Here is a 72,089-nt window from a genome sequence, read left to right on the forward strand (position 1 = left end):
CCCGGCCTCCTAATCAAGGTCCTAAACCTTATTAGGAAATTTGGGCCGTTACAACTATCCCGTCCTTACAGAAATTTCGTCCTCGAAATTTTATCTCTACTGCGCGGATATAAATTCTGCACTACTGATTCCAGTTTCCCAGGTCATTCCTTGACCTCACTGTTTCTAAAACATTACCTTAACTCAAGGTACAATCTTGTTCCTCAAAACCTTATTCTTTCTATCTCATAACTGAACTGGCCACTCCACATAGAATAACTCCATCTTCAGCTGGAAATCCCCATAACTCAACACATGAGTTTCTATAATCCATGTCCTCAACATGGAGTACAAAATACAACGTGTACAGCCGACAGTGCCAAAACTGTTGTCAACTTAAAAGCAACCTAACTGATCCTTTCCAGGATTCAAACAATCTTGATATTCTAGGGTTCAAGTTGCCCTTATCTTCTCACCCCTTTTTCCTTGGTGATATCCTAAGGAAGATACAATCTTCTACTTGGAACTCCATATTCCTGCTTTCCAATTCAGTAAAACTTTTCCACTTACTTCGAAAAGTGAGCCTCCCAGCTCTAACCTTTTAATAATCTTAACGATCCCCTGAACCACCTCAGGATCCAAATATAACATCTCACTTATCTCATTCCAACGAATGGGTGATATACATTTTCTATTATATCTCATCTCATTAAGTGTCCCTCCAACAACTAGATAACTCTCTCTCCTTCTTTGATTTACCATCAGTCTGAGAATAATCAACTGAATCAAATTCTAACTATATACTCATCATCTTCCTTAATCCACTCAAGAATTGGAAGTGAAAACAAAGTCCTCATCTGATAGGATAGACCTTAAATTCCATGAAGGCATACTATCTATCTTACATCGAGATCTGAATGTCGATCAGCTGTGTAACTTGTCCTTACTGACAAAATTGAACTCACCTTAAATATTGGTCTATAATGACCCAACTACACCACACTGACCACCATCCTGGGTAGCTCACTGCGAAGCCCATCGCAATGTTTTCTCATTCCCATAATAACATACTCAAAGGCTGCAATAGCTTTACTGGTTTCTGATACCTTGTCCTAACCTGCTAACAGGTTAAGAGCTTTGTCTTATATTCCATCATGTCCCTCTCCATCTCGAACCATCAATATAAAACTTTCAAAATTTGTTACATCCCCCCCTGACACCTGAATGAAGAGAATAGGAGGATAATATGAGATTCATCCAGAATCTCCCATTTAATCCCAATGCTCATCGGATTCCAACTCTGCTCACTAAATCACAATGACCCATACCTGACACTGTAAAATCCCTAGCTAATCCAGTTAAGACTTTGCCTTCAATTATTTCCATCTATGGTTCACTTAACTGTCTTTCCTTGATCCTTTATGGGACAATAATCTCAAGTATCAAACTAGCCACCTGACCCACTAGAAACTCTACACTAGTTCTGGTCAGACCCCGTTAACCAACATGATGCACAGACAATTACTTTTTTCCCTGTCACCGAGGTGTCATAGCAACTCACAAATTGATTCTGATATGTAAAAAGACTCAAAACTCATCCCGAAATATTCCTTGACCTTGGAAAATTTCCAACCACCGAAATATTCATAGCAACTCACAAATTGATTCTGATACATCACAACACCGTCGATCAAGACAATCACAAATCCAATTCAGATAATCTTTGAATACTCTGTTCACCCATTTCACAAAAACAATTTGGCATTGACCAAATCCTCAACACATGACTTAGCATCCCCAATGCCCTTATCTAATATAATAACAATCTTCTGTCTATCCTTCTCCTTGATCTCTAGCTGGTAATAACCAGATCAAAGATCCCTAGCTATCCCTGATCTTTAGCTGGTAATAACCAGATCAAAGATCCCTAGCTATCCCTGATCTCTAGTTGGTAATAACCAGATCAAAGATCTACCTTGAAGAACATCATCCTACTCAATAATTGAGCCTTTAGTTCTTACAGCTTTGTTGAAACCATTCAATACAGCACCCTGAATCTGATTCCATCCCTGGCACCAATACAATCACCATTATATCTCTTTGTGCAGATGTACCCTTGACAAATTCCTTTGAAACTTATTCAAAAACTTACAGACTAATCCAGTCTGTCTTGACCCCACTGGTACCACCTAAGAAGTGTCCATCACACTAGCTAAGGTTCTACGCATCCCCTGCAGTAGATCTCCAGCTCTAAATACATATATCATAAACACAGTGCCAACTATTGTAAGGATTTCTTCCTTTTAATTCAAGAGTTACTATTATTTATCTTGCAACCCATCACCGTCTCATACTTGGCTAACCTTTCATATCCAAAATCCTTACGTTGTAGTTGTCTTCAAAGATGCTTTGGGTAGTGGTTGACTTATTCACCGGTTTCAATGTGCTTCTGATCGAATCTCTTCATACCTGATCTCTTACCTATGACCTTGCTGCTTCAGTCGTAATATCATTAGTGTAGTAGTCGTTCACATTCTGATTCTAGCTGGGGAGTAAAACACATCGCTAATGAACCTGAATGTAACCCATTCATGTCGTTTCTGTATTCTCTGCTTGTCGGACTTATCCATGTCATTGAAGTTTAAAACGATTAGGAACCTTTACTATTAATCCATTATACCCCACTTGGTACAAGTAATAATTCCTTAAATGTCTCTTTCCTTGATTCTTATCTGGTAATAGCCCGATCGATGATCAACTCCTGAAGACATTGTCTTGTTTTGTAACGGAGCGTTTAAACTCTTCATCCCTAACAGGCGATATCAACGAATCCCATAATACAATGCTCCGTCCAATCACCCCTAAATCAAATACTTCTTTAGGTGAACCAGTAATTCCTTAAGCCAACTAATATCATTCTTCATAAGGTCCCTGATACCGAATCTGCCAATGCCCAAGTTCTGAAGTGTACCCAACAATTCCTTGGATAGTCAGTTGAATCTGTATTGACCAATTTAATTTCCAATCAATCCAGTCAATATACTTCAAGTAATATCCCCGACAGTCCAGGGTTGTCCCTTATCCAACACATTAGCTTTCCTTAGGCCTATATCAAAGCTCTCATAAGACGAGCTCAACCAATTCCCCTATGAACCACCTTACCACTCGTACTCTAACTCTTCCTTGTAAAAGTTGCTAATCCTTCCTCAACAAGTACTCATATCTCACGCCCCTCGTATAACAACCTTGCGATATGTACCTCATATCTAAATCTTTTCTGGGTGACACACAACACTGAACTTTTCCAGCTCATTATCTAACCAAAAACAAAGACTATCAAGTCCATTGGTCACTTCCGAGGAACTAGTCTCGGGCTCTGAATGTACCAAGGCATCCCAGTCTTGATGGCCAACTTGTGAACTAGACCCCCTTCCTGTCAAGACCAGGAGCCATAGAACCATCAAGGGTTCTCCTTTTTCCGATCATTGAGTAGCCACCCTTACTAAATTCCATGAACAAGAACATCATCACCTGTATTCCTTATATCTTAAATAACATGGTCCTCTCTACTACCCAAGCACAGATAACCATCTCATGCACTGGAGCGGCCCTGACTCTCCGACCCGTCTCAGAGTTTAACTTATAAATAAATCATCATCCCCGGCTACATCCATTTGTATCATAATCCAAAGTGGATTAATCAACCCACCAAACTCATTGATATATACTGTCGCTATCTTATCACTTTTGACATCCTTCTGCCACAAATGCCCAATACAACTACTCTATCTCAATCTGTCCTCCTCGTATTATCAAGAACGGGATTAGCTATACCCATTAACTAACCAATTCCTGAACAAACTCAAACCTTCCTCAAAACTAGAGGATAATGCTTCCAAAGCCTTCCATACAATAATTCTTATATGTTTCCCCCTCGGTTTAACCAACACTGGTGTCTCGCGGTCATGGTATACAAAGCAGCTTGTTTCCCCCACTAAATCTGTTGTTTCGTCCATCTAATCTCCTCTATCAGACCTCACAGTCTGACTCGCATATCAACAAACATATGCTGCGAATCTCAGGGGCAGATGGAGGATTCCAACCCTAACTATCATGTGCAACCCTTACTAGAACAAATCCAGGTCCAATTAACCATTCTGAGCACATACAATCTGAGTTAATCTGTCTTCACCGACTAAACCCCTCAGCCCTAATGTTCATACCTAGAACTATCCCAAGGGCAGATCCAAATGACCCTAATAATCATGCACACATAAAGCATACCAAACACCAATTTATAATACTATGCATAAATTATCAAATTTCATTACCATTAGATGCATACATACTTACTATGCATTCCATATACCAATAAACAGGTATAGCATATATAAGTTCAATTTAAACATATAATCACCTACAATCCATATACCAATCATTATCCAAGTATTCATCCACATGCAAGAGCGGTGCTAATCAGCACGCCTCAATATCATCACACAGCAGTCAAGGGCCAGGCCCTATCAGTATCTCATGCTCCCTATTAATCATACAAATTAATACACTCATATTTCATTCAAGCACTTAAGCATACAATTTCATGTATTCAATTGCAAACCCTTGAGTCGAGCTTGTCTTTAGCGGCGAGTGTACATGTCCAGCCAGTCTTCAGGAACCCATAAACCTAGACGGCTCTGATACCAAGTTGTAACGCCCTAGGTAACCAAGACTGTTACACTGTGTATTTAAAATAGTGCAAGACTTTCTAATCAAGTCATTTAAACAAAATGTGAATCTAATGTCATCAATGGATTAGGAATAAAAGATTTTAGTCATAAACAGGTTATTTTCTTTAAAATGACAGTTTAATACATGGAAACTCAAAACAGGGTTAGATGGCATATTTACAAAAATACCATAAGTTATAAAAATAACCCAGGCCATTCTAATGGCAAAATACACATTTTAGGTTTTCGTCCCTGTACAATCCCTCGACCATGGCAGTCGAGCAGCTGACAATGTACACCCTGCCCCCAGAGCTCTCCAACTCATGGTTGATCCAATATACCCTTGCCTTTACTTGCACCACATAGCACCCGTGAGCCGAGGCCCAGCAAGAAAAGATGATATCATAGCAAGATCAATATAAATAACCAATTGTTCCATAAAACGTAACCAAGCATTCAGTAATTCATAACATTTGCCTATTCAGTGATAACAATCGACAAATGACAATTTGTCATCCACATAATCAACACTTCATATTCATCAAATTAACAACAATAATCACATTCATTACACAATATTCAGGGTCGGCGCCTTTAGGCCGCACCCTCTGTTTAACCCAATATCTTCGGCTCACTTAGGCCGCCCCCAGTGTTATACCCACTAACTCCGGCCAGCTAAACCGAGCTCAGTGATTAATAAGATGTCCCCAGCTACCAGTGGCTGAGCTGCACCCTGTGCGCAAATATTGATTCCAGCACTCTTAGGTCGTTTATCATATGTCCCCATGGCATAATACCATCTCATGACATCATATACAAATATAGGGAGCTCTTAGTCCCATCATATTCACATGGTCCATCACAATCACCTAACAATGCATACAAATATAGGGAACACTTAGTCCCTACCTAACCACATAACCGGGTGCAGTTTTCTTACCTCTTGTTCGAGCGAGAAATACGTTGCGAACGACCCTTGAGAACGATCGATCCTTAGATCCCTTAGCGGTCACCTAGTCATAACCAAATATGGAATCCAATTAGTGGAAATATCAATAATTAACACCCTCCAATTCCCGTTATTCTCAATATCTTCGAATATCAATCATTCATATCCCGTTACCCCTTAACTCCCGGCAACGCTCTAATCACCAAATTACCCCGGGTCTCACCCCGAGCCCCGAACTTACTCCCGTTATGACCAAACCGCTAACTTATACCCAAAGATCATCTTATGCCGAACTGCTCGAACAAATCCACATGATAATGTGGCCTCAACAATAGCTTACCAATATGCACACAAATATACAATTACGCCCTCAACGGGCCAAATTACCAAAATGCCCTCATAACAAAATATATACCCATATGCATGCATTTATCATCATATAATAATATGATCCACATAAACATGCATATAATCATATAATGGCACAAAAAATCATTTATGGCCCTCCCGGCCTCCTAATCAAGGTCCTAGACCTTATTAGGAAATTTGGGTCAGTACACTCAAGGACTAGCCTTCACGCATCTAGGTATGTTTCTCTCGCCAATGACCTATTTTGTGTGTTTATTTGCTTTTATACGAGGGTGATAGGCGTGTATGCATAGGGTTTTTTTTATCTTAATTGCACACTTTTTGTTTTGTAGAAATAGGGTTGAACCTATCGAGTTGTCATCCTCCGACTCTGAACCCAGTACACATGAACATCCGCGAGCGCGAATGCGCAACTTACAGTGGTTATTTGAAGTTAGGCAGAAGGTATGGGCCTTGAGAGTGAGTATGAATTCGTCACCATGGGTGAGGGTTCGAATTTCTCCCCTTGGCATGTCATATATTGCTCAACTAAAATTGACTCTTTGGGACCACATAGCTGAGATTGCCTACCTATAAAAAAAATTGCCTCACGAGTCTCCATCCTCTTCTAGCGAATATGGTGTCAGAGCCCTTGATGCTTAGGGCTCCGCACACAGGAGCGCAGATGGCGATCCATAAGAACCTGAGTTTCTTTCCATGGTTTTTCCCTCATTTCTTCCCCCACCATCTATGACCAGGAGATATAGAGTTAAGTCACATGCAGGTGGACATAGGACACACATGGAGCCTTCTGGGATTGAAAAAGTCAGTTGCTCACAAACCATGACTTGTTTATGTTTAGGTGCCAACTATGCTTATTGTAACGTCCTACTACCCTAGAGCCATTACAGTGTGATTTTGAAAGGTGCCATTGACTCGCTAATTGAGGTATTAGACCAAAAAGTATGATTAAATTTAAGTGAGGACTCATTTAATGAAATTTTAATATAAAAATTTGGACATTAATTTAAATCATAAAAGTTTTACATTGGGATCCAAAAATATTGTTTAAAAGTATTTACAACTCAAAGTTAATATATAGTCGACCTAGGTGACAAAATCATATATTTATAACGCGTTCCTCAAAACAACCCCAGTCATGGTAGCTAGGTAGGCCAAACATGTATGCGCCGCTCCATGCTCCAACTCTGTGAAACGCCCTTAAACTAGTACTTAATAAAACATTCACATTTTCAATGGTTTATAATAGAAAGCCACTTATTATAAAGGTTTCAGTGGGGTCTCGCTTAAAACATGCAAGTTGGGCCCAAAAGTTTAAAAAGAAAATATCATTTTATGCAAAGTTCTAAAACAAACAAAAGTTTAAGTCCCACTGACAATTTTAAGAAAAATCCCATTAAACATAACATTATTAAAAATGGCGTTTAAAGTTGATCGTTTCTCGTCCATAGGATGCCCCATGCCATACACACCAGGACGACAAAACTCCCCACATCACCACGCGTGCCACAGAGAAACCTATTTGCTATCTGGAAGGGAAAGTAAGGGGTGAGCTAAAAGCCAGTAAGGAAGTACAAACAACAAGCAAGTAAGGATACAACAAATTACAAACACTATCATTCATCTCTTTATACATCATAGCATCATCATAAAGTTGGCATCAATATCATAAACATAAACATATCCACGTCATCATAATGCCACCTATCATATCATGAACATCATAACATCATAACAAAATCATAAACATCACCAAATATCATAACATAATCATAAACATCACCAAACATCATAACATAATCATAAACAATTCCTTGTGAACATGGCCCGCTAACTTGTCCATGCCACCCTTTGAGGTAAACAAGAGTCTCTGGTCCTTGAATAACCTCGGCGCGTCCGCCCTTGGAGTTACGTCTTTATATCCTTAGTAACTCGGGTTACGTCTTCATATCCTTAGTAACCCATTTGTTGAGTCGTGTTCAACACGCTAACAACCATTACATATAACTTGGCTACGTCTTCATATCCTTAGTAACCTCTTTATTTGATGTGTCGCATTCATCATGCTAACATCCATTCATATCATACAGCATTCATACAAGCCAACATATCATCACATTATAGCATTTCATAACTCATAACATTTTCATTCATACAAATAGTCTTACCATTCATAGCATAAACAATCATAATTTCTATCTAACTTCCTTATTGGGCTTTTAGCTCACCCCCTTACTTTCCCTTCCAGGTAGCAAATAGGTTTCTCTATGGCACATGTGGTGATGTGGGGAGTTCTGTCATCCTGGTGTGTATGGTGTGGGGCATCCTATGGATGAGAAACGATCAACTTTAAACGCCATTTTTAATAATGTTATGTTTAATGGGATTTTTCTTAAAATTGTCAGTGGGACTTAAACTTTTGTTTGTTTTAGAACTTTGCATAAAACTGATATTTTCTTTTTAAACTTTTGGGCCCAACTTGCATGTTTTAAGCGAGACCCCACTGAAACCTTTATAATAAGTGGCTTTCTATTATAAACCATTGAAAATGTGAATTTTTATTAAGTACTAGTTTAAGGGCGTTTCACAAATGGTATCAGAGACGGTCGTCCATGTTTCCAAGGACCCTCCCCATACACGCTAAAGACGGGAAGATCTCATCTCACCGTGTCGTAAGTATTTGTTCTATATGTTATCGTTTCCTTGCTGCTTTTAATTTTTTAGTTTTGTAATTGCTGTGTAGAAAGTATGCCTCTAGTAATTTTGACTTCTAGATAGAAACTTCTCGATGAGAGCAGTGGGATCTCAAGGGTTCATATAGATGATGTAAACGCCGAGATGAGTGGATATGAGCTCCCTGAAAGATGGTTGTTGAGAATGAACATATTTAATGGATGAGATGCATCATAGGAAATCGCAAGTATGACACTATCAAGTTTAAAGTAAAGTGAAGAATGGATTACGTCAAGATCAAAGGACACATATGCTTTGCGACACGATTGTTAATAAAGACATAGGTTACCGAGCTTACTCCACGACATTATCTTGTGAGGTGATGTTGTCAACTAGATAGATACGTGCAGTAGCAGAGGAGCACACAAGGTGGACACGCCACAACATTTGGTAGCAAATATCAGTAAAAACCTCAATGGAATAAATGGAGACTAAGGAGGCGGAGAGGCGAGCAAATCCACGAAAACATAGTTCAACATAGAGGACAATGTCAAACTACGAATTGATGCAACAATGAGGATAAGTATTGAGTTGTGACATGACAAAAATAAGACAAATGCTACTAGCACAAACTAAGGATTTCCAGGGACAACAAGATAGTTAGCAATCCTAAAGATGGATTTGGTGGGACATGGTTAAGAAGACACAAACTTTAGACACCATGACCTAGGCTGACTTTGTACAAGTTTTCAACAAAAAGTACTTCAATGCTATAGTACTAGCAACTAGAGCTAATGAGTTTTTGACACTCACACAAGGTAGTCCTCCAGTCACAAAGTATGCCTAGAAGTTTGACAGACTGGCAAGGTTTACATCTGAAATAGTCTCAACAAAGGCCGTGAGAGTTCAAGGATTCTTAAGGGGACTGAAGCCTATGATTGTCAAGGACATCAAAATGACTAGTACAGAGCTAGTTAACTATGCTGAGATTCTAGACAAAGCTTTAGACACTGAGTATATGAAGAGTTGTATATGAAAGTATGATGCTGCAAGGAAAGAGGCCAATAAGAGTAAGATCTTTCAGGAGAGTAACAAGAGGAGGCCTAATAGGGACAAAGTAGTGGCACTGACAAAAGGCCCAAAGTCACATCTCCCAATGGAAATCACAACAACCACAACAGTCGCAATAATGATTAAAACTATGGGAATCATCGAAGCAATAAAGTTGAGCACCCCAGCTGTCCTAAATGCTTGAGATGGCAGATGGGAGAATGTCAAGATGACACCAACAAACGTACAAGTGCGGTCAAGCAAGACATCTGAGAAAATATTGTCCACAATAGAAAGCGGGACAGGATAGTAACAATAATCGGGTACCAGTAAGGGTTTTCGCCTTAACCCAGAATAAAGCGCCCAACAGCAACACCGTAGTTACAGGTTAGCTCCCTATATCTGGTACGATGTGTAGAGTCTTAATTGATTCTGGAGTGACTCATTCTTATGTTTCCATGAATGTGATTGATAGAATGAATATGCCTTGTAAGATGTTTGAACACACACATTGTTGCCATCGGGAGATATGATGTTGTCAACTAAATGGTTACCGTCAACACCTATAACGGTAGAAGGTAGAAAGTGCCCAGCAGATCTCATAGAACTGAGTATACCAGATTATGATGTCATACTCAGCATGGATTGGTTATCCAAACATGGGGCTACGATAGACTGTCGAAAGAAGATCGTAGAGTTCAGGCCAAAGGAAGGAGAGGTCTTTTCCTTTAGAGGCTAAGTAGCGGGTTTTCGAACACCCATAATATATGCACTGGAAGCACGAAATATGATGCAACATGGTTGTTCGGTGTTTCTGACAAGTGTAGTGGATAAGTCTAAGGAGTCAGAATTAAAGCAAAAAATGTGCATATTATTTGTGAATTCTCAAAGGTGTTTCCCGAGGAATTACTAGGACTACCCCCAGACAGAGAAATCGAGTTTGTAATCAAGGCTGCACCAGAAACAACACCGATCTCTAAAGCACCCTAACGAATTTCGCCTGCGGAGTTAAAGGAACTTTAGAACCAGCTACAAGAGTTGTTGGATAAGGGGTTCATAAGACCTAGCTATTCTCCATGGGGAGCACCAGTCTTATTTGTGAAAAAGAAGGACGGGAGTATGAGAATGTGCATTGATTACCGAGAACTTAATAAGTTCACCATTAAGAATAAATATCCTTTGCCTAGGATAAATGACCTTTTTGATCAACTGCAAGGGGCTGCAGTATTATCAAAGATTGATCTGCGACCTGGGTACAATCAGTTGAAAGTGAAAGAGGGAGACATTCCGAAAATGGCTTTCGGAATTTGCTATGGGCACTATGATTTTAGTGATGTCTTTTGGATTCACTAACTCCCAACCAAAATTTATGGACATGATGAGCTGGGTCTTTAAGGATTTCTTGGACAAGTTTGTGGTAGTGTTCATAGATGATATTCTTATTTACTCGAAGACCAAGGAGGAGCACAAGGAGCATTTGAGGTTGACTCTGAAAAGATTCCGAGAACATAAGCTATACGGTAAGTTCTCTAAATGTGAGTTTTGGCTGGAACAGGTAACTTTCCTAGGGCATATAGTGTCCAAGAATGGAATAGCAGTAGACCCATCAAAGATCGAGGCCATTAGAGACTGGCCCCAGCCAAAGAATGCCGCAGAAGTTCAAAGCTTCTTAGGATTGGCGAGTTACTATAGGAAGTTTGTTGAGGGTTCTCAAGGATCGCAACACCATTGACCAACTTAACTCACAAGCATCAGAAATTTTCATGGACGGAGAAATGTGAAGAAAGCTTTCAGACCATGAAGGATAAGTTGATTTCTGCGCCTATCTTTTGTGTTCCCACTGAGGGCGGGAAATTTGTAGTGTATTGTGATGCATCAAAGAACGGTTTGGGATGCATGTTGATGCAAGATGGAAAGGTGGTAGCTTACGCTTCTAGACAGCTCAAGGATTATGAGCAACGTTATCCCACCCATGACCTTGAATTGGAAGCAATAGTGCTCGCATTAAAGATATGGAGACATCACCTGTACAGAGACAAGTGTGAGATATACACCGACCACAAAAGTCTGAAATACTTTTTCACACAAAAGGAACTTAATATGAGGCAGCGAAGGTGGATTAGAATTAGTGAAGAACTGCGATTGTGAGATTCTATACCACCCAGGCAAGGCCAATGTGGTTGTAGATGCTCTGAGTAGGCGGGGACATAGGAATGTCTCAGCACTACGTACAATAGAGATGCCTCTTCAGAATGAGATCATAAATGCCGACATCGAAATTGTGACGGGAAGTTTAGCGAACCTCACATTGCAATCCTCCCTATTAGAACAAATTCGAGAAAGACAGAAATTGGATGAAGCCTTAGTGAAACAAGAGGCTTTGGTACAAGAAGGTGGCAGCAGCGATTTCACAATGTCTAATGGTTGATTGCTGAGATACAAGGATAGGATTTGCGTGCCTGACAATGCTGAAATTAAGGAAAGTATTATGAAAGAAGCGCACACAATGCCTTATTCCTTGCACCCAGGGTCCACGAAAATGTACCAAGACCTTAAGGCATTTTATTGGTGGCATGGAATGAAGAGGGATGTTGCTAGATGTTTGACATGCCAGCAAGTCAAAGCGGAACACCAAAGGCCAGTAGGGTTGCTTCAACCACTCTACATTCCTGAATGGAAATGGGAGGACATCGCAATGGATTTTTTGGTAGGGTTGCCTAGAACAACCAAGCAGCACGACTCAGTGTGGGTGATAGTAGATAGACTCACTAAGTCTGCCCATTTTCTGCCAGTCAAGATCACATACTCGGCGGATCAATATGCTGACTTGTATGTTAGTGAGATAGTGAGACTTCATGGGGTGCCAAAGTCGATAATTTCTGATCGTGGGTCGATTTTCACATCGAACTTTTGGAAAGGGCTATGGAGAGCTATGGGATCAAGACTAAAGTTTAGCACCGTGTTTCATCCTCAGACCGATGGCCAGTCTGAGAGGACCATTTAGATTTTAGAAGACATGTTGAGGTGCTGTGCTTTAGACTTTTCAGAGTCTTGGAACCAATATTTACCCCTAATGGAGTTCTCATATAATAACAGTTACCAATCTACTATTGGGATGGCTCCCTATGAGATGCTTTATGGGGGTAAGTGTAGATCTCCTTTGCATTGGGATGAAGTTGGGGAGAAACAGATTTTAGGCCCTGAAGCAGTTAGGGAAGCCAATGAGGCGATTGAGAAGATTCGCCAAAGGATGCTTACTGTGCAGAGTAGGCAAAAGAGCTACGTTGACCTCAAGAGAAGGGACATCGAGTTTTCAGTGGGCAAGTTTGTTTTCCTGAAGGTCTTGCCAATGAAGGGTGTTATGCATTTTGGAAAGAAAGAGAAGTTAAGCCCTAGATATATTGGTCCATTTGAGATTTTGGACAGAGTAGGGCAGGTTGCGTACCGTTTGGCACTTCCCCCAGTATTAGCTGAAATGCATATTGTCTTTCATGTCTCGATGTTGCGTAAGTACGTGTGAGACCCCTCTCATGTTTTGAGTTACGAGCCGTTACAGCTGAAGCAGGACCTGAGTTATGATGAACAGCCTGAGTGCATTATTGAAAAGGGAATCAAGGAATTGAGATCCAAAAGGATTCCACTAGTTAAGGTCCTATGGAAGAATAGTACGGAACGAGAAGTGACATGGGAGTTGGAGGAAGACATGAAAGAAAGATACCCTGATTTATTTGCTAAGAAAGAATTTCGGGACGAAATTCCTTTTAAGGAGGGTATATTGTAATGCACCAAAAAAAAATTTAGTTTTTAAAAATTTTGTGTTTTATTTTATTTAAGTGTTAAGTGTGGTGAATTGTTTTATTTAAATGTTGTTTATTTTTATTTAATTGTTGTTTGTTGTATTTAATGGTTTGTTATTTTATTTAATTGTTAGAATTGTTGGTAGCATTTTTTGTGAAAATAATTGTTAAATGATATGTAATTATTTTTATTTTTAAAATGTGATTATGTGAGATTTGGTTGAATGTACTAAGGTGCATGGTAGGTAGTGATGAACCCTAGTGATTGAGTATGTGCATGTGCATGGTTGCATGGTGTGCATGCAATAGTTTTCTACACATTAATTTCCTTTTATTGGTTTATTTATTTTTATTTAATTAAGGGATTTAAAAAGAAAATAAAAAGAAAGGGAAATAAAGAGGCTTGTGTTCACACAAGAAAAATATTGGGAAACAAATGGTGAGAAAGGATAGAGTTGTCATTTTTTTGAATTCCCGTAACCTTAGACCCAGCCTCAGTAAAATGGGTATAACATGGGCTGTGGATATCCAATTTAGACACAACTTGTACCGTTAGAAATCTAATGAAATTATCTACATTTTCTGTGAATATCATTTTTCCTAAAACGTAACAGAAATGGGTCAAAACCCAGTCCCAAGTCTCAGCACCCTAGAGTTACGAGAATAGCATTATTTCCTTTATTAGCCATGGACAGGCAAGGAAGACAAGAGAAGAATTAGTGTGCTGTCAATGATAAAATGGATTGATTGGCTGAGTATAATTTTTAATTGAATTATATTTTGATTTAGGGAAAATAAAGGAAAATGATAATTACATTTTCCTTAGCTAGGTTTTGAAGATTGAGGCATTTAAATAGAAAATAAGAAAGAGATTGAAGGCTCATTTGGCTTGGTGGCTGCCGTGTGCTTAGAGAGAAGGGAGAGGGAGAGCTCGTGAGTTCTAGAGAGAGAGGTAGAGAAGAAGAACGTGAAGGAGTAGAGAAGTAGAAGAAAGAAGAGGCCAAGGCTAGGGATCCTAAGGTATGGGTTAAGGTTCATAGCATTATATTTTGTCTCCTCTACATCTTGATTCTAAGCAAGGCAAAATGATGGTGATGATAGGTTTGGATTTTGTAGCAAGAGGATTGGAGGCTAGTGTTCGAAATCCCTAGGGTAAGTATTTGGGTTCATAGTGATGTTAATTTCTACCTCTTCTTGAATCTAAGATCATTTTTTTTCTTTTCTTCATGTGAGTTTCGAAACCCTAGGCTTGAACAAGTGGTGGCCATAGTTTGGGTTATTGTCACTATTTTCCTTGAGTTCTACAAAAGAGAGGTAATGGGAACCTTTTTGTCTTATGGTTATTGTTTTTATCTTTGGTTTCTTGTGGTTTGGAGAATATTGTTTGAGAATGGTGATTCATTATTTTGTTCTCCTTTGATATATTAGATGATTAATCTTATTGAAATGTGGTGTTCATGATATGTTGTTTAAAGATCTTTTATGATTTGATGATGGGTATGTTTTGGCTTAAAGACTCTATGTGAAAATATACAAAGGTTTTAAATTGTGATCTATAAAAATGATGATGAATATCTCTTTTAAAAATAACATGAAAGGATTTGATTATTTTGGCTATGGGGATTTCGGCCTAAAGGTGATATTCAAAAGCATGATGGTTATTTTTTTTTATGTTTAATGTCAATTTAATCTTAGAGATCATGATAGGTTGTGGCAAGATCTTGTATGAAGTTATGATGGTTTTGTTCTTTGGAATAATTGCATGGTAATAATATATTGAGAGTATATTTAACACAAGATCAAGGGTGGTTATTTGTTCATGACTTGTGAATAAGTTTCAAGGTGATTAATGAATTATTGTATGCTCATGGTGTGATTACAATGGTTAAAGAGGTGAGAAGCATGCTAGGGTTTGTGTTGGAATATTGTACATAAATAAGCATGAATTTTGTGAATATAATGAAAATAATTAATGAATTTTATGATTAAATGTGCTTGCTGTTTTTTGTGCAAAAATGATGTTGTTTATGATGAGAATAATGTTTTGAGTGCTTAAATAAATTTTGCAAGTGTTTTGATGTTTTAAGAAATTTAATGGGAAATTTAATTATGCCTTAAAATGATATTTTGTGTAAATAAATACCTACAGATTTTTTTTATATTTTTTAGAAAATATGAGTTTTTTTAAAAATAAGGATGGTGATTTTAATGATAAATTTGATTGTTGGAATTTTGTTTAAAAATGTAAAGTGTGTTTCAATAAAAGGAATTTGATTAGTATTTTGAAATAAATTAATATCCTAAACTATGGTAAAATTTAAAAGTGGTATTTTTTTATATAATATGAGTGGTTATTTTACAAGTTATGATTTTCTTTAATTGGATTAAGAAAAATGTTGGATTTAATTCACTTGTGATTTTTAAATAATGACTGAAAGTTTAGTTTAAAAGTTTAAAATAGTTATTTAATTTTCACATATGAATTTATGTTACATTAAATTAAGTATTAAAAATAATTCAAGCAAAATATATTTTTCCCACACTTAAAATTATTATTTTTCTCACATCAAATTATGTAATTCTATTAACTTAAAATAAATTATTATTTTCTAAGGAGACATGATAATCATAGGTATTTTCTTTTTTTAAAATAATTTCCAAGCCTTTGCTTTTCTTTGTAATTTAAAAATAATAAATGGGTCTTTTATATATTTTTAATGGCTAAATAAAATTGTTTTTATGAAATAAAAAGAATGTCTTGGGAGTTTAATCAACCTAGTAACTTTAAGAAGATAAACAATGGTAAACAAAACATGCTACAAGTCTATTATTTTTAAAATGATAGAAGTAAGACGCATGGAATTATCGTTTTAAACGTCACATTTACGCAACGTTCCCACGTATACATGTTACATGCAAATTCACTTTTACGTCCAAAATTATGTCTATTATGCAACCATGTAGTTTTTATAGAAAGATCGTGCATGCAATATAGGTAGAATGAGCATTATTCTTTTATGACCTTATGTGTAATTAAGCATATTTGTATGTTGTGTGTAACTTACCATGTGTGCATGGCCCATGCACACATGAGTTATATGAGAGGGCAAAATAGTAATTATATGAAGCTAAGAAATATCGTTTTGATTATGGTATAGGCTCGTTGAGAAGTTGTGGTTTTACTTAGCTTGGACCTGAGGTAAGGAAGTTAGATAGAATTTATGATTGTTTATGCTATGAATGGTAAGACTATTTGTATGAATGAAAATGTTATGAGTTATGAAATGCTATAATGTGATGATATGTTGGCTTGTATGAATGTTGTATGATATGAATGGATGTTAGCGTGATGAATGCGACACATCAAATAAAGAGGTTACTAAGGATATGAAGACGTAACCGAGTTATATGTAATGGTTGTTAGCGTGTTGAACGCGACTCAACAAATGGGTTACTAAGGATATGAAGACGTAACCCGAGTTAGTAAGGATATAAAGACGTAACTCCAAGGGCGGACGCGCCAAGGTTATTCAAGGACCAGAAACTCTTGTTTACCTCAAAGGGTGGCATGGACAAGTTAGTGGGCCATGTTCACAAGGAATTGTTTATGATTATGTTATGATGTTTGGTGATGTTTATGATTATGTTATGATGATTGATGATGTTTATGATTTTGTTATGATGTTCATAATTTGATAGGTGGCATTATGTTGACGTGGATATGTTTATGTTTATGATATTGATGCCAACTTTATGATGATGCTATGATGTATAAAGATGAATGATAGTGTTTGTAATTTGTTGTATCCTTGCTTGTTGTTTGTACTTCCTTACTGGGCTTTTAGCTCACCCCCTTACTTTCCCTTCCAGGTAGAAAATAGGTTTCTCTGTGGCACGCGTGGTGATGTGGGGAGTTCTGTCGTCCTGGTGTGTATGGCGTGGGGCATCCTATGGACAAGAAACGATCAACTTTAAACGCCATTTTTAATAATGTTATGTTTAATGGGATTTTTCTTAAAATTGTCAGTGGGACTTAAACTTTTGTTTGTTTTAGAACTTTGCATAAAACTGATATTTTCTTTCAAAACTTTTGGGCCCAACTTGCATGTTTTAAGCTAGACCCCACTGAAACCTTTATAATAAGTGACTTTCTATTATAAACCATTGAAAATGTGAATGTTTTATTAAGTACTAGTTTAAGGGTGTTTCATAAACTCATGCTCGGTTGGCTTTCCCTTGCCCTTACATGCACCATAGAGAACCCGTGACTTTCATAGGCCTCTAAGTGGTCTTTTACTGGTGCCTGAAAATACGATAATTGAGTTTTTGAGACCAGTGTGATAAAAGTGCTTTTGAGACTCTGTTTTGTTAACAACAGGCTCTTCAAGACCTTACTCTAACAAGTAAGCAAGTAAACTACCTTCACGGGTAAGGATCGTCTGTGCTATGAGTTTCTCTTCCTCGATAGTGATCTAAGGCAAGTAGAAATCCCTCTTACTCAATAGTGGCTAAGGAAAGAAAGTATGATCAATGATCTTCTGCTAATGCTAGCGTCTTTTTCATCTCTAATCTCATCTATGCTTCAGGAAAAAGTTTAACCTACCCGCTAATAATTAATATAATAAATAATAAAGGGTTGCCTGCTCTCCAACATTTCACAAACAATTGAGTGGTTTTTGCTCCTTGCCCTTAGTAAAGCGAGTGGCTTCTACTCCCCAATTTAGCATTTGTGAGCGGCTTTCGCTTCTCTTCTTTGAAATCTAGATCTTCTCTTTCTGTGTCTATAAATCTTCCTGCCCCAAGCCCCTGTAACATTTGGCTTTTTGCGTCCTTCTGCCCTGGGATAGTTGGGTCGGGCCTGGTAACTGCCGCTTTGATCAAGCGTTAAGCTACTACTTATGGCTTCGGTCGAAAAAGGTATGGGCCTATGGGTCAAGTTTGTAGTAGCGGATGGACAATTAAAGTACGTGGGGTCCGCTTGGTGAAGAGAAGTAGACGGGTATCCCCTAGATAGCGAACGAACTAGCCACTCGTTATTGTAGCAAGGCGTCGTGGGTCTTGCGAGCTTCTGGGTGTATACGCCTGGACCTCCTCTATATGTAAGGAAATATCTACATCCAAAAGGGGCAATGGTCGCCACCCTGGACTCTCCCAACAGTCTTTAGCCTGAAAAAGGCTAAGGCTTGAATGGCGCTCTTAGAATGGCTTGTGCTTCAAGAAAACCTACATGGCTGGAAAAAGGGGCACAGACAGAGAACCACTCTAAGTCTTTATTCCCCATTATTAAGAGTCCCATGCGCCCTAGTCTTCTTTCTTTGAAGACATTTTTTAATTCGCACCTTTGGGCTATGACGGTTCTTAGCCTCTTGGGATGGGACTAGCCGACTCAAGTAGGAACGAGGGGTATAGCTATTACTACTACTATACAATAAATGCTTTCCGCCCAACCCCGTACAAGGCGGCTTACCAAGGCTTACCGAATTTCTTCAACGACCTATGTGCTACGATTAGGACTTGTGGCTTTACGAACACTGCCACTTCTCCTTTCTCCCCAGCCCCGAAATAAGGCCATTTACCTTCTCTACGACCACGGACTGAAGTTAGAAGATCCACCGGAGATAGTCCTTTCTATGACCTTGTTGGGGTTTTATGCCCTAATTAAAACCTAAATTCTTTGTAATCTCATTTTATTATCAATAAAAGAATATAAATCATTTTTTGACTTGGTCAATCACTTTGCTCACATGTTTTATTTTCAGGATTATTTGTTTAATATAAACTTCTATTAAATCCCAAGCATATAGCTAATATTATTTATAGTGACGTAATCACAGTGGAATATAAATATGATTATATGTTCAAAATAAGTTAGTCCTAAGATTAGTCAGTGCCCAGGACTTACACTGACTTGCCAATCTATGATATAATCTACTTACACATTACAGTGTTATGTTCTTTCCAGAACATTAGTAAAGTAGATAAGATCGGATGTATTTGTTACATCGGACTGGACCGATATTGACAGTTGATAAGATAAGTAAACATACCGTTATTATCTATTCTAGTCATATCATATAGTTGACCATAGGTCAATTCAATCTCAATTCTGAGTGGTTAGTATTCTAACTGATTGTATTATTTGAGTTCTTTGACTTGTTCGTTACCAGCTTACCCTACAGACTAGCCCATACTTACATCTTGGGAACTCGGTAGTATAATTGAGTGGGAGTGTTAATCATAAATATGAACATCTATAGCTTCTGATGAAGAAGTGAAACGATGGTTTCCTTTTAGTTTGGTTCAAGGTGTTAAATGATAGAGATCTCATTTCCAGTAATTAAATTAGTTTACTGAAATATCATTTACAAGGAACTAAGTGTTTTAAGGATAAAATATAATGAGGGGTAAAACGGTATTTTAGTCCTATCTCATTGTAGACCGTCTATAGAGGATTGAGTGACAATTATGGTTGTAACAATGGATAATTAATAGCTTGTCTATATTTGTTATAGAGCATTCTATGAATTCAAGAGTGCAATTCCAAGTCTATAGTGGAGTCATGAGGAATTAATAAGTTAGTAAATTTATTTGTTAGATTTATGATAAATTATTGGAGCTTGATTTCATAGGCCCATGGTCCCCATTGTACCTTGGATAAAATCATCTAGATAGTCTCAATTAATTGATTTAATCATCAATTAGAATTATCAAAGTTAACCAGGTCAATTTTGGATAGTTTCACAGAGTTGTGTAATTTTGAGAAGAAAAGAGAAATTATAGCAGATTTATTAATTAAGATAAATTGGTATCTAAATTAATAAATAAATTTAAATCAAGGTTCAAATTATAAATAATTAATTTTATAAAGGATTTAAATAATTATTTAATTAATTAAATCAATAGAAAATAATACAGGTCTTGATTTTAAGTCCAACGGGCTTATAATCAAATGGGAAATTTCACGGGCCTATAGCCCATGATAATTTCGACCTAGGGCTTCAAAATGGCTATTATTTTATTGATTTTTTTAATTGAATTAAATGGCCTAATTGAGTCTATAAAATGAGTGCTTAGAGAGAAGTCAAAACATAAGTTCGATAAGTCACAAGTCAGATTTTCTGATAGTTTTAGATTCTCTCTAAACACAAGTCCTTTTCTAAGCCACTTTGTTATTTTCTCTTCTTCTCTCTATATCTATCTCATGTGTTGAGAATTTCCCACACTAGTGTAGGTGGTTCTAAGGATACATTGGAAGATTATGAAGAAAATAGAAGATCGGTTCAGTTTCTTGATAATACTCTGCGACAAAGAGGATACAAGAGTTAGAGAAACTGAAGGAATGACTCTTTAATTCCGCTGTGTATACTGTAAGTATTCTATTCTTTGTTTCTCTTGAATTCAATTTTAGAAACATGTTTTTAGGCTATCTTGTATTAATTTGTTTAATATTAGATATACATGAAAATAAATAAAGATCCTGTATAAGCTAATCCAACAGACCTACCTTGACTTTAGTGGGTCTACGAATCCGTAGAGGGACAAGTCTGCTAGTGACCAAGCATCGAGTCAAGATAGGAGCAACCCCCCATTCCAACCAACCTATAAAACAAGTTTTCACTAGGTTTTATCTAGAAGGCGGGAAGAGCTCTATTGGAGCATTTGGGCGGGAAGCCCTACATGGGATCCATTACTTGACTTGTGAAGCCCTGTGCTCGAAGCAAAATTAGATTACTAGCACAAAGAAAGTGACCAAAGATATATTCAAAACTTAGAAAAAGGTCTTGAAGAGCCTGAACATTGCCTCGGTAGAATCAAACCCAACTAATACGAAAGCCCATCATCTCCCGAAACAAGAAAATCAAAGTAAAAGTGCCTCACGGCTGTCACCCCTCTCTCCTTTATGTTACCCATCCCGGGAGCACCTGACCTCATCTCTGTTGGTGAAATTCAATTACAGACTTTCGCTCCTCTCACATTCGTTCGAGTGGCTTCGCTCCAACTCGAAGGCTTTTCTTAGATATATCTCCTTTCGGTTCAGCAGTACCCCCTACTTAACCCAACCTATTCCCTAAGAAAAGGAAGAAGTAAAGTTCCACCCTTCCGTAACCCTAGCTTTGATTTCAGACAGGGCTATAGGTTGATGAGGAAGAAGAGAATTCTATAACCAGCTCTACTATCTTCTGATCGTGACTAAAAAGAAAGAAAAGAAAGATCCCTACTGTTCGTTTCCAGAGGGCGGATGAGAAAGAAGAGAGAAAGGATGGATTGATTCCATTGAGGAGGGCTATCACAACTATTTATATAGTTTCTATAATCACAGACCGAGTTGATCTCAGAAAGAAGAGGAGGAATTCTCGGGGCCAATTTTTGTTGGATCTGGCAAGATCAGGCGCACTTTTCCTTCACTCTTCTTTGCTTCTCCTGTCCACTATGGCTGAAGTCAAACTAGACTTTGAGTTCCTCTTTTAATAACATAAAAAAAGCATTCCACAGTCATAGGTACCGACACCGGCAGTCGGATATCAATATTCACTTACCCCGCGTTAGGAGAGTGAGGAGTGAACGGACTCAAATACAGTTGTCGGGAGTGGAAAGGAAGAGATCTACCGAGGACTTAATCAAGCAGTTACAGTAGCAGTCCTCTTTGGTTTCTTACATGAAAGCTTTCGAAGCAAGCTAGCCAAGCAAGGATAGCGAGGAATGAGAAAGATACATCTAGAAGGATTGTATTAGGATAGGGCCTAGCGGTTAGGCATGCAGGTGGAAACAACATTAAATACTACCTTCGATCCGTTGACGCAGTCAACCTCGCCCCTCATCGCTTGTTCGAGAGCTATAACTTCACCGGTGAGATTGTTAGCCAAGTCAAGCATTGCTATGGAGGGAAAATCACAGCCAGGCAGCAAGCGATGGTCATCATTAAAGGGAATGAGGAGCTTTGGTCATCATTAAAGGGTTACAGCGTTAACCCTGATTATCATATGTAAATTGGTTATTGATATGAAGTGATATACTTGGTATGTTGAATGCTTGAATAACATGAGTGTTTGGACTGTTGAGTACATGTTTATACTGCATGGGTTATCTGGTTGTTTGCTTGGTGATTATGTTGTGTTGTTGTGTTTTCTTATTGGGCCTTGGCTCACGGGTGCTTCGTGGTGCAGGTAAAGGCAAGGGCAAGTTGGACCAGTCCTGAGATGGAGAGCTTCGAGGCTGAATGTACATAGTCAACTGATTGGCCGCCACGGCCGAGGAGTGATACAGGACGAGAAAAGATTAATTGTCTATTTTGCCTTAAAGTGGCTAATAACTGTATTTCAATCCTAAAATTTTGTAGACTATCTTTTAACTTTACTACTTTTGGGATCCCATGTAAAGAAAATGTTTATTATAAGAAATGAAGCTTTTGAGACCAAAATCTTTTAACCCTAGCTCAACTGTAGTTTCAGCTACACATTTCAATTTAAATGACTTGATTAGCAAGTCTTGCACTTTAATAAACACACAGAGTAACGATCTTGGCTATCCAGGGCGTTACAACTTGGTATCAGAGCGTCCTAGGTTTAAGGGTTCATGAAGACTGGCTGGACATGTACATTCGTTGCGAAAGACAAGCTCGACTCAAGGTTTGGTAATTGTGTATACATGATTATATGTTTAAATGATCTGAATGAAATATGACTGTTGATATTTGTTTGATTAATAGGGAGCATGAGATACTGATAGGGCCTGGCCCTTGACTATTTCATGATGATATTGAGGCATGCTTATCAGCACTGCTATGCATGTGAATGAATATATGGATGAATATCTGGATAAACTGTTATATTTTGATTGTTTGTGAATGTTTGGGGTTCTAATGGTGGATCATGGAAGGATTATTACTATGTCATCATAGTCTGACTGCCGAGTCGTTGATTGCAGATTGACTTGGATAATTATGCGTCCAAGAAAATCTACACGACTAGCCAGCACAAGGTCTGAGACTAGAGATGATGATCAGGGCCAGACCCCTCCGCCAGTCCCTGAGAACTGGCAACAGCTTATGGCTGATATGTAAGCACGGCTATAGAGCCAGGATGAACGGATTCGAATTCTGCGACAGCAGGCTCCATCAGGGAGTGCTGGCCCTATTGTGCCACCTACAGTGGTACCAGTTGTACAGCCAGTAGAGGTTGGGAACAGATGGGAGCCGTTGTACGAGCGGTTCAGGAAATAGCAGTCCCCGATCTTCGAGGGAGGACCTGAAGTCAAGCATTGCTATGGAGGGAAAATCACAGCCAGGCAGCAAGCGATGGTCATCATTAAAGGGAATGAGGAGCTTTGGGTAATGGAAATTTCCCAAGGGGCAGAAGAGCCTCAAGAAGGAGATAACGAGGTCGCCCAACAAGATGAAATTCATCTAAGATTAGGCGAATTTAGGTCTGAGCTCCAAGCATTTGAGGAGCTCGAAGAAATCAGTATTGACCCAGAGGTACCTTCAAGGGTTGTAGAGATTGGAAAGAATCTTATATCTGAAAGGAAAGAGCTAGTCGAGTGTTTAAGAAATAACATGGACGCCTTCGCTTGGTCAAATGAAGATATGGTGGGAATCAATCGAAATGTTATGATGCATACTTTGAATCTGGACAGGAATGTGCCTGCAACGGTACATAAATGAAGGCTTTGGGGGAAGGTTAGATGCTTTAGAAAAAGAAGTAACTCGCTTACTTAATTGTGGGTTCATAAGGGAAGCAAAATATCCCACTTAGATTGCTAACTATGTCATGGTCCCAAAGGCCAATAGAATGTGGAGAACTTGCATTGACTTCCACAACTTCAATAAGGCATGTCCTAAGGATTGTTTCCCACTACCTAGAATTGATCAGATGCAACACTCAATCAAGAGCTCGTGTCTTTCATGGGTGCATATTCTGGATATAACCAGATTGTGATGAACCCTGCAGACCAAAAGCGCACCAGCTTCATGACAAATCATATTGTATAACACTATTATGCCATTCAGGCGAAAGAATGATGGTGCAACATACCAATGTCTGGTCAACAAAATGTTCGTCAACCAAATCGTAAAAAATATGGACGTGTACGTCGATGATATGCTCATTAAATAAAAGACTGCCAGCAACCATGTATCTGACTTAGATGAATGTTTTGACGTGCTAAGGAAATATGACATGAAGCTAAACCCCCAGAAGTGCATGTTTGGGGTTTCTTCGGGTAAATTTTTGGGCTTCATAGTCAACACATGGGGGATAGAAGCGAACCCAGAGAAGATCGGGTCGTTACTAGAAATGCCCTCACCTAGGTTGCATAAAGAAGTACAGAGCTTAACTGGAAAGGTGACAACCCTAAGCCGCTTCATTTCAAAATCAACTTACAAGTGTCTCTGTAACGCCCTACTTCCTTAGAGCCATTACTAAGTGAGTTTAAAATGTGTCATTAACTCGCTAATCGAGGTTTTAGGTTAAAAGTGTGACTAAACTGAGATAAAACTCGTTACTAGTCATTAAATATAAAACATTTGGTTATTCATTGAAATCTCATAAAGTTTCATAGTGGGATCCCAAAATGTTGTTTATAAAATATTTACAACTCAAAATACATTTAGGGTCGACTAAGCGATAAATTCAAGTCAATACATAACATTTTCCCAAAAATAACCCTAGCTGTGGCAGCCAAGCAGGCCGAACATGTACCCATCGCTCCATGCTCTCCGTACTCATGGTTGGTCGACCTTTCCTTTGCCCTTACCTGCACCATAAAGCACCCGTGAGCCGAAGCCCAGCAAGAAAACTCAACACAAAACAAATAACATATGCATATCTATCAACAACATATAACAAAATAGCCAACAAGTAAACACATAGCGGCCATGCTGTCCTAGGCGCTTTACCAGGCCCTGGGTTCGCGGTCTTCACCGAGTGGATGACTCCAGCATCCTAGGAGGGTCTCGCCCTAATGGCTTGCACTCCGCGTGCTCAATGTCATTCCCGACCCATTGTCGTACTCGGCTTTGCACTATGCGTGACTTTATTAGATGGGAGAGATGGATTCTTACTAACTTGATTGATGGAGTGTCTTCGGGTAGATAAACTGAAAGCTCATTTCTTCATCTCAAGATTCATCTCATGATGATTTACCCTTTATTTCAAAAAATCAAGGGTTATTTTCAGCTATGGTCCTCATTCTTTACACTTTGTAACACTTATGTCTCAAAAGTTGTTTTTGTACCAGTTAGATCCCAACATTTTCAAATTGTATCATTTAGGTCCCTAAATGCTATTTTTGTTTATTTTTTCTTTGAAAATACATAAAATATATATATATAAAATAAATGGTGAATCAATAATAAAACGTTTGGACATTTAATTTATGACAATAACAAATATGACATGAGAAAAAAATATTTCAATAGCATTTTTAAAAATATTTAATATTTTTATAAATTAAATTAATGTTTTATTAAAAAGAATATTCTTACCTACATCGTTGTTTTATAATTAATATTAATAACTATGTTATCTTGATTATCTTGATATTATCAATTTTATTATATTTATGTTTTTTTAGTTCATACGTGTGCAACAACATGTTTGAACTTAGTTTTCGGTACTGTAAACTATTCAGAATTTTCTGAAAATTTGCAGGATGCTCTAAATTAGTCATGCGTGCAACATGTTTGAACTTAGTTTTCGGTACTGTAAACTATTCGGAATTTTCTGAAAATTTGCAGGATGCTCTAAATAGCTACAATATACACGGTTATATAAAAAATTGCGCTGAAAACTGTTCACGGGTCGAGAACACTGAGAGCCCCCACCAGTAGGGCTTAAAGTGAAGCCCCTATAGGAGAATTCTCATATATACATATATATATATATATATAGTTATAAGTTGCATTATAAAAAAAATTGCAAAATAAAATATAAATATGTACATTATAAATATTCATAATCTCATAATAGTTTCGTTATTAATATTAAAATTTTATATGTAAGAATTTTTTTTAATAAAAACTTATTTAATTTATAAAATATTAAATATTTTTAAAATGTCATAAAAATATATATTTTTTTCAATGTCATTTTGGTATTGTTAAAAATTAAGTGGTCAATTTTATTTTTAAGATTGATTCACCATTTTTTTTTATATTTTTTTTTATGTATTTTGATATAAAAAAGAAATAAAAATATCATTTAACGGCCTAAATGATATGATTTGAAAAAATTAAGGAAATAACTAATATAAAATCAAGCCCACCCCTAGTATAAAAAAGAATGTATCCACTTTTTTTTTTCTTTTTTGAGACAATACCTATCTAGTGGTGTCATTGGTCGAATGTTGAAACAATTTATAGCTAGTATGAAGCATATTTATATTTAGAAGAACACTATAAAATATGATGTTGTGTTATTATTTGTCTCCATAGTGCACTCATAGTTTAAAATGATTTTTTAGTTATAATTGAAATCAAATTAATGATTTACCCAAAATTTCATTTCTTTTTAATAAAAATAGCTATTTCTATAACGTTTTCTATTAATATTATCGCGAGTACACGATTAATAGTGTAGCGCCTACACGTGCATGTCATCCTGTTTAAAATTAAACAGCCTTAGCAGAAATAGTATCATTTGTTCCAATATTTTAGGGAAAGAAGAATGTTCCAAGAAAAAGAGTGACGTACTATTCTGCAAGAGCGACCTGGGATGAAGATGGTTCAACTATCATATGTTCTAATAATCACCTTGGTTAGGAAAAATTGGTATTGTGAAGTAATATCTATAAACAATTATAGGTAATAGGTTTTACGTTTCACACATCTCATTTTTGCTGGCTCTCATCCTAAGCTACCTAAATTCTTTTTCAACTATTACATTTTTTATAAGAACAAAAATATTATCTAGATGAATGAAACACTACCAATACCATCCAGTTTGCTGGGTCTGAAATAATCAAATCCTGGAAAGCTTCATGACAGATGACGACACTACACAACCATTGAGCATCAGGAAAGGAATCAACAGCGGCAATACCAGGAACCAGTGTTAAATGGCAGTAGATGTACCCCCAGAAACGTGTAGAACCAGGCTACATGGATCGAGTAAGTAGTCTGTAACATGATCAAAACGCCAATCACTTCCTGTTAGACAATAGGCAAAATATATATCAGTAGTCATGGAAGCCAAAAATAATTCAGAAAGAGATAACGACAGCACAAAAGCCTAAAGCTACAACAATCTCGTTAAAAGGTACAGTGTAAGTTATTTTCTAATTTGTCACATATCACCAGGACTCGTGCACACCAATCAATCAATGGTTGAGTTTTGACAATAATAGATGCACCTAACAGATATCCTATACCTTTTTTCTCGAGTATGCTAGTTTGAGTCCCGATGATTTTGTCTCTGGCCAAGTTTTTTCTTTAAAACCTAGACTACCCAAACCAAGGTTTCAAGTGAGAACATATTGGCAGCCCAAAAGAGAAGATCCACAAGAAACAGCAAGAACTCCCTTATAAAAGGTATTAAAACTTGAAAAGTTTTCATCCTTTATAACCAATGTGCATGTTATCTACTATAGCAAAGAAAATATCGGATTTTAATCTAAGTATTTTTTATTTAATTGTTTACTAACTTTGGTTTCTAAACTTTTTGTGGGTGAAGGTGTATGCGAAAAGCTCGTCCCTCAAATCTCCTACAATTAGATTATGAAATTGAAAGAACTATATCTTCTATTAGGAGAGGGCGACGAGCTAGATCACGAAAAATGGCGGATCAAGTTAATAACAACAATGTACCAGCCAACAACAATAATGCTCCTGTGAACGCACCAACAAACCGGACACAGAGAAATAAAGTCCAACTTGGCAGGACAAGGAAAATAAACATACACTGGGTATGGCTTAAGTTCGTGTGGGTTGTCTTACATATAATTTTATTAGTCCCAGGAGCCTAAAGTCCAGCATAAGTTTCAGGGATTAAATACACCAAATGTAACATACACAGAGAAATAAACATACACTGGGTATGGCTGCCCCTTTCTGAAAGGAACATGCTCCTGGAATCTACTTCCGGGAATGAATATCGTTGGGATCTGCACCTAATGGGGCTCCATTGTTAATAAAAGCACCTTCAGACCTCACCCGCCGATAGAAGAGGACATATGCAGCACCCGATTTCACTTCTTCTTCATTGATTGGTGATATATGACTGTCATCAAAGTTGTACCACCTATTCTCATCTAGAAGCTGCAAATTGTAACGTAGTTGGTATAAACAACAAAGTACTCAACATCTGTTATAAAAGATTGTGTGATATATTAGGGTCCTTAGTGATTAACCCTTGAATTTTTGGTGAATTCGCCAGATGACCCCCTTTATTTTTTTTACAATTATGAACTTACATTTACATAAATTAGCAATTAACACCAAATTGTTGAATTTTGGCATTTATATCACATTTTGAAGGTGTATTGCAAATCCACAACAAATTAAAGGGACAACATGAATTCTCCACTCACCTTAATGTGTGCAGTGTAATGACCACTGCCCATTCCACCATAATGATTGGTCAACGCATACAGCTCATAGAGTTGACGCCGAGAGTTGTTTTTATTAGCTACATAATTTGTTAGATCAAAGTCATGAATGGGAAAGTTCACAAAAGTTTCTAGTTTATGCTTCATCGACCTGCTGTATGAGAATCTCTTCAGATGGATGACTAACACTTCAGGAAGTCTCCATAGATCAAGTTTTTTGCTTGCTTGTCGCCGCTCTTTACATTGTGGACAGTACCTTCAGTTCAGTACATACACATTGACATAAAATTATAAATCTTCCTCCAACTGTAATATAATTTATAAAGATTTAAATATAAATTAGACTACAATTATTTCAACGGGTTCTTGTGTAATTTCCAATGAATTGATTAAAAAGCTTCTGATGTTTAAATAGATTAGGATATCCATATTGGACAAGGCAGCAAACTAAGTAATGAAGACATTTTTATTTAAATAGTATAACAAATAGATAATGTATGTGAAAATAAGTTGCTTCATAAAAAAATAAAAACACATCATCACAAACAAACAAACAACAACAAAAGATATGCTTTACTTTCTCTATCATTTTATTATTTTCATTTTCAATATCTAGAGACTCCAAACCCACTTACTTACTAGTCTAAACTTCAAAACTGGAGCCTGGACAATTATGGAACTGAGGGGCCCCAACTAGGATCCTCAATTCAATACCCAAAAACAATAGGGAAATGTAGAAATAAATGTAGAATATTTTTGCATTTAATCAGTATTACTCCTACAACGGTAACTGGATTACATATGTGGAAAATAGGTTCTGATATTTTATTTCTTTAAGAGCTATGCCATTTAAATAGACATTGTACAACCTATAGACAGATTTGGTATTAAGTACCATATATTCTAGGATAATTACAATAAACCTAAAATCACCTAAATAAGGAAATAAAATATTCTATACAGCTTGGTTTTCCTTTCTAGAAGATACTGAAATAATAAAGAATAATAGCAGAAAATAAAACAATATTTTCTACACCCTCCCTCAAGCTGGTGCATAGAGATTCCACATGCCCAGCACACAATCTAATTAAAACTGTCTTTAGATAAGCCTTTAGTCAGAATATCAGCCTGCTATTGTTTGCTAGGAACATATACAACACATAACACTTTTTCTTCAATCTTTTCTTTAATGAAGTGCTATCCACTTCAACATGCTTCGTTCTATCATGGCGGACGATGAGCGATGTTGATTGCAAACTTGCTGTCACAGTATAACTTTAGAGGCTCTGTTCTTTGAAGTTTCAGCTCTTCAAATATTCATTTAATCCATATTAACTCGCATACTCCTTGAGCAAGAGCTCTAAGTTCTGCTTCAGCGCTACTTCGAGCTATTATGATAGACCACCAATTGCGTATGTGTACGCGAGACGGAATAGGACGGCATAAGGTAGGCTAGCAGCAGCTGATAGTTTTGGGGGAATTGGTTAGGAGTTAGTTTTATGAGCTGAGTTTGGCTGTGCGGCAAGTACACATTAGTACCAGTGAGGATAGGGATATAAGGGAGTGTTTTGGCTGTTAAGAGGTAGGAAGAGAGTGGTAGGGTTGTAACCCAAGTGGGGGAGTCCAAGCTCTCGAATCCCTGGTTCATCAATACAGAATTTGTTTTTTTTCTTCTACTGCTTGCTTCATTCTCTCTGCTTGCTGTTTTGATTACTAACTTGGCAAGACAATCCTATCAAGTGGTATCAGAGCATTGGATCACCATGGGACCGAAGAAGGACACTCGGCTGGAGGTTTTGGAGGAACGAGTCGAAGCTTTTCAATTGAAAGTTCACCGCCAACTGCTAGAGTTTCGTTCGAAATTGCAGCGTCCTTATCGTTTGGGGCGTAGATTTCTAGTTCGGACAGATCAAAGGAGCTTGAAATATCTATTGGAGCAGCGACGGGTGGCCTTAGAGCATCAAAAATTTTGGGGTATGATTTTGACATACAATATAGACTGGGGTTGGAGAATAAAGCATCGAATGCTTTATCTAAGAAGCATTGTGAAGGTTCCTTGGCTGCCATTTCCGTTTGTCGAAGGGGCAGCAATTTGGGGGGGGGTGGTATACGCTGGTACAAGGCTGTCTTAAGTTTCGTGGTCGTTTGGTGATTCCTTCGTCCTCCTTTTATCTCGTTACTGCTGCAAGAATATCATAGTAGCACCATGGGCGGACATTCAGACGTGTTCAAAACGTTCCAGCGCATTACCGCTGACTTGTATTGGCGAGGTATGAGAAAGGATGTACAGAAATTCATTGCTGAATGCTCCATTTGTCAGCAAAATAAGTATTTAGCACAGTCTCTGGCTAGTTTATTGCAGCCGTTACCTATTCCTGAGCAAGTTTGGGAAGATATCTCTATGGATTTCATCGAGGGGCTGCTCGCTTCGAATGGGTTTGACTCTATTTTGGTGGCGGTAGATCAATTGAGCAAATACGGTCATTTCATACCTCTTCGTCATCCTTTTTCTGCAATCACTGTGGTGACAATATTTATGTGTGGGAAGTAGTGAAGCTTCACGATATACCTCATTTGATTGTATCGGATTGAGACAAGATTTTTCTCAATCTCTTTTGGAAGGAACTTTTTCGTTTGCAAGGTACAGCTCTGAAGCACAGCACAGCGTACCACCCTCAATCTGATGGACAAACCGAGGTGGTTAATCGCTGTTTGGAGACTTGTCTTCGCTGCTTTGTGGGAACAAAACCAACTCAGTGGGTCAAGTGGCTGCCTTGGGCGGAGTATTGGTACAATACCTCCTTTCACTCATCTACTGGGATGACCCCTTTTTCGGGCATTGTATCATAGGGACCCCCCACCATTACTTCGGTTTGAGCAAGCAAGTACGAAAGTCTCGGCACTAGAGCGGAACCTTCAAGACAGAGATGATATTTTAGTCTTGCTAAAACAGAATCTACATCGGGCCCAACAAAAGATGAAGCTTCAAATTGACCAAAAGCGTAGAGATGTGCAATATGCTCTTGGAGATTTGGTCTATGTCAAATTGAGACCTTATCGTCAACGTTCAGTCGCCAAACGCCTCAATGAGAAGCTGTCTCCAAGATTCTTTGGCCCTTTTCCTGTGCTGGAACGTATTGGAACAGAAGCTTATCGCCTTCAACTCCCTCCGGATGCGGCGATACACCCTGTTTTTCATGTTTCGTTGTTGAGAGCTGCCCTTGGTCCCAACCAGCAAGCCACGACTTTGCCACCTGGGTTGACATCCGAATGGGAATGGTTATTGGTGCCAGAAGCGGTGGTGGAAGTGCGGCCAGGAACCCATAAGGAAGCACCTCAGGCATTGATTAAATGGGAGAACTTGCCCGAGTTTGAAGCAACTTGGGAGGATTTCCACGTGATCCAAGAACAATTTCTAGATTTCCACCTTGAGGACAAGGTGAAACTTTTGGCAAGCAGTATTGATAGACCACCAATTACGTATGTGTACGCGAGAAGGAATAGGAGGGCTTAAGGTAGGCTAGCAGCAGCTGATAGATTTGGGGGAATTGGTTAGAAGTTAGTTTTATGAGCTGAGTTTGGTTGTGCGGCAGGTACACGTTAGTACCAGTGAGGATAGGGATATAAGGGAGTGTTTTGGCTGTTAAGAGGTAGGAAGAGAGTGGTAGGGTTGTAACCCAAGTGGGAGAGTCCAGGCTCTCAAATCCCTGGTTCATCAATATAGAATTTGTTTTTTTTCTTCTACTGCTTGTTGTTTTGATTACTAACTTGGCAGGACAATCCTATCATATTACTGGCTGTTTCTTACTTCTCCAAGTAACTAAGTTTCCCCACACTTTGGTACAATAGCCGGTGGTTGATCTTCTATCCTAAATTGATCCTGCCCAATCAGCATCTATGAAGGCTTCAACACCTAATTCTTCATTTTTCTTGAACAATAATCCAGTTCCTGGTGTTTTCTTTAGATAGCGTAAGATTCTGTACATAGCTTCTAAATGCTCCTCTAGAAGATTGTGCATGTATTGACTAACCAAGCTCATGACAAAGGCAATGTTTGGTCTTGTATGAGACAAGTAGATCAGTTTTCTTACTAACCGTTGATACATTCCTTTGTCAATCGTCTTCTCTTTCATATTCTTCTTGTACTTGCCTTTTGGTTCGACTGGAGTTGCTGCAGGTTTACAACCACTCTCTTGGAGACTGTTTTGGACCATACAGAGATTTTTTCAGATGACATACATTCTCTATTCCATATCTGTTTTCGAATCCTAGAGGAATTTTCATAAAAACTTATTCCTCTAAATGTCCATTAAGAAAAGTATATTTGATGTCAAGCTGCTGTAAGGGCCAATCTAGGTTGGCAGCAATAGATAATAGGACTCTCATAGTGTTTAACTTCGCAACAGGAGCGAATGTCTCATTGTAATCCACGCCATATGTCTGAGTGAACCCTTTTGCAAATAATCTTGCTTTGTACCGGTCTATTGTTCCATCAGCTGTGTTTAACTGTAAACACTCATTTACACCCCACCACATGTTTACCTCTAGGCCGATTGACAACTGTCTCTGTGGTGTTGGCTTCTAAGGCCCCAATTTCCTCATACACTGTTTGCTTCCACTCTTTCTGTGCAAGTGCTTCAGTAATATCCTTAGGAATTGCCACTTGCTCTACTTTTGACAGGAAAGCTTTGTAATGAGGAGTGAGTTTACTATAACAGACATATCTGGACATTGGGTGTTGTGTACAGCTCTGAATTCTCTTTCTTTTGGCAATAGGTAACTCAGACTCAGGTTCAACCACATTGGAAGACTCAACATTAGGAATATTATCAGGTAAAATAGGATCAAGAGAATGATTACTTACATCAGGAGTAGTTTGTGGATCAGATTCATGAGATGTTGGAGCATTAGTTGACTGTATTACTTGATGAGTGCTTTGTCGCTGAGAGTAGACTAAGAGTTCCTTAGTCTTAGGTGGCTGAGATTGTTGCTGCTCAGATTTCAGGAATAGCTTTTGGAAGACAAGTATCCCAACTAGAAACTTCACTCACTGTCCCTCCCTGAAGTGAAAGGTTTGGGACAAAAGGGTTGTTCTTCATGGAATGTAACGTCTATTGAGACATACATACAACGAGTAGGACGATGATAACACTTGTATAATTTGTTAGTAGAAGAGTAACCCAAAAAAAACACATTTAAGGTCGGTTTGGGCTAAGAACATGAACAAAAGAGACGCAACCAAATGTTTTCAAGGGGAGACTAGACCCCAGCGGTGTATTTGGATATAATTTGAGAAGTATAGATAGAGGAGTGTGAAATTTCAATACTCGAGAGGGCATTCTATTGATAGGTCGTCGTAAGAACAGCTGCACCCCGAAAGTGTTTCGGAACTGAGGTTGTGAATATAATTGCTCTAGCAATTTCTAATAGGTGCCTATTTTTGCGTTCAGCAACCCCATTTTGGGTGTGCCTGCACATGAACTTTTATGAACGTTGCCGTGAGAAAGAAGATAATCACCTAATATTGAGTTAAAACATTCAGTGTCATTGTCTGTGTGTAAGACTTGGAGATTTGCATTGAATTGATTTTTGATCATAGAGTGAACTTTTAAAAGTCATGACAGCATCAGAATTAGATTTAAGCAAAAATACCCAACTAATAATTGTGTCATCATCAATAAAAGTGAAACAATTTTGTATTTGTGGTATTTGTTATTCTAGATGGTCCCCATATATCACTATGAATGAGATTAAACTGCTGAGCTGATTTGTAAGGTATGGAACGAAAAACACCACGTGTATGTTTTGCCAATTGGCAAATGTCACAATGAAATAAGCTCAAGTCTTTATTCTGAAATAACTTAGGAAATAAATGTTTCAAATATGAAAAACTAGGGTGGCCTAGCCTATAATGCCCCCGAATAATATCATTATTATGTGAGGAAATACAACTAGAAATAAAAGCTTTATCAACTTGAGTAGGAGGAGACGAATCAAAGTAATACAGCCCGCTACATGCCTTCGCACTCCTAATCATTTTCCCCGAGGACATATCCTGAAAATTACAACCAAGTGGTGAGAAAGAAGCAAAACATTGCTGATCATGGGTTATTTTACTAACTGAAAGAAGATTACCGGAAAGATTGGGAACATGGAGAACATCATGTAGTCTAATGGAAGATGATAATTGTATAGATCATTTACCAGACACAGAAAAAAAAGAACCCTCAGCAATTTTAATTTTTTGAGTACCTGGGCACGGAGCATAAGTGGTAAAGTGACTGGACTGACCAGTCATGTGGTCCGATGCCCCTGAGTCTATTATCCAGATAGATTTTTGAGCATTGAAGGCAGCGAAAGTACCTTGAGTGGAACTAGACGAAGGATCATATGCGTAAGCATTGGTTGTTGTGTTCAATAGTTGATGGAGTTAAGTGATTTGGGTTGAGGGAAAGGGAAAGGCTCCGATGGTGCAGCTAACATGGCCTGGCTATCAGAATAGTTCCGAGTAGAGGAACGAGGCTTCCAATCAGCAAGTTTACCATGAATCTTCCAACATGTCTCATTGGTATGACCAACTTTACTGCAATGAGTACACCTGGGACGATCACGGCGAGTCCCTCGAGAGTTATCACCATCATTAGAACGTCGGGCAGCAAGGGCAAATTGTTCAATTTCAGCAGCAAGAGGAGAACCCAACATGACTCTTTTCCGACTCTCCTCCCTACGAACCTCTGCGAATGCTTCACGAATGGTGGGAAGAAGATTTTTCCCCAAGAGATGACCACGTACCTCATCTAGGTCTCAGTTAAGCCCATGAATAAAAGCAAAAAGCCTCTCTCGATCAAGCATTTTTTGATAAAAAGAAGCATCAGAAGAATATTTCCATTCAGGAACATAAAATACATCAATCTCTTGCCAAAGATTATAAAGAACACCATAATACTGAGTTACCGTAAGAGTGTTTGGTCGTTGGTCCCGAAGTCTAGACTTGAGTTCAAAGACTAGAGCAGAATTCTCCAAATCCGAGAACGCTTCCTGGATAGTTTCTCATACTTGTTTAGCAGTAGAAAGGAACAAATACGTCTTACCAATGTCACTTCCATGGAGTTGATCAGCCACGCTGCGATGGATCAGCAGGTTCAGGAGCAGCAATAGCACCATTCAGATATCCCAAGCGTCCACGTCCACGCATATACATCTTCACAGGTTGGGACCATGATAGGCCACCACTTACCTTTGTGTATGCTAGAAGGAAGGGAAAGAGTGGACTGGCTAAGTCAGCCGAGGGCAGTATAGGGAATTAGTCTTTGTGTAGCCTACGGGCAGGGGCAGGGAATGCATGGGTGTATCGGGCAGTAGGGAAATAAGAGAGAGGAGGTGAGTCATTAAGGGTATCGATGATTTGAGTAAGGCTTTGTATTTGGAGAGACACAAGCTCTCAAATTCCTGTAGTTCAATGAAAAGTTGCCCAGATTTCTATCTTGTTTCTATTACTTTGCATCTGTGAGTGTTATTTTGACAGGTTGAGCCTATCAATTGGCATCAGAGCCAGTCGGTCCTCCATGGCAAAGAAGCTGGAAGCAGTAGTCGAGGTTAGAAGGCAAGTTTTCAGAACTTCAACAGGAAGTTCAGTCAGAAATTAGTGCGATGAAACTGGACTTGGGCTCGCTGAAAGACGATATAGCTCGCTTACCTACAATTGAGAAGGCTTTGCAGTTGATAGCGGCACAATTGCAGCATTCGGGGCCGAGAGACATTGGAGAATCGTCGGCTGTGAGCGCTGACCAGGCTTGCAGAGCTTTCGACGGAGAGACGATCAAGGGTAGCCAACCCGCGGGCTCGCCAGAGATTCAATCGGAGCAGGTTCCGCCGGCTTCGCAATTTCACCAGACGACTGCTGATTCAGTGTTTGGCCGTGACTTCCGTCCTCCGAGGATGGAATTGCCCTTATTTTCAAGGGAGAACCCAGAGGGATGGGTTTACAGGGCTGAGAGGTATTTTTATTAGCAAGATTAACTGAAGCTCACATGTTGGAAACAGCCATAATCGACTTAGAAGGAGACGCACTAACTTGGTTTCAATGGGAAAACCAAAGAAGGAGGATAACATCATGGGCGACTCTCAAAACCCTGCTCCTAGCGCGGTTCCGAGCTCAAACAGTTGGGTCTCTGTCCGAGGAGTTCCTTTCAGTCCGGCAGGAGTCTACAGTCAAGGAATATCGGCTCAGATGGGAGGCCTTGGCTTCTCAGGTACCCGATACCCCATAACATATTCTAGAGGGTAGCTTTGTTAAAGGGCTGAAGGATGAAATTAGGGGAGCCATCCATATTCTGAGACCCTTGGGCCTGGCCCAAGTCATGGATATGGCCCAGCAGATTGAAGAAGGGCACCAGCTACTGGGCGGCCCAATCCCTAACCATCGGGCGGCCACTCTAAAGCAACATCTCAGCCCTATTTTTCCAGCAAGGTCATCCATCTCTGCCTGGACACCCAAACCGCCGCCGCCGCCGCCGCCGTCGTACAGTGGAGCATCGTCGTCCTCGTCAGCTCCGGCCCCAACTCCGGCAGCCACCAACACGGTTCTGGCAGCAAGAAACACACAGGTTCGAAGGATATCCGAGGCTGAGTACCAAGATCGCAAAGCTCAGGGTGTTTGTTTTTTAAGTGTGAGAAGAAATGGCATCGTGGACATGAATGTGACTTGAAGTCCCTGCAAATGATTCTGGTTTTAGATGATGAAGAAGGCAGCACACCGATTGAATCTCCTCCACAGACGCCTGAACCAATGGAAGACATGGTTACCGATGAAACTTTGGCCACACTGTCATTGAACTCCTTGGTGGGTATCACTTCCGTTAACACAATGAAGTTGGCAGGCCAAATTGGGCAGCAGCAAGTTACGGTCCTTATTGACAGCGGTGCAACGCATAACTTCATTTCGACGGACACAGTGAAGGCAGCGAACATTCCCATTATAGCAACATCATGTTACGGGGTGTTATTGGGCACGGGTGGAAAGGTGCGCACGGATGGGGTTTGCAGCTCGGTACACTTGGATTTAGGGTCTATTCGGGTGGTCACCGATTTCATACCACTAGAACTAGGCAGGGCTGATGTGATTCTAGGCATTAAGTGGCTGGAAACTTTGGGCAATATGCAGGTCAACTGGCGCACTATGCTGATGAAATTTGAGGTGGGCGGTTCATGGGTTTCGCTGCAAGGAGACCCCAGCTTGTGCAAATCACAAATCTCTCTCAAGGCAATGATATACACGGTACAACAAGAGGGTGAGGGCTTTTGGGTTGAGTTGGGTGCAATCATAACAGAAGACGGAACGAAGGACAGCCCAATTCCACCATCGGTGGGGAAGATCCTCGATAGTTTCAAGGCTGTCTTCGATATGCCGCAAGGGCTGCCACCACCCCGAGCACGCGAGCATACCATCTCATTACAAGAGGGGCAGGGCCCGATTAGTGTACGTCCCTACCGATATGCTCAAGCCCAGAAAGATGAAATTGAGAGGTTGATGACGGAGATGTTGCAGGCGGGTATTGTGAGGCCGAGTACCAGCCCATTTTCCATCCCGGTCTTGCTAGTCAAGAAAAAGGACGGGAGTTGGCGATTTTGTGTGGATTATAGAGCCCTTAATCGAGCTACAGTGGCAGATAAGTTTCCAATACCAGTCATCGATGAGTTATTGGATGAGCTCCATGGTGCAAAATGGTTTTCAAAGTTGGACCTAAAATCCGGTTATCACCAAATTCAGGTGGCTGCCAAAGATGTAGAGAAGACAGCTTTTAGAACGCATGAGGGCCACTACGAGTTTCTTGTCATGCCATTTGGCCTTACAAATGCCCCCGCCACCTTTCAAGCATTGATGAATGAGGTTTTTCGAGATTTTTTGAGGAAGTTTGTTCTTGTGTTCTTTGATGATATTTTAGTATACAGCGCCACTTTGGAGGACCATGAGCATCACTTGAACATGGTTTTGGAGAGATTACAGCAGCATCGATTGTACGCTAATCGCAAGAAATGCTTGTTTGCGTAAAGACAGCTAGAGTATTTGGGTCACATTGTATCCGAAGAGGGGGTTTCGGCAGACCCAAACAAGATTCAGGCTATGGCCGAGTGGCCTATTCCGAGGACCCTGCGCGAATTGAGGGGTTTTTTGGGTCTTACGGGGTATTACCGAAAGTTTGTGAGAGGGTATGGGCAGATTGCACGACCACTAACCGACCAGCTTAGAAAAGATGCTTTTGGGTGGACAGACGAGGCTCAAAAGGCTTTTACTCAATTAAAGAACGCAATGTGTTCTGTGCCCGTTTTAGCACTGCCTAACTTCTCTATTCCCTTTATATTGGAGGCGGATGCTTCAGGCAGCGGCTTGGGAGCAGTACTTATGCAGAATCAGCGACCTATAGCTTTCTATAGTCAAGTTTTATCTACTAGAGCCCATACTAAGTCGGTCTATGAGCGAGAATTGATGGCAATTGTGCTTGCTGTCCAAAAGTGGCGTCCTTACTTGTTGGGACGCAAATTTATGGTTCGAACCGACCAACGAAGTCTAAAATACTTGCTGGAACAAAGATTAGTTGCTTCCGAACATCAAAAGTGGCTAACGAAACTCTTGGGATATGATTTTGAGATAGTATACAAACCTAGTTTGGAAAATAAGGCAGCTGATGCTCTGTCCAGAATTCATCAAGAGGTGTCATTGGCTGTCCTATCCGTCCCAACATTGAGGCCGATTTACAGGCTCACGTGCAGTCCGATCCGGGTTTAGCTCAGATAATGCAGGCTATCAGTCACGGGCAGGACACAGGAGGCTACTCAATGGTGCAAGGGTGTTTGAAATTCAAGGGACGCTTGGTCATTCCCTCATCCTCGCCCTTTATTCCTATAATCTTGCAGGGATTTCATGGCAGCTGCATAGGAGGGCACTCGGGGGTATTCAAGACCTTTCAGCGGATTGCAAGGGACTTATATTGGCCGGGTATGCGAAAAGATGTACAGAAATATGTCGCGGAATGCGCTATCTGCCATCAAAGTAAATATCTAGCCCAATCTCCAGCGGGTTTAATGCAGCCACTGCCTATACCGGAGCAGGTTTGGGAGGACATTTCTATGGATTTCATCGAAGGTTTACCGTTGTCCAATGGCTTCGATACAATATTTGTTGTGGTTGACAGATTAACCAAATACAGCCACTTTATACCACTACGTCACCCATTCACGACCACCACAGTTGTTACTGTCTTTGTACGGGAAGTGGTGCGTTTACATGGGATACCGAGGTCCATAGTCTCAGATAGAGACAAAAAATTTCTCAGCCTGTTTTGGAAGGAGTTATTTCGCCTCCAAGGGACTCAACTCAAGCATAGTACATCTTACCACCCCCAGACCGATGGCCAAACGGAAGTGGTCAATAGATGCCTAGAAACTTATTTGCGATGTTTTGTTGGCACTAAACCCAAGCAGTGGGTAACGTGGCTCCCATAGGCAGAATTCTAGTACAACACGTCGTACCATTCATCTGCAGTAATGACCCCTTTCCTAGCTCTATATCATCGAGAGCTGCCCCCGGTGGTGAGATTTGAACACGGAAGCACTAAGGTTTCAGCGGTGGAGGAAAGATTGAAGAGTCGGGATGAAGTATTGGAGTTACTCAAACTGAACCTTCACATGGCCCAACAAAAAATGAAGTCCCAAGCTGACCGAAAAAGAAGAGAGATTCAGTATGAGGTTGGGGGCTTGGTTTATGTGAAACTACGCCCATATAGGCAGCGATCAGTGGCTAAACGTCGCAATGAGAAGCTGGCACCTCGTTACTCAGGTCCTTTTCCAGTATTGGCACGAATTGGCCAGGCTGCGTACCATCTTCAACTGCCCCCAGACTCTGCCATACACCCAGTTTTTCATGTCTCACTCCTTCGACCTTCGCTAGGACCACGGCAGCAGGCATCCAACTTACCGCCAGAGGTGGCAGCGGATTGGGAATGGACCTTAACACCCGAGGCAGTCATGGATGTGCGCCCAGGCACACATTAGACACCCCCACAGACCTTGATCAAATGGACCAACCTGCCGACATTTGAAGCAACGTGGGAAGATTTTCCAGCTATACAACATCAATTCCCAGATTTTAACCTTGAGGACAAGGTTCGTCTTTGGGCAGGGGGTATTGATAGGCCACCACTTACCTTTGTGTATGCTAGAAGGAAGGGAAAGAGTGGACTGGCTGCCAAGTCAGCCGAGGGCAGTATAGGGAATTAGTCTTTAAGTAAATTGTGTAGCCTACGGGCAGGGGTAGGGAATGCATGGGTGTATCGGGCAGTAGGGAAATAAGAGAGAGGAGGTGAGTCATTAGGGGTATCGATGATTTGAGTAAGGCTTTGTATTTGGAGAGACACAGGCTCTCAAATTCCTGTAGTTCAATGAAAAGTTGCCCAGATTTCTATCTTGTTTCTATTACTTTGCATCTGTGAGTGTTATTTTGAAAGGTTGAGCCTATCAAACCACTGCAAGAAGTTCTGACCGTTCAACTTATGGATGGTGATCAAATGGAGAGGGAGAGACATCAGAAGAGCCTTGTTGAGGGTGGAATCAGCTGAGTTATCATAGTGATGGAGGTCGTTGTAGGCTGTTTGGTGGAATCGGGTAAGGTGGCCATGAGAAATAAGAGAAAGCTTCGATAGGCACAGAAGGAGGCTGCGATTTCTAGGGTGAAGGTATTGGCTGTGATACCATGTGGAAAATAGCTTCTGATATTTTATTTCTTAAGAGTTATGCCATTTAAATAGACATTGTACAACCTATAGACAAATTTGGTATTGAATACCATATATTCTAGGATAATTACAAGAAACCTAATATCACCTAAACAAGGAAACAAAATATACTATACCGCTTGGTTTCCCATTCTAGAAGATACTGAAATAATAAAGAATAATAACAGAAAATAAAACAATATTTTCTACAATATATTTCTTATTATAGTTTATTTACTTGATTTTTAGGAGATATAGTTGACCTAGAATATTCGTACATTCAAGAGGAGATGTGTAAAGATTGTATTCTGCCTATTTAAAGGCCTTATTCCTATCAATAAAATACACAAGATTATATTTTTCTACAGGAAAATCAAAGAGAAATTGAGGATAGAAGAATAGAAAATAAGCAAATCTGATAATTGTTGTTTAATTAAAGATATTGACAAGAGCATACTAGAACCATGACGTATTTGAGAGACCTTCGACTCTCCTTAAGCAAACGCTCATACAAAATCACAATCAACATGCTGCCTTTAATTTTCTCTTCTCCTATGTATATCCACTATCATAGCTCGTCATCCACTACTCATTACTACAATTTCTCGTGTACCCTTATGCTAACCTTATTCTATCAACTTCCCCACTTAACCCCTCTTGGTAGGTGCCTATCAGAAACTTGTAATAATACACCACGTAAATGACCTTGAAGAATTGTACCCCAGAGCAAACAAGTGAACCATAACCCTACCCGCTCAACTACCCCTCAAGGTTAATACTAACCTTTAAGTAAAATATCCATCATTTTATCTTAATCAACAATAGTTAAAGGAAAAATCTGCAAGCAATTCATTCATTTGTCTTGATAAATATATATCTTCGATATTAAGACAGAGAGAGAGAGATTTGATGGAAAAGGTTACAAAACTAACCACATATCTTCAGGTACCAGAGGTTCTTCACGTAGAAATGCTTCTAGGCAGGTGTACAAAGAAAGAGGCTCACAACGGGCTTTCTTTGTTACAGGTCCATATTTGAACACTTCTGGCAAGTTTTCTAGGAAGTGAGTATCATAATTATGCAGGAGTTTCTGTGACCAATCAATATATATTACTATTGATGTTGATGATGAGGAGATCTTAATGGTTTTCTCTTGCCCCTCAGACAAATCAATACATGCACTTTTTTCATCAATCAACTGAAGTTGTAGTTCTAGTAAAGTCGCTGCTTCAAAACAAGTTACATTGTTCTTCTCTGAACTAGAGGCATGAGATTCAGTGCAAGCTACACTAGAACTAATGTCATCATGTGGTTCCAAAGCAGTGGCTGACATGCTAGTATCTGATGCATCAACATCTCCATGGCTCTGAGTTCTTCGTAGAGAAGAAAGCATTGTTTGAACAATTTTTTGTATGTCGCCTCTAGTAATTACATCACCGCATGAGATTGACAAGACAAGTGGTGTTCCATAGGGTTTCCATCCTGTAGTCTGGTTACCACTAGCACCTCTAGGACAATTAAAAACAAAACAGCAAAAGATTTAGCACATTTTTTACAAATGGAGAAACTACTAGAAAGAAATTGGGAAAAGAGTAATGATATGTGCACTCCAAATATGCACCTGAACATTACACACAGTGACGTGACAGTTTAGCCTAGCCAATCATATTTATCAAAACTGGGACCCATCGTTTTAAAAATCAGTGTCACATCACTATGTGTAATGTTTGGGTGCCTATTTTGGGTACATATATCAGAGATCCATAAAATATTTTTTGGACCAGGACTAGTTGTTCAATACTAGAGTTACTCCAATAATGAGCACTAAAGCTACAGTTTCATTTACATGATATAAGAAATTTCATAGCAAAAATACAATAATTTCGCAATATAAAACTCTGAATGTTAATTTGCACGGTTATTAAAAAAAACCTTAAATAAAAGTGTACTTACTGCTCTCTACGACGATGTATCAACTGAAGATATTTTCTGTTCTTCAATAACTTAGGAGTTTTGTAGGCAGCAAGATGTTCATCATCTTTGATGGTGGACAGTGATATTAACGGATCTTCTAAAAATCTCTGAATTATATGATTACGGACCTATATAATGTCAAATTAAATCAGCTTAACTACATGCAGGCAAATGAAAATTCAAAACGAAAACAGTCAAGAAAATGCACCAAACCTCCACAAGTAAGAGTTTCTCACTAGGCTTCAAGGAACAAGCATTGCTAAGTGCCTGGACCAAATCCCTACAACGTCCCTGCTTTGGGACTGTAACAGTGCAAGCAGTTGGCAACGCACTTCCATCACATGTAAAAACTGTTACGGTCATAGTTCGAGTGACAGTAGATTGAAGAGGCAGTGAAAGATACATAAAAGGATCAAATGTGACAGAGACCTTATTGCACACTGGACAAACTAGTGTTGATTTGTATTGGCCCTGCAAAATGTGTAACCCATAAATGCTTGAACACAACTCATTTAAGAAAATATATGCCATTTTCAACATTCTGTGTATCTATAAATATATGCAAAGCATCTCAGTGCATAGCAGATGCATACAAATACAAAAAACAATGATAGATATGTCATAGGAGAGCATACAGTCTTATCGCTGACAACCAATATTTTCAGAAGTATGTGATTGAAAGAACTGTGCTAATATTAGTAATATGTAAGGCAAGTAACTAATGCCTGTTGAGCATTTTACGTATTCACATCATCCAGACCTACATTCCCAATATTTGTACCAGACATCAATTACATAATATCATTAAAATGTGTACTTACTTGGCACACATCAACAATTATAGAATCATTACGAGCAATATGATTTGCCCAATACTCATCAGCAACTTCTTCATCAGGTCGGCCATCAGCATCTCTAGACTTTATGTAAGGTTTGTGCTTAACACGATTCAGATCTTCATGAAGACCATCTAGCAGAAATGCTAATAGCTCCTGAAATAATGTTTAATCTATTTAAGCTTTTGGTTCATGCACTGCATGTAATTATTTGTTACCTTAATGGATTTGAGCAAACCTGAGAATCATGCTGATTGTATCCATTAAATTGTGGTGCAAAACGACCAAGCTTATTCTTAAAAGGTCGAGGAGCAACAGGAATCCGTCCGGGTGCCCACAGCTTTCGAAGTAACTCACCAAATGCTAGAGCTAGCTCACCCTAGAATATAAAACCAATAACAAGCCACAAGGTGATTGTTTATCCCATACCCAAATATAATTGGGAAAAAAATAAATAAATCAGGAGAGCCATTAGTTGAAGGATATTACAGGAAACATTACTTGGATCTCAGACAATTATTAGAATGAAAGATATGAAGTTTCAGCGATGGTGGGGGAAAAAACAGAGGGTTATAATCATAACACAGCCTTCCAGCTCAAATGAGAAAGAAAAGAAAGTGAAAAAACGCCTTCAAAACACCCTTTAATTGAAGCTTGTGATTAAGCCAAATACTTATATTTACCCCCCAAGAGAGTACATTTTGAACGAGGTTATATTAAAGCATCATTTGACTCCATAAAACAGCTTAAAACATTACTACTTCAGACTTCAAAACTCTCTATTTCCTACAGCCACCACCTTATTCCCGCAAAATATAGATGGACAAGATTAAAGCCAACAAAAGAAAACAATCTTCCTTTACCAAACACAATTACAGATCTAATACCTAATCAAATTTAGAAATCCGTAGTAAATGATTCTCTGAATTGAATGGCAATTCTTTTTGCTTCACAGATGTGAATTCAGATTCTTCAGATAATAACAAATTCATTTACAAAACCAGTATACATAATTCTATGTAATTTGAACTTTGCATGTTTTATATAACAAAAGCAAAAGAAATACAAGAACATCACACATTTATTATATCCGAAATCCACAAGAACATCACACATGTCCTATAGTATTGAAACTTACAACCATGCCTAGAGGGTTTTGCCAGTTTATCTCTTGGTGATAATCTTCCCGAAAATATTTTGCAAACTCTGGTGTATGAACAAGGCACTGAATAGCACTGTTCATGAAACAAGTATTTCCAAGGTTTTGCAAACCAGTCAAACCACAAGGAGATCCCCTTGTACTAACGCCACTAATTCCATAAGCGTTATCTGACTCTCTAGCTGAAGAAGTAAGGGTCTGACTTTGTGCAGGCTCTGTGTTGTAGCTTCTATTTGCACCCTTGCTAGCTGATAAACCTCCTGCAATTGATAAGCTCGACTTAGAAGGCTCTACAAGAATAGAGGTAGCTTCCTTCTCAAGGGATCCATTGTTTTGAATAGAACTCATGCAGCTACCCGATACAGTAGTATTCACATGGTTAAGGACCTCCACCAGAATCTGCTTAAGTTAATTACAGAAAATAAAACAAGGGAAAAAAAAATGTTAAGAGACTTGTCCCAATACTAAAAAATCCAAACATATCCTTTAAGCAAACAATCTATGACCCTAGATGTTCCACACCCAATGCCATATAGCAAATATAAGCAGGTTTGAACTTTGGAAGTCTGTCCTCGAGAATGAGGATATAGTTTAAAAAGCATAATACAGATTGTAAAATAAAGACTCACATCCTGATCCATCTGTATATTCGCATCATCAAGTGTTTTCTCCATGTCATTCATCAAAGCATGCTTTCTACGTCCATAGTAATCCCAAATGCACACCTAGAAGACAGAAAATTAATTAACATTACCAAAACAGCATGAAAAAATGCTTAAGATATTTTAAATAAAAACACAATATGAAATGGGGTTATTAAAACATATAAAGTTTACTTGTTCTAAGTTCAGATCAAAAATCTCGCAAGCTCTTCTATGAAGCTCTCCGATGGATTCCTGGCCAAAATATTTAATGGTCAAACACACAAAATTAGCAAATAACTACGAATAGCTTACTTTAAACGAGGCTACAGTAGCAGAAAAAAAGTGGTAGGTATCTCATGACCTGGCCTCACACTGTACCTTCTTGCTTATTCTTATAGTAGAACAGTCACCTTTTGGTATCATAAGTAATTGAAGTCGCAGAGGATAGACTTCTACAGCAAACTCAGTTTGTGAGAGACCTGAACTAATTACTTTCCTTGCCAATGTCGGACCACCTCCATACCTATCAGCACAAAGCATTACGTTCATTTTTAACAACTCTAGCAGCAGAAAAGCAGATTAATCATCTAGTTCTAGTAGGAACCTCTAAAAATACTACAATATGAATTGAATAACTCTAGCAGCAGAAATGCAGATTAATCATCTAGTTCTAGTAGTAACCTCTAAAAATACTACAATATGAATTGAATACACAAGAAGATGAAAACACAGAAAATTTTAAATGATTAAAGCAAACTATCCACTTCAAATAATAACAATAACCAGGCAACATTAAGCAGACAAGCATCTAAACATGCATATCAATCGAGTTTATTAACATTAATCATACTGACAAAGACTATAGTGCATTTTAGAAATTAATATTTTCATTAAACCCAATTTTTAAATCGAACAATTCTTGTCTGTGGTATTTTTTATTAAGTTATCCTTCTACCTAATTCTATAATGAAATTTGTCCAACTCTATATGCTAAAAAATGCAGACTGATTACACTGCATACCTATAATGAAATTTGTCCAACTCTATATGCTAAAAAATGCAGACTGATTACACTGCATACCTAAGTGATTTTCACAAGGCTTCTCTACAATTTACAGAGTTGCTAAAAATCAAACCGTGAGCGAATTTCATAAGAGACGAAAGTTTTCAGTGTAAAGATGCTCCGCAACATGATTCCTTCAACATGTTAGGAGTATATCATTTAATATAATAAGAACTTGTAGGAAATCATAGATATCTACTATTCTATAGGAAATCTCGGTGGTTTCTTAATTTATAGAGTTAATGGTGATATGTTTCCAATCTTATTTTATTCTTATTTGATATTATCATAAAGGCTATTTCCTTTTATTATCTTTGTCTTTAGCATAAATCTGGTCTTTTAGGTTTGTACGATTGTGAATTGAATAATAAGAAATCTGGAGCAGTTTTCTCTCTAATACTCTCTCCCTAGATTGCTAATCGGTATCAGAGTAATACTGTAGTTAAGAGGGAATGTACAAGAAAGCCCTTACCAGTGCAAGCAGAGGATCAGAGGTCTCAAAAGCTAATTCCGGACCTATGCAGCAAGCCTCTGCAATTGTTGCCGCTGTTCCAAGGGACCATTCCTCTTCCTCTCTTCATATAACCTCTCACAAATTCAATGGCCACGATTTTCTACAGTGGTCATCATCCGTCAAAATGGTTTTTTGAAGACAAGAGAAGATGGGCTTCATCAACGGGACAAAAACAAGGTCGGCTGAGACAAAATTGACTTTTTCTACTTTGGACGATGATAATTGGATTGTTATGAAATGGATAATAAATTCCATGAATGACACTATCAGCCAAAATTTAATTCTCTACCCTACAGCCAAAGAGATGTGGAATGCTATTATAAGAAGGTACTTTGATCTGAATAACTCAACCCTTAAGTGTGCTTTACGTGACACAGCAAGGCAACTCAAACAAGGAGATTTGAGTGTATTTGATTATTTTAACTCTCTCACCTTTGTTTGGCAAGAGTTAGATCTGTTTAACAATCATAATTGGCATTGTGCCTATGATGTCGAACTCTACCAATCAATTGTTGCAAAGGAGAGAATATGTGACTTTGTTTCAGGTTTGAACAAAGATATAGATGAGGTTCGTGGTCAGATCCTTGCTCTTCAACCACCACCACACATTGTTGATGTATTTGCTTAAGTTAGATAGGAAGAAAGCAAGAAGAAAAAGATGCCTGTAGTAAGGAGCAGATCCTTGAAAATTTTGCTTTTACAGATGCTCAGGAAACTTACGCTGTGATCATTGTCATGAACCACATCACACCCATGATACTTGCAGGAAGATTCATGGTAGACCAACCAATTGGCATGAGCAGGTTGCTCGTTGAATTGGCAGTCGACGTGCGCAAGATAATCCACCAATATCAAATCCTTCTGATCAGGTCGTGCCCACTCCGAAGACTCCTGCCAGTCATTTTTCACTAACGAATGATCAGCTCGACCATATTTGTAAGCTTCTCGCTATCTAAAACCTCAAGACACCAATAGTTGTTCCTTGCACATCAAGGTAGGTGCTTGTCATCTGTATTGCATGTAGGTGGCCCTTTTGAACTATTGACTAGGGTGCCATAGACCATATAATCAGTAATGATTCCTTGTTCTCAACATATATACCATGTCCATGGAATAAAAAAATGCAGCTAGTGGATCCTTCTCGGCAGTTGATGGAAAGAGCAGGGTTAAATTGACACCCAATATTGCTCTCACGTCTGTTCTATATGTTCATCAACTTAATTACAATTTGCTTTCTATTAGCAAGCTTACTAATGAATTGAATTGCCTGGCCATATTTTCATCTAACTCTTGTTTGTTTTAGGATCAATTGGGGAAGACGATTAGCAATGCTAAGGGTAATGGTGGTCTCTACTACTTTGAGGAAGACTTAGGCATGAATAAACAAGCTCCAACTGTCGTCTCTTTTTTCAGCCATGTCAAATGAACAAAAAACTATGTTGTGGCATTTTAGGTTAGGCCATCTCTACTACTTTGAGGAAGACTTAGGCATGAATAAACAAGCTCCAACTGTCGTCTCTTTTTTCAGCCATGTCAAATGAACAAAAAACTATGTTGTGGCATTTTAGGTTAGGCCATCCAAATTTTACTTATTTAAAAAGGTTGTTTCCAAACTTGTTTATCAATAAAGAGCATTTTTCTTTTCAATGTGATGCATGTAAACTTGCTAAACATTATCGTGTCAATTTTTCACCTAACTCTTATCGACTAAGCAAACCTTTTGCCATGAGAATCGTTTAGGTTACAAATGGCTCAATGCCTTCATAGATGAACACACTGGGTTGTCTTGGGTTTACCTTATGAAAAAAAAATTGAAACTGGGCAAATTTTCAAAAGCTTTCACAAAATGGTTTGCACCCAATTCCAAACCAACATCTAGGGACAAAATATTTTAACTCGTTATTAGGCTCCTACTTCTTGAATCATGGCATTGTCCATCAACGCACCTATAGTGACACTCCTCAACAAAATGGAATAGTTGAATGAGAAAAGAAAAAAAAATGACTCGTTATTAGGCCCCTCGTAGAGTTCTTAAGTTCCAAAGACTTGTAAATCCCCATACAAGGTTGGTAGGAACTCTCTCGCTCTGTGTCTTCAGTTGCATAGCCTTTGCACATAATCATACTCGCAATAGGTCTAAGTTTGAACCATGTTTTTCAAGTGTATTTTTCTGGGATATTCCTCTTCTCAAAAAGATACAAATGTTATCTTCCTAAAAAACAAAAAACATTTGTCTCCATAGATGTCACATTCTTTGAAAAATCCCCATTCTATGCCAAAACTTATCGTCAAGGGAAGAATACAACCGACTATAATTTTTAGACTTTTAGTAGACCTATTGTTCCTATTACACCCCCTACTTCTTACCCAACAAATGTGTGTTCAAGTAATCTCGTGCCTTTCGATGTGTCTCCTTCTCCTTTGTCTTTCGATGTGTCTCCTTGTCCACTTAGTTTCACCATCCCAAATTCATCAACAAGAGAAAGGTTTGCAAACTGATAGGAACTGAGCTATCCAAATTAGTATTAAGCAGTTTAGGAACAAATGCAAAGAATTTGATAGGAATTTCCCTATCTGATTCTTTCCAAACAGCCAAACAAACAATAACAGCAAAGAAATAATACAGAGCAGAATGAATAAAACTCAGAGTTGTATTGAAACCCAGGTAGTTTGAGAGCCTGGTCTCTCCAAACAGAAAATACAACTCAATTCCAGCCTAATTCCAACTGAACCCTTACTAGCTATATATATCATTACTCACTGTATTATTATGCACCCTATTCCCACCCAATAACAGCTCCCATAACTAACTTCTAATTGACAAATACCCCCTGGACAGCAACTACCCTTTTGCTTTTCTTTTCCCCTTATCCCTCCTAGCATACACAAACGTAATAGGATGCCTATCAAAATTAAAATAGGAAACTGATCTTTGTATTTCAGTAATAACCAAGAATTCCGAGAGCCTGGACCCTCCCTGTAAAAGATACAATCTCACTCAATCACTAACTGTTTACAAAATGAAATCAGTCTCTTATTTATACATAGCCTCTATGATAAAAGGTGCATCTAAGTACTACCCAAACAAAGCCCACATAACAGAATTAGAGAGTGGTATCCACTACGGCTCCCTCCACATGAGACTTCTTGTGCCTCCTAGCATAGACGTATGTTAAGGGAGGTCTATCAATACCGCCGGCCTGCAGTTTCACCTTATCCTCAAGGTGGAATTGTGGAAATTGCTCCTGAACGACAGCAAAGTCTTCCCAAGTAGCTTCATATTCTGGTAAATGTTTCCATTTGATGAGAGCCTGGGGACTAGTCTTGTGCGTCCCAGGGCGGATAGCCAGCAGCGATTCGGGTTCTAAGAGCCACTCCAAATCCGCGGTGAGGCCCGGAGGAAGGGATGAAGCTTGCTGTTGTGGTCCTAAAGCTGCCCGTAAACAGGAAACATGGAAAACCGGGTGAATGGAGGCGTGTGGTGGCAGTTGCAAGCGATAAGCCGCGACACCCACACAGGCCAACACCGGAAAGGGACCAAAGAACCGTGGGGACAGCTTTTCATTTGGTTGTTTAGCAATGGTACGCTGCCTGTAAGGACGGAGCTTCACATAAACCATGTCACCCACCTGAAAACGAACATCACGGCGCTTTCGGTCAGCTTGTGCTTTCATTTTCTGCTGCGCGCGAAGTAAATTCTATTTCAGCAGTAGGACTTCATCACAGTCACTAAGCTCTTGGTCCACTGCAGACACCTTGGCGCTAGCTGGTTCGAAACGAAGCGGCGGTGGGGGGTCTCGATGGTATACAGCTCGAAAGGGAGTCATTCCAATGGAGGTATGATGCGAGGTATTGTACCAGTATTCAGACCAAGGTAGCCACTTCACCCACTGGTTGGGTCTGGCACTTACAAAGCAGCGTAAATAAGTTTCTAGGCAGCGGTTGACCACTTCAGTTTGGTCATCGGATTGCGGGTGGTAGGCCGTGCTATGCTGCAAAGAGGTTCCTTGTAACCGAAACAGTTCCTTCCAAAACAAGCTAAGGAAGATCTTATCCCTGTCTGAGACAATGGAGCGAGGGATCCCATGGAGTTTCACTACCTCGCGAACGAATACTTCTGCCACCGTTAAGGCCGAGAAGGGGTGACGCAAAGGAATGAAATGGCTGTATTTGGAAAGACGATCCACCACAACCAAGATAGAATCAAATCCTTTCGATAGTGGAAGGCCTTCGATGAAGTCCATTGAGATGTCCTCCCAAACTTGCTCGGGAATCGGCAATGGTTGTAAGAGCCCAGCTGGAGATTGCGCCAAATACTTACTCTGCTGGCACACTGAACACTAAGCAACAAATTTTTCCACTTCACGGCGCATGCCACGCCAATAAAAGTCCGCTGCCAGTCGCTGGAATGTCTTGAAAACCCCGGAATGTCCGCCCATGTTACTGCTATGGTATTCCTGCAGGAGCATCGGAATAAATGGGGAGGAGGCAGGCAACACTAAACAGCCTCTAAACTTGAGACATCCATGGACCAAGGAGTAGCCGCCACAATCCTGACCAATTGATAGTTCATGCAATACCGTAGAGAGAGCGGGGTCAGTGGCGATGTGGGCCTGTAGGTCTGGAATAGAGGATATTCGGCACTGTTATGGCAGCAAGTGAGGCAGTAGGGTCAACTCGAGACAGGGCATCTGCTGCTCGATTCTCCCCTCCAGGTTTGTACTGTATATCAAAGTCGTACCCCAGAATTTTTGTAAGCCATTTTTGATGGTCCATAGCCACTAGACGCTGTTCCAGGAGGTATTTTAAACTACGTTGATTAGTATGGACTACAAACCGTCGGCCCAAAAGGTATGGACGCCATTTTTGAATCGCCAACACGATGGCCATTAATTCCCGCTCATAAATGGATTTCAGGCGTGCTCGGGGTGATAAAACGCGGCTGAAATAGGCCACAGGGCGCCCCATTTGCATCAGAACAACCCCTAAACCCATTCCAGAAGCATCGGCCTCTACAACAAAAGGAATGCTGAAGTCGGGCAGCGCCAGAACAGGGACAAAGCACATAGCTAGCTTTAACTGTTCAAACCTAGCTTGAGCTTTAGGAGACCAATGGAATGCATCTTTCTTCAATTGATCAGTAAGTGGTCGGGCAATATTACCATAATCTTGTACAAATTTACGGTAATAGCCAGTGAGACCCAAGAAGCCTCTCAAGTCCTTGATATTTCGTGGAACGGCCATTTCATCATAGCCTCAATTTTGCTTGGGTCGGCAGCTACTCCTTCTGCCGAAATCACATGACCAAGATATTCCACTTGGGGCTGGGCAAAGATGCACTTCTTTCGGTTGGCGTACAGCTTGTGGTCCCATAAGTGCTGCAAAACTAACCCCAAATGGGTTAAATGGGTCTCCAATGACGGGCTATAAACAAGAATATCGTCAAAAAAGATCAGCACACAATTTCTCGAAAAATCTCTGAATATGTCATTCATAAGAGCTTGAAAAGTGGCTGGCACGTTTGTGAGGCCGAACGGCATAACTAAGAATTCGTAGTGTCCCTCATGAGTGCGAAAGGCGGTTTTCTCAACATCATGGGTAGACATGCGAATCTGATGGTACCCGGACTTTAAATCCAACTTCGAGAAGACCGTTGCGCCGTGGAGCTCATCCAGCAGTTCATCGATGACGAGGATAAGGAATTTGTCAGCCACTGTTTCCCGGTTTAGGGCCCGGTAATCTACGCAAAACTACCAGCTGCCATCTTTCTTTTTGACCAACAACACCGGGCTCGAAAAAGGGCTAGTACTAGGTTGAATGATGCCCACTTGAAACATGTCCCGCACCATCTGTTCAATCGCATCCTTTTGCATGTGGGCATATCGGTATGGTCTGACCGAAATAGGTTCCGTTCCTGGCTTCAACGTGATGGAATGCTCCCGAGCTCGAACGGGAGGAAGTCCTAGAGGTATCTCGAAAACATCTGCATATTGTGTAAGCAGCTGAACTACAGGTGGGAGAAGCGATTGGGTGCTAGTTTCGGCCTTAGTGGCCATGGCTTCAAATTGGACCCAATAACCTTCAGCCCCTCTTTCCACTGCAAGGACCATGGCTTTTAAGGATATTGGAGACTTACACAAACTGGGATCCCCCTGTAAAGTTACCCAAGAACCAGCCACTTCGAATTTCATAACCATAGTCCGCCAATTGACTTGCATATTGCCGAGGGTCTCCAACCATTTGATGCCCAAAATGACATCTGCCCCCCCGAGTTCTAGAGGGAGGAAATCAGTAACGACTCGAATGGCTCCCAAATCGAGTTCCACCTAAGCGCAGATTCTTTCCGTTCGAACCTTGCCACCCGTACCCAACAACACCCCATAACACGTGGTCGCTGTGATTGGAAGGTTGGCAGCGGTCAAAAAGTTACGAGTAGCGCCACTGTCAATGAGGACCGTTACCTGCTGGTGCCCAATCTGTCCCGCTAGCTTCATCGTATGTGCGGAAGTAATCCCAATAAGCGAGTTCAGAGAGAGAGTGGCCAATGTTTCGTCGGAAGCAATGGTTTCCCCGGATTCCGGTGACAGGGGAAGGTTCTCGGCGGGCTCAGTGTCGTCGTCATCTGAAGTGAGCACGATTTGGAGAAGCTTTTGCTCACAATCATGTCCTGGATGAAACTTCTTATCACATTTAAAGCAGACCCCTCGTGCCCGTTTGTCTTGGTATTCGGTCTCCGACAGCCGGCGGTAGGCAGGGGCACTTGAAGGACGGTTGCTGCCTGCCTTGGAAGCGGTCGTGACCAAGGATGCTGTTGAAGAATGCATTGGCTTAGGCTGCGATCCTGACAGAAGGGTACGTGCGATGTAAGGGAGATAATTGGGTCGGGTGGGGAGAATGGGGCTCAAATTCGGCTTTGAGTGGGTGGGCCTGGTGGTTGGGCTCAAGGTGAGTAAGTGGTGGCCTTCTTCCACTTGCTGGGCCGTCTCCATAATATGGGCCAATCCTTTGGGCTGGAGGATGTGAAGGGCAGCCTTAACATCGTCTTTGAGGCCTTTCACGAAGGACCCTTCGAGGATGTGGTCGGGCACATCTGGAACACGGGAAGCCAGTACCTCCCAACGGACGCGGTAATCCTTCACGGTGTCGGTCTGGACTGCGGACAAGAACTCTTCGGACAGGGAACCCACAGGAACAGCCCGAAACCGGAGAAGAACCAAATGCTTCAACATACTCCAGGACGTGATTGGTCAGCGCTGGTTTTCCCATTGGAACCAGGACAACGCGTCGCCCTCGAGACCCACAATTGTCGTCTCTAGCATCATCGCTTCCGTCATCTTCGAGAGTAGAAAATACTGCTCGGCATGGTAAATCCAGCCGTCGAGGTTCTCCCCATTGAACAAGGGAATTTCCATCCTAGGTGGACGGAAATCTTGGCTGAGAGTCGGACCGGAGTAAAACGATCCTAATTGAATCGAAGGAATAGTCGGGGGTATACACTGGGGCACGGATTGGGGAATCGCCGGTCGCGGAGCCGTGGGTGAATGGTGAGAAGCTGGCTGGGCACCTACTGAGCTGGGTTCGCCGATGGACGACGCATGGCCCTCAACGGCGCGTCGTTGGCGGTCTGCACTGGTCGCCACTGCGTCTAGCGGAAGCCGAGCTGGGGGAAGCAACATCTGAGAGAGTTGGGTCGCCATGGTGTCCATGTGTTTGGACATGGCTGTGTCGAGGTGCTTGGCGACAGATGGCTGTGTCCATTTGTTTGGACATGGCTGTGTCGAGGTGCTTGGCAACAGATTGTTCAATCGAAGACTGAAGTTCCTCTTAAAGCTTACTGAATCCTTCATTGAGCTTCAAAACATCCAGACGGAGATCCGAGACTTCGACACCCACTCGTTCTTCGATCAACTCGACCATCGCATCCTTCTTAGGCCCCATGAACGAATGCTCTGATACCAATTTGATAGGAACTGAGCTATCCAAATTAGTATTAAGCAGTTTAGGAACAAATGCAAAGAATTAAAATAGGAAACTGATGTTTGTATTTCAGTAATAACCAGGAATTCCGAGAGCCTGGACCCTCCCTGTAAGAGATACAATCTCACTCAATCACTAACTGTTTACAAAATGAAATCAGTCTCTTATTTATACATAGCCTCTATGATAAAAGGTGCACCTAAGTACTACCCAAACAAAGCCCACATAACAGAATTAGAGGGTGGTATCCACTACGGCTCCCTCCACATGAGACTTCGTGTGCCTCCTAGCATAGACGTATGTTAAGGGAGGTCTATCACAAACACAACCAAAGCATCGTGTTTATTCACGTCGAATTTGACCCCAGATTATTGAGGCTACTACAAACGCCGATCATGGTCAAGACTCTGCACCCAATCCTAAAACCGGTACAACAACACTTGATGATGATTTGAATCTTCCAATTGCTTTTTGAAAGGGTGTTAGTTCAAACATCCTATCTCTCATTCTGTCTCATATGATCACTTATCCTTTACTACTAGAACCTTTGTAGCTAACTTGTCTGCAGTTGAAGTGCCCAAAATTATTGAGGAAGCTCTACAAGATCCAAATGGAGACAAGTCATACAAGATGTAATGATGGCCCTCGAGAAAAATGGAACTTGGGAAATTGTTAATAAACATGATGAGAAAGATCTGGTTGGTTGTGAGTGGGTGTTTACGGTAAACTATAACACAAATAGTTCCATTGAGCGATACAAAGCTCAACTAGTTGCTAATTGCAAAATCACCAATGGAGTCACATACTAAGCTTACCAATGCCTAGTTGGTAAATTGATATACCTATCCCATATTCACCCAGATTTCTCCTTTGTTGTCATTTTGGTAAGCCAATTCATGCACTTTCCCCGAGATGTTCATCTCGAAGTAGTATAAAGAATCTTAAAGTATCTTACAAGGACAGTTGGCAAAGGCTTATTCTTCAAAAAAAAAATACTACTAGGGATGTCAAAATTTTTAATGATGCAGATTGGGTTGGTGATGTGAGTGACAGAAAGTCTACCTCTAGGTATTGTACATTTGTACGAGGCAATTTGGAGAAGCAAGAAGCAATGTGTGGTAGCTAGGGGTAGTTCAGAAGCAGATTTTTTAGTAGTGGCACATGGAATTTGTGAGGGTATATGGGTGAATAAGTTGCTAAAGAACCAAGGATAAAGAAGAAAGAACCTATGAAGTTGTTTTGTGATAATAAAGCAGCTATAAGCATTTATCACAATCCTGTTCATTATGACCGTACTAAACATATAAAGGCTAATGGTCACTATCAAAGAGAAAATAGAAAATGGGAAAATCCGCATGTCCTATGTGATTACAGTAGAACAAACAGCATTTGAAAAAGTTAATCAGCAGGTTGGGCATGGAGAGTGTGCATTGCCCATTTTGAGGGGAAGTGTAGGAAATCATAGATATCTACTACTCTATAGGAAATCTCGGTGGTTTCCTGATTTATGATATTTTTCCAATTATATTTTTTTCTTAATTGATATTCTCATAAAGACTGTTTCCTTTTGTTATCTTTGTCTTTAGTATAAATCTGGTATTAAAGGTTTGTACAATTATGAATTGAAGGATAAGAAATCTGGAGCAGTTTCCTCTCTAATTCTCTCTTCCTAGTTTGCTACAGAACTAATATCAGCAAACTATTTGAACATTCTAGGACCTTTAGCTACAAGTTGGGAATGATAGAAGAAGACTATTGCTATCTATATATGTGGCGACAATAGCAAAAACATCATTCTACAATATTCTGCCAGTCAATATGAATTCACAAGTTCAATAGAAGACATGAAACCATTGTAAATAGGAACTTTAACTATCAAAATCTTGTTCATTCCATACCATGTATACAATTGGTTCCAAACTTCTTGCGGTAGCAATACATAATCACGGCCTTCAAGTAAAGTATCACGTATATCAATTCCTGCACTGGAGTCCTCTGAGGCAACTTCAGATATCAAATCCGAATTATCAATACCAGCAGGCTTTTTCAAGGTACTTGAGCCAACCGAATCACAATGTTCAGACAAGGAGGAAGCATCATTCGGATTGTTTGGCTGGTCTTGATTGACATACTCAATCCAGTGTTGCCACCATCTGTTAGAAAAAAAAAACAATAGAAGCTCTCACTGTCAAACCTTTACTTAGAAATGAAATTAGCACTATGCTGTCAAGTTCTATACTCGAGGCATCATTGATTTAAAAAACACAACCTCATAATCGCTTCAGATTTCAAAACAAGAATCCAAAGCATGATGACCTGACCCTAGTGGGTTTTAACAGAAAATACCACACAAGGGTTCATGAGAAAAGAGACGAGAAGAAAAAAAAAAGACTACAAGCAATATGTCAAGTGGTTTCAGTTTCTCCAAAATCTAACAGCGTTCTCCTTGAAAAGGAGGCAGTTTTAGTACCTGCCTTACTGGTTTTCCCAGATGCTGTATCAATACGACCAGGCTAAAGAATGAACAAACTAAAATACGAATCACAACAACAATTAGGAATTTCAAATTCTGTTGGAGTAAAAACTAGAAGGGTGGTTATAACTCTTTCACATGGAAAACACAAGCAGGACTCTAAAGTATGATTATTCCACAATGATTCGTATAGTAAAAATAATAAAAAATCAAAATTCCCCGGAAAAATCCATTCACTATAGCCACTACTTTTCTTATAGAGGGAAAAAAAGCAGTGAAAGGAAGAACCTTTGGGTAATTAAATAAAAAGTATCGCCTTCTTTGCTGTCAGCTTCGGCAGCCAAAGCAATGTCTCTAATGAAAACCCTTTCTTCCTCGGGAGTCATGTCCGTACTGCCACTGCTGCTGCACATCGACACTTCCGCCATTGCCCGGATCCAAATGAGCCAAACAATGAACAGCCGACGAGACACGGAAGGATAGGTGTTTCTCAGTGGGGTTTCTCCACTGTTTTCTCGGGAACAAGACCGGGTTTGAGTTTGGAACCGGCTTATGAAAAGTGAGGGCTTTTGTTTGCAATGGTAATTGTTCTGAACCGCATAACGGGTCAGGTTAAACTCGTCTTGATAAACTTTACATGGCAATTGGTTGGTTGATGGGAAAGAAAATTTACGAACAAGAATAGAAATTCAAGAAAAAAAAAATACACTGAATGAATAAAAAATTGAAAATACTGGATGTGAAATTTTATAAATAATACTTAATATTACTAAAAAAATCTTAACACTATCAATCTTTTTAATTTATAATAAACATTCCTTTCATACCCAAAATACATCTCCTATTATATCAAAAATCCTAAAATCTTCTCTTCCTTTCTCTTCCTTTTTTCTCCCTCTCTTTTTCATTCTCACGAAATCATCCCTGAAACCTACAGATTTGTATGATTTTCTTGTCAAAATCATTATTAGCATTCTTCATTGTCTCTGGAAAGTCGTCAATATCAAAGGCAACATCTATTTTGAGGGTTTTTTTAGGAGAAAAACCATAGGTAATAAGATTGTACATTTTATATGTTGGGTATTATTTATTTACATTTTTTTTTTGCTATTTTGAACAGATCTGAGCTTATATTGGTGTGTTTTTTTTTGTTTTTTAGAGAGATTCCGCGATCTGCGTTTTTCTGGGTTTTCTGCAACTTTTTTGTTCGATAGGAGCTCGATACCGGTTCGATAGCAGCTCGATGGCATGTAGAATAAGGTTCTTTTATGAGCTCGAAGTTGCTCGATATAGTTCAATAGTTTTAGGCTTTGTTGCTCGATTGAGCTCGATGGAAACTCGATAAGGGTTTGATTAAACCCTATAATATTTAGTGTAGTTGTGTTTCTCGATATGTGCTCGATAGGAGCTCGATAGGGTTCGATGTGCTGGGGTTTTATGCCCTAATTAAAACTCAAATTCTTTGTAATCTCATTTTATTATCAATAAAAGAATATGAATTATTTTTTGGCTTGGTCAATCACTTTGCTCACATGTTTTATTTTCATGATTATTTGTTTAATATAAACTTCTATTAAATCCCGAGCATATAGCTAATCTTATTTATAGTGACGTAATCACAGTGGAATATAAATATGATTATATGTTCAAAATAAGTTAGTCCTAAGATTAGTCAGTGCACCGGATTTACACTGACTTGTCAATCTACGATATGATCTACTTACACATTACAGTGTTATGTTCTTTCCAGAACATTAGCAAAGTAGATAAGATCGGATGTATTTGTTACATCGGACAGGACCGATATTGACAGTTGATAAGATAAGTAAACATACCGTTATTATCTATTCTAGTCATATTATATAGTTGACCATAGGTCAATTCAATCTCAATTCTGAGTGGTTAGTATTCTAATTGATTGTATTATTTGAGTTTTTGACTTGTTCGTTACCAGCTTACCCTACGGACTAGCCCATACTTACATCTTGGGAACTCGGTAGTATAATTGAGTGGGAGTGTTAATCATAGATATAAAACATCTATAGCTTCTGATGAATAAGTGAAGCGATGGTTTCCTTTTAGTTTGGTTCAAGGTGTTAAATGATAGAGATCTCATTTCAGTAATTAAATTAGTTTACTGAAATATCATTTACAAGGAACTTAGTGTTTTAAGGATAAAATACAATGAGGGGCAAAACGGTATTTCAGTCATATCTCATTGTAGACCGTCTATAGAGGATTGAGTGATAATTATGGTTGTAACAATGGATAATTAATAGCGTATCTATATTTGTTATAGAGCGTTCTATGAATTCAAGAGTGCAATTCCAAGTCTATAGTGGAGTCACGAGGAATTAATAAGTTAGTAAATTTATTTGTTAGATTTATAATAACTTATTGGAGCTTGATTTCATAGGCCCATGGTCCCCATTGTACTTTGGATAAAATCATCTAGATAGTCTCAATTAATTAATTTAATCATCAATTATAATTATCAAAGTTGACCAGATCAATTTTGGATAGTTTCACAGAGTTGTGTAATTTTGAGAATAAAAGAGAAATTATGGTAGATTTATTAATTAAGATAAATTAGTATTTAAATTAATAAATAAGTTTAAATGAAGGTTCAAATTATAAATAATTAATTTGATAAATGATTTAATTAATTAAATCAATAGAAAACAATACAGGCCTTGATTTTAAGTCCAATAGGCTTATAATCAAATGGGAAATTTCACGGGCCTATAGCCCATGATAATTTCGACCTAGGGTTTCAAAATAGCTATTATTTTATTGATTTTTTAATTAAATTAAATGGCCTAATTGAGTCTATAAAAGGAGTGCTTAGAGAGAAGTCAAAAAAAAAAATTTGATAAGTCTTAGATTTTCTGATAGTTTTAGATTCCCTCTAAACACAAGTCATTTTTTAAGCCTCTTTGTTATTTTCTCTTATTCTCTCTATATCTATCTCATGTGTTGAGAATTGCCCACACTAGTCTAGGTGGTTCTAAGGATACATTGGAAGATTGTGAAGAAAATAGAAGATCAATTCAGTTTCTTGATAATACTCTGCGACAGAGAGGATACAAGAGTTAGAGAAACTGAATGAATGACTCTTTAATTCCGCTGCGTATACTGTAAGTATTCTATTCTTTGTTTCTCTTTGAATTCAATTTTAAAAACATGTTTTAGGCTATCTCGTATTAATTTGTTTAATATTAGATATACATGAAAATAAATAAAGATCCTGTATAAGCTAATCCAACACGATGAAGGTTTTGGTTAGGTTTTATGTTTGGTTTAAGAAATTGTAGCTCGATACTAACTCGATAAGAGCTCGACTATGGGCTCGATGGTAACTCGATAGCATTCGATTATAGCTCGATAATGTTCTTTTCTCATGAATTTCTAAAAAATTGATAGTTTTCTTAACAATTTCAATATATTTTTTTCCAACACAAGTTCTATTATCTACGTTTTTGTATCCTACAATAGTATTTGGGAATTACAAGGGAATAAGTGGATTTTCAAGGACCCTCAATGCATGGTGATACCGATGGAGGATATTGTTGATGCGTGTCGTATGCCGTATCAAATTTTAAAAAAAAAATTCACTTACACCAGCTACTTCAGTATAGTGGTAAATAAGGGTCGAACCCACGAGGACTATGATCAAATTATTATTCAAAATAATATTAGACTGAAATTAAAAAGGGGTTTTAGTTTGATAGCTGAAAACATAAAATGAAATAAATATCAACGATTGAATAACTAAGGATATAACGATATTAAAGAAATAGTCAAAAATTACTCTCCACCTTCAACAATCAATCTATCAACAATAATGAATAATATTCCCTATTCTCAATTAAACTATTAACCCCGCAGATAACACTTAAGCAGTCAATTATCTCAGTTTCCCTAATATAAGTAATTAAAACTAAACGCTCTTAATTAACCCCTTTTACCCAGCAATAAACCCATTAAGCATGCAATCTATTTAACCTAATAAAAGCATTATACTTTGTGGAAACAGGTTAATCTAGGCAACAGATTCATTAAGCATGCAATTTATTTAACCTAGGTTCTATTTCTCATCACAATTAAAATACCCGTCACAATACCTTAATTGTAATTTATCACTTTACTTAGAATCTTAAACTATTAGGTGAATAGAAATCCTAAGATGATAGTAGAACAATGCAAAACCTTAATTAGTGGCCATCTAAACAAGATTTTACAAGATCCATGACATGCAAATAGAAAAATAGAAGCAATTTAATATAAGGGAATAAAATAAATAAAATTCATCAATGCATTCAAGATATCATGTCTAGGGTTTTGAAATAACCCTTAACTATAATGAAAACTACTCCATAATCATATTCATAAACATAAATATTCAATGAAAATAAAAGAGTTTTGAGAAGAAAGAAAAACTAGATTGAAGAATATAGATGATGAAGTTTTTTCCTCCTCCTTTGCTGCTCTAGCCTCTAAAAATCGCAATCCAAAGTTATAATAAAAGTTAACCCTAATCCCTTTTATAGCCCCCAAAAATTACATTTAAAAATTGAAATTTAAGAAAAAATCGATTTCCGGGCGCGGCCAGTGATTCTTGGTGGCCGCAGCCACTAGAAAAATGTATTTTCTAGAAAATAGGGCTCCAGCCGTGGCCTGGGACATTACTGGCCACGGCCACTACGTTCTGTCCCCCAGGCCGCGACCATAGCAAATTTTCTAGTTTTTCGATTTTCTTCTATTGCAGTGACCGAAAGTATTTTAAGCATAACTTCCTCGATATAACTCAGAATTGGACAACTCAAAAATCTATAGAAAGATAAGAAAAAGATCTAAAACTTTTATTTCTAGGTATATTTCCACAAAAGTATTGAAAAGTTATCAAAATCAAGTGTGAAGTTTCAGACTTGTAATTCCAAGCTTAACCATTGCTTGTAAAACATCCCAAATTCATTCACTTTCACCCAAATGTCTTGAAAATCCTAAAAACACAAAATAAACTAATTAAACATATATAAATAAATAATTAAGTGCATAATAATAGAAGAATAATGAATTAAAATAGACAAATTCAGTACTTATCAAATTCCCCCACATTTGACATTTGCTCGTCCTCGAGCAAACAAAATAAAATCTAAACACATAAGCAAATAAAAACATAAACAATGGTTTTGTCAAAAGCGTTTGTTGTCACAAAGATTGATCAACCAAATACGTTATAAGAAAATTTTGAATTCCACATTCCTCATAATTTCAACTCAATGTCTAGTAGCCACTTAAACTCGATCTATTTATGATTATGCACAATTAAACCTACCAAAACACAATCATTTGAATCAATTTATACATGCCATAATATGTTTTAAAGTCTCTTCTATAATAATATTTTGATGAAAAACATCCACTCCATAGATATTAACCAATTGTTTTCCACTAATGTAAACACACATAATCAAGAATCAAAAGATCTTTAAAAGCTTTTAATGTGAGGCTAAGGTTAGAGGTAGATGAAAAATGAATATTTAAGCTTAAATCACACCATAGCCTATAATTTTCTTTTTTCAATACTCTAGATCTTCCCACATAATCTTTCCATTTTTTCTTTCCACATTGATCTTACTACTTCCCCTACACTTATACTTTTGCAATACTTTTTTTTTTTTTCATATTTCTCAATGCAGATTTTTTTCTGTTTTTTTTTTCTTTTTCAATTCAACGCATTGGAAGAAATAGTAGATCATATACTTTCACATTATAATCCAACAAACCATTACAACTTCACATTCTTACAATCCATAATCCAACCCACCAAATCAAACAATCATATAAAACTATGGTGTAATGGGTCACAAAAAGGATAAAAATTTTAAGCTGCAAAAGGTTTAGATATTGGCTTATAAAAGAAAAAGATTAGTCATTACGGCTCAAAAATGGGAAACTAGGATATTCAATTTCATAGGTAAGCTTGAAAGGCTCAAACGATCCAAATAACATGCCTTAATCATCTTCCTAATCACGTGTACTTAGGATTTCGCCTCAAACAATTAATCAATAGTTTCTAGAGTGGTCGAGACTATATATATATATAGATGATAGCATGCATAAATATCTCCAAACAATAGTGAAAAAGTAAATCTAATTGAACACATTATGTTTAAAAGTTAAGGATCAAGCTTAAGTAATAACTAGACAAGAGTTAAGCACACAATTCATGCATAATTCATCAATTTCCTAAACATATTTTTATCTCAATCAGAAGTTTTATCATTGACTGACAACTTTCAAAATAACCATGCTTATAACAACCTATTTTTTTTTAAATGACACTATAAACAACACAAACACAAAAAACAACTAAACAACACAAACACAAATAACAACTAAAGAAATGACAAATAAAAATTGAACAGACAGTTTTCCCTTCCCCCACACTTAATTTATGCATTGTCCTCAAAGCATATACTAAATAAAAAAATTAATGCAAAATAAAAAGATAAAGGTAAGAAAAACTCCCGCAAGTTTGCTTTGTTTAATGTCGTTAGCTCGACTGAATGATGTGGTCATGATTGTCATGGTGGGTCATTTAACAGAACCTTCTTCTTCTTGTACTTCTCAATAGAATTCAACATATCAAACTGTATAACTTCACCATTAAATTTCATTGTAAGTGCCCATACTTTGACATCCAGCTTTGTACTTCTAATAAGTCGGAATAGCCTACCAAATTGAACTTGTACCAAAACATCTTTGTACGCCCTGATTTTCCCATGGGCTGATTAGCGAGCTGAGATACGACCTAATCATGACTACCACATGGACCTCCCCAAGACCGGAGCTGCCGACATAAGATCCTACCTCCTTAGCTCGAGGTAACCCAAGGGTTCGCCAAGATTGCTTAAGGACTCTGAAGGCCGCAGGTCGAGGGAGTCATCCAGCTCGTGGTACGGGCTAGAGTTGGAGGCTGTGACCTTTTATAAAGACCTCCTTAGTTGGAGGGAGTCAACCACGCAAGGTAAACGTTCATATATCAGACATCACGTGTCTGATATACCCCTGACTTCTCGGACACGCAGTAGGAATGTGCGTATTCAGACACCCACGATTGGGTTGGGCCGTGCGGCCCATTATCCCCTTACCTATTGATTTGACCACACTTATGTGTCATGTAACGACCCAAATTCACTAATAAGGCTTAAGGGCCTTGATTAGTGTGCCGGGAGGGCATGATGGGAATTATGTGTGATTATTATGATTAAGATGCATGATTATGATTTTAAGCATGTTATATGAATGTGTGAATTATGTTATGTGATAACTATGATGTGTGAATCGTATCACGTGGGTGCTGTAATACCAATGTGATGCACGTGCCGAGACGGTCCTAGAAGGCTAGATATTGGTAATTGGTAATTTGGTAACCTGCGTAACTATTAGTAACCTTAGAGAGTAACAAGTTTTATGGGGAGAGTGGTAGAATTGCAAAGCTGGTGAAAAGACAAGTGTACCCTTGAGGTTTAGTTAGAAAAGGATATTTGGGGAAGGTTAAGAAGGTCTTTTGGCAGTGATATAGAAGTCTTTGGCTGAGGGAAAAGGATATGTACGATTTATTTATGCTAAGTATAACTGAAGTTAAGTCTTGGAAGGCTAGAAAGGGCAAGAAGGAAAGGGAGAATCAAGAACCTAAGAAGCAAAGTGGGAGAGGAACTGAACTGAGTTCTTTGAGGCTAGTGAAGGGCTTAAGGGTGTGGAATCAAGCATATATCAAGGTTTATACTGAGGTAAGGGATTGGTCTCTGTTTTGTTAAGTTCTGAATTTGGTTTCTTTTGAAAGAATTGAGAGATAGCCATGGTTTTTCTTGTATGGAATTCAGCTGGTTTGTTAAGGTGGAATTTAGCTCAAGCTTGGATTGGAGGAAGCTCAAGTCGAATTTCTGATTGAGGTAAGGGTATTAAGTATGTTTGCAATTTCATAGCTGTTATGGTTTAAGGATTTAGGGGTCTGGTTTGTACTTTTCTCAAGTTTCAGTTTAAGTGTTAGAGATTGAATTTAGGTGTGAATTCTATGGGTGATTGTGTAGTTAAGCTGGGTTATAGTGTTTATAAGTTGTTGGTTGGTCTATGTGGGGTTTCAAATAAGTTTTGGGGCTTGGGTATGAAGTTGGGGTGATTTGGAGTGAGTTAGGCTCGGGAAAAACGCGAAGGAAAACCCAGAATTCTGGGTCTGCGATGGTGTGCCGCGGCACAGCTTTTGCGTGCCGCGGCGTGGGGGTCTCTGATGTTGGGTGCCACGGCACAAGGAAAGTGGTGCCGCGGCACAAGGCTAATTTCAGGATGTTAGTTTTGACAATTTTAGGCCTTCGCTCCGGGGGTTCGGGGGATGTCTCCGGGGTGTTGTTCTAAGGTTTTGGGGGTTCCGAGTGTGTGGGTTAGGTTCCGGGAAGGTAGTCTTGGATTGGTTAATGACAAAGAATATTATATTTGTGTTGTGATTAGGACTTTGGAGAGGCTCGGGGTAGAGGACCGTGCTTGCGGCTACATGGCATCGAGAACCAGTGAATTGAAAGGTAAGAACACTGCACCCGAATGTATGATTGTGAATGGGACTAAGCGCTCCCGAGAGGTGTATTGTGTCATCGTTGGTATTATGCCAAGGGACACGTATAAGCGGTCTAAGGGTACCGTTCATGAATTTAGCGCATGGGGCGCGAATTGGCCACTGGGAGCCAGAAACAATAGGATAACAGAGGGAGCAGCCTGTGAGCGCTAGCCCTGGTTATCGTCTGTGCATTGTGTATTATGAGTTTATGAGATGCTTAGTATATGAAATACTTGACTATTGTTATGCTTGAGTTTATGAGATGCTATGTGTGTAATTGACTTGACAGCTAAATGTGCATGCTCTATTATTGTTGTGTTTTCTTGCTGGGCCTTGGCTCACGGGTGCTACGTGGTGCAGGTAAGGGCAAGGGCAAGCTGGACCAGGCCTGAGGTGGAGAGCTCTGAGGTGAAATGTACATAGCCAGCCGTTCGATCACCTTGGTCGAGGAGTGTGACAGGACAGAGATTACCTAACTGCTCATTTTGCCTTAGTATGGCTGTTAATGTACTTAAACTTTGTAACTTTTGTAAATGGCTTTTAAACTGTCATTTTTGGGATCCCATGTACATAAACAATGTTTGGTAATGAGAACATAACTTTTGAGGCCAAAACGCTTTTAACCCTAGTACCTTTACTGTTTCAGAACACGTTTTTACTTTTACGACTTGATTAGCAAGTCCGGCACTTTATAAACACACAGTGTAGCGGTCTTGGCTATCCAGGGCGTTACATGTCAGGTTTAGGAATTAATCACGAATGTCACAGAGTTGACATGATAGGTAAGAAGGTCACGGGATGACCTTCTTACCAACTCCCAGGTGCCTTCTCCTATAAATATGGAGACCTTGGGAGTTAATAGGGGTTGGATGATATATTGTAAGAAATACCCTGTAATCAAATACCCAGTATATAGCAATAATACTGACTAGTGGAGTAGAAGGATTCTAACCTTTGAACCACTTAAAAAACGCATTTGGAGTCACCATTTTATTTTCTAAGATCATTTTATCTATTTCGGTTCAACCTAAGCACTAATCCCTTTCTCTTCTTTTCTTAATTACCTGTTGGCGAAGAACCGCGTCAACAGTTTGGTGCTTTCATTGAGAGCAAGTTCAATTAGTGCTGTCGCAAACATCCAACTATGGTGACTACTCGATCCAGGCATGGTAACGAGACAGAACAGCATGATGGGCAGGAAGCTCATCATACTGCCATCCTTAGTGAACAAATTCCTGAAGTCCAACAGCGGCCGGGCAAACAGTCGGCGGGCCAAGACGACACCGGAAGTTCGGCGCCCCGGCCACCTAATCTGAACCCATGTTATTACACTGCGGTGGAGATGGAGAATGCTCAGCTGAGGAGCCAGCTAGCAATAGCTAACCAGCAGATCAAGGATGTGCTGGTCCGACTACCCCCTCTCACAACCGACGCCAACGTCGGAGAGAGGCAAGGCAAGGCTCCTAAGTCTCGCTGGGGTAATCGGTCCAGGCATAGCCGCTCGGACAGACTTCCGACAACCAACTCCACTCCCTCGTCGCACCGATGAGAGGCAGACTTCAGAGGAATGCCTAGAACCGAACAACAGCAGTACAACCGTTCGGTCAGGACTTCAACTCCTAGCTCCCAACTAGCCTCGAGCACGCCCAGGGGAGCTCGAGGAAATTCCAGAAGGAGGTCCGGGGAGGGCTCGCAGCGTCAGCCCGTCCCCAACAGCCATCCTGCGCCTCGTCCAGACCGCCAGGCGCGGGACCCGTAGGTTGGCAGGGCCGAAAGGCCCCCACCTAATTTGATCCGTCCTGACGAAACTAGGATCGCCTCTCCGGTCAGGCATCCTCCGTCTCCAATCAGATATCCATCTCCTCCTCGGCCCGTCCGAGATATTCCAGCCTATGGGAGTAGCAGGAGAAACCCGCCATCAGCCGGACCTTCCCGACGTAGCAGGGCGCCAAGGGAAAGCCCAGATCCTTAGCACCAAAGGAGAGCTCCGAGCCTCTCTAGCAGGAGCTACTGGACCGGCAGTTGCCGGAGTGACCTTTCTGGCGGAGACCTGCGCCAGCGCCTGAGCTCGGCACAAAGTCCATAAGTCACCTAAGGGGGCGACCTACGAGATCGCCTTAACTCTCATAGAGGGGAGCCAGCAGGAGGCAACATCCATGCTCGCTCAGGGGGGGGCCCTGTCCGAAGTACGTAACGGCGGGAATGCCCCAAATAACCTATCTCAAGATAGGAGGGGCAATAACCCACCAAATATGTACAATGGATCCGGAGCTGTTGAACAGCCCCGGAATAACCAAGGACATCAAGACCAAACCCTCGAGCGCCTGGCTCAAATGGAGGAGCTGATGAGGAAGCTCCTGTCAGAAAAAGAAAAAGATGAGTACGATTCGGGGGACGAGATGGAGCTCTTCGCCCCCAGCATAGCAGCGACGGCTTACCCACCTGGTTTCCGTATGCCGCACTTGTCTAAGTTCAATGGAGATGGAGATCTGTCGGATCATCTAGGGATGTTCAACACCCTGATGATGGCCCACAACATTGGCCCCGAGCTGAGATGTTTGATATTCCCTTCCACACTGACTGAACCGGCCAAGTAGTGGTTCAAGCAAGGCAAAAGACAGTCAATCAGCTCCTGGAAAACTTTCTCAGCTGATTTCAAGAGGGCATTCCGAGCCTCCCAGGCTGCCCGCGTTCAGGCCGACTCTCTGGCTAATGTGAGGCAGCAGCCTGGCGAAACTCTGAAGGCCTACCTGAGCAGGTTTGCGAACGTCGCTGCTCGGGCCAGGGACGCGGATGATAGCTCCAAGCTCATGGCCATGAGAACTGGAATCCTCGTCGGAGGGGAGCTCTGGAAGGATATACAAAGGAAGGGAGTTAGCTCGGTTAACGAGTTCCTTAACAGGGCCCAGGAATGGATCAACTTGGAGGAAGCCGAAGCCTCAGCTGCAGGAACCAGCCAGGTCCCTGATCAGCCCGCTGGAGTGGGGACGGAGGTCGTGGCAGCGACCCAAAACGTCACATAGAACAACCAGCTCGGTGGAGGCAAAAGAACGGGGAATGGTGAAGGCAGCCAGCACGGCCAAAAGAAGAATAAGTCCGTGGACAAGTTCAAGCCCGTATATGCGACTTATACAGAGCTCACCCAGTCTAGGGAGAATATTTTCCAAGCTAATTCTACTCGCCTCCCCTGGAAGAGGCCCGAGCCGTTGAAGCACCAAAAGGGGAAGAGAGACACCTCCAAGTTTTGCCGCTTTCACAACGATGTTGGCCACAACATCGACGATTGTAGGCATTTAAAAGATGAGATCGAGACTCTCATCCGAGCCGGCCCTTTGGCTCAGTACGCGCGGAACAGGGTTCCAGCAAGTCGACCTGCTCCAGAAGTCCCGGCCAGTCAGCCCGGGTCTCGGATAGATCAGGACGTCCCTCCTCCCGTGATAGGAGGGGAGATATCCACCATCTCTGGAGGTCCGCATATGGCTGGCACGAGCAGGGGCGCCCAGAAGAGGTACGTGAACGAACTCAAGGCGCATAACGGAGTGGAGTTCGTCCCGGAGCAGCGCTTGCCAAAGCAGCAGCGATTGGAGAAGCAACCGATCATTTTTATGGAGGAAGATGCGGGCCATGTCCAGTTCCCTCATAATGACCCTCTGGTCATAGCAGTTCAGCTCGCCAATCGGAGGGTTAGGAGGGTGCTGATCGACAATGGGAGCTCGGTGAACCTCCTATTCCGGTCCACTTTAGAAAAGATGGGTTTGACTGTCGCCGAGCTGAAGGCGACCTCCATGATGCTGTATGGTTTTTTGGGAGAAGGATCGGCGGCCATAGGGATGATCGAGCTGGTGATCACCCTGGGAGAAGGACCTCGGACAGTCTCAAAACTCCTCGAGTTCGTGGTCATCGACTGCTCCGCTGTATACAACACAATTTTGGGACGACCTACGCTCATAGCTTTTGAGGCCGTCACTTCCATTCGCCACCTCGAGATGAAATTCCCTACTTCCATGGGAATATGCACTGTCCATGGTGATCAGCTCGCTGCCAGGGAATGCTGCTGCATTTCCATGAAGGGAAAGTCTAAACCCGGGTAGCTGGCAATGGCCATCCAAGGTGGTGAAGAGGAATCTTAGGAACCCTTAGCTGATCCTGAGATTGAAAAACCTCAAAGCGCCGAAGGGGAAAATATCGTCTTAAGTGAGGATATTGACCCCTGAATAGGCGAGGACAGATCCGAGCTCCAAGCTATTGAGGAGCTCAAGGAAGTAAACATTGATCAGCAGAACCCATCACGGATGGTCAAGATCGGAAAAAACCTCTGTAGCAAGAGGAAGGCGGAGCTGGTCAGATTTCTGCGGGATAACCTGGATGTGTTTGCGTGGTCACTCGAGGACATGGTGGGAATCAGCCCGAGTGTCATCATGCACACACTTCATCTGGATAAAAGTGTTCCTGCGAAGTCCCAGAAGCAGAGACGCCTAGGAACAACCCGGGCTGAAGCCTTAGAGGAAGAAGTAGCCCGGCTCAAGAAATGCGGCTTTATTCGTGAAGCCAAGTTTCCGATTTGGGTCGCCAACCCCGTGCTGGTCCCGAAACCTAACGGGAAATGGCGCACCTGCATCGACTTCTTCGATCTGAATAAAGCTTGCCCCAAGGATTGACCAGTTGGTGGATGCCACGGCGGGGCACGAGCTCATGTCCTTTATGGACGCGTACTCAGGCTACAATCAAATCGCCATGAATCCGGCGGACCAGGAGCACACTAGTTTCATGACCCCGACTAACGTTTATTGTTACAAGGTCATGCCCTTCGGGCTGAAGAACGCCGGTGCTACCTATCCAAGGTTGGTGAATAGAATGTTCGCAGACCAGATCGGAAAAAACATGGAAGTGTACGTTGATGACATGCTAGTCAAGTCAAAGACTGCCGATAACCATGTTTCCGACCTGGAAGAATGCTTCAAGATACTACGGGAGTATG

At 39.8% G+C, this 72,089-nt stretch overlaps 1 protein-coding gene across 5 annotated transcripts; it reads right to left on the bottom strand.

Annotated features, from left to right (window-relative positions):
* Positions 1 to 27,249: 27,249 nt before the first annotated feature.
* Positions 27,250 to 59,182, bottom strand: LOC133823234 (ubiquitin carboxyl-terminal hydrolase 5). 5 transcript variants are annotated; one of them, XM_062255893.1, is made up of 15 exons: positions 58,783 to 59,178; positions 57,920 to 58,174; positions 46,846 to 46,990; positions 46,660 to 46,719; positions 46,453 to 46,548; positions 46,180 to 46,222; positions 45,803 to 46,083; positions 44,903 to 45,043; positions 44,650 to 44,820; positions 44,042 to 44,299; positions 43,808 to 43,956; positions 42,787 to 43,362; positions 29,067 to 29,340; positions 28,567 to 28,794; positions 27,250 to 27,687 (listed from the first exon to the last, which is right to left on the bottom strand). In XM_062255893.1, the coding sequence occupies exons 1-14, from the start codon at positions 58,920 to 58,922 to the stop codon at positions 28,612 to 28,614; spliced, it is 2,772 nt and encodes a 923-aa protein (XP_062111877.1). In that variant the 5' UTR covers positions 58,923 to 59,178; the 3' UTR covers positions 27,250 to 27,687; positions 28,567 to 28,611. The 5 variants fall into 5 exon arrangements, with proteins under 5 accessions (XP_062111877.1, XP_062111876.1, XP_062111875.1 ...); XM_062255892.1 differs by having other exon boundaries at positions 27,250 to 27,657; positions 45,803 to 46,222; XM_062255891.1 differs by having other exon boundaries at positions 45,803 to 46,222; positions 58,783 to 59,177.
* Between the last annotated feature and the right edge of the window lie 12,907 nt (positions 59,183 to 72,089).

This window comes from Humulus lupulus, chromosome 3 (assembly GCF_963169125.1).
Source record: "Humulus lupulus chromosome 3, drHumLupu1.1, whole genome shotgun sequence".
NCBI lineage: Eukaryota > Viridiplantae > Streptophyta > Magnoliopsida > Rosales > Cannabaceae > Humulus > Humulus lupulus.

What these genes read in the sequence shown, in the direction of transcription:
- LOC133823234 (XM_062255892.1), bottom strand. Translation starts at nt 58,922, where the DNA reads ATGGCGGAAGTGTCGATGTGCAGCAGCAGTGGCAGTACGGACATGACT. An exon ending in TGGAACCAATTGTATACATG is followed by an intron (nt 46,991 to 57,919) that starts GTATGGAATGAA and finishes TTGTGCTGATAG; the next exon opens with GTATGGAGGTGGTCCGACAT. An exon ending in CTATAAGAATAAGCAAGAAG is followed by an intron (nt 46,720 to 46,845) that starts GTACAGTGTGAG and finishes TATTTTGGCCAG; the next exon opens with GAATCCATCGGAGAGCTTCA.